The sequence below is a fragment of the Panicum virgatum genome, chromosome 9N (genome assembly GCF_016808335.1).
Source record: "Panicum virgatum strain AP13 chromosome 9N, P.virgatum_v5, whole genome shotgun sequence".
Taxonomy (NCBI): Eukaryota; Viridiplantae; Streptophyta; class Magnoliopsida; order Poales; family Poaceae; genus Panicum; species Panicum virgatum.
Genome location: NC_053153.1, coordinates 16,450,951 through 16,520,825, shown reverse-complemented (window position 1 = coordinate 16,520,825; position 69,875 = coordinate 16,450,951). Strand labels below are relative to the sequence as shown.

The 69,875-nt window shown below is 45.8% G+C and overlaps 6 protein-coding genes and 3 pseudogenes across 12 annotated transcripts; 5 read left to right on the top strand and 4 right to left on the bottom strand.

The window, feature by feature from the left end:
- Positions 1–10,129: 10,129 nt before the first annotated feature.
- LOC120688770 lies at positions 10,130–10,636 on the bottom strand (annotated as a pseudogene).
- Positions 10,637–20,272: 9,636 nt separating this feature from the next.
- On the top strand, positions 20,273–22,726 carry LOC120687599 (putative B3 domain-containing protein Os03g0621600). Of its 2 annotated transcripts, none has more exons than XM_039969614.1 (6): positions 20,273–20,471; positions 20,751–20,890; positions 21,386–21,821; positions 21,907–22,094; positions 22,274–22,524; positions 22,608–22,726. In XM_039969614.1, the coding sequence occupies exons 2-6, from the start codon at positions 20,771–20,773 to the stop codon at positions 22,627–22,629; spliced, it is 1,017 nt and encodes a 338-aa protein (XP_039825548.1). In that variant the 5' UTR covers positions 20,273–20,471; positions 20,751–20,770; the 3' UTR covers positions 22,630–22,726. The 2 variants fall into 2 exon arrangements, with proteins under 2 accessions (XP_039825548.1, XP_039825547.1); XM_039969613.1 differs by having other exon boundaries at positions 20,276–20,434.
- Positions 22,727–25,138: 2,412 nt separating this feature from the next.
- Positions 25,139–28,094, top strand: LOC120693434 (putative B3 domain-containing protein Os03g0621600). Its single transcript, XM_039976864.1, has 5 exons — positions 25,139–25,231; positions 25,492–25,619; positions 26,368–26,785; positions 26,880–27,067; positions 27,484–28,094. Exons 2-5 carry the CDS (start codon positions 25,503–25,505, stop codon positions 27,736–27,738), a joined length of 978 nt encoding a protein of 325 aa, XP_039832798.1. The 5' UTR covers positions 25,139–25,231; positions 25,492–25,502; the 3' UTR covers positions 27,739–28,094.
- A 1,464-nt stretch (positions 28,095–29,558) lies between these two features.
- On the bottom strand, positions 29,559–31,617 carry LOC120691993 (replication protein A 14 kDa subunit-like). 2 transcript variants are annotated; one of them, XM_039975209.1, is made up of 3 exons: positions 31,444–31,617; positions 30,845–31,102; positions 29,559–29,907 (listed from the first exon to the last, which is right to left on the bottom strand). In XM_039975209.1, the coding sequence occupies exons 2-3, from the start codon at positions 31,098–31,100 to the stop codon at positions 29,846–29,848; spliced, it is 318 nt and encodes a 105-aa protein (XP_039831143.1). In that variant the 5' UTR covers positions 31,101–31,102; positions 31,444–31,617; the 3' UTR covers positions 29,559–29,845. The 2 variants fall into 2 exon arrangements, with proteins under 2 accessions (XP_039831143.1, XP_039831142.1); XM_039975208.1 differs by having other exon boundaries at positions 30,845–31,108; positions 31,444–31,608.
- Positions 31,618–39,076: 7,459 nt separating this feature from the next.
- Positions 39,077–40,539, top strand: LOC120687921 (annotated as a pseudogene).
- A 1,236-nt stretch (positions 40,540–41,775) lies between these two features.
- On the top strand, positions 41,776–44,395 carry LOC120691703 (putative B3 domain-containing protein Os03g0621600). Its single transcript, XM_039974860.1, has 5 exons — positions 41,776–41,901; positions 41,994–42,128; positions 42,841–43,279; positions 43,356–43,546; positions 43,948–44,395. The coding sequence occupies exons 2-5, from the start codon at positions 42,012–42,014 to the stop codon at positions 44,185–44,187; spliced, it is 987 nt and encodes a 328-aa protein (XP_039830794.1). The 5' UTR covers positions 41,776–41,901; positions 41,994–42,011; the 3' UTR covers positions 44,188–44,395.
- Positions 44,396–47,535: 3,140 nt separating this feature from the next.
- On the top strand, positions 47,536–49,642 carry LOC120691262 (annotated as a pseudogene).
- Positions 49,643–49,875: 233 nt separating this feature from the next.
- LOC120691261 lies at positions 49,876–52,964 on the bottom strand. 5 transcript variants are annotated; one of them, XR_005682162.1, is made up of 5 exons: positions 52,715–52,964; positions 52,534–52,631; positions 51,512–51,580; positions 50,736–50,787; positions 49,876–50,204 (listed from the first exon to the last, which is right to left on the bottom strand). XR_005682162.1 is itself a non-coding variant. In XM_039974298.1 (4 exons), the coding sequence occupies exons 1-3, from the start codon at positions 52,870–52,872 to the stop codon at positions 51,558–51,560; spliced, it is 279 nt and encodes a 92-aa protein (XP_039830232.1). In that variant the 5' UTR covers positions 52,873–52,964; the 3' UTR covers positions 49,876–50,204; positions 51,512–51,557. The 5 variants fall into 5 exon arrangements, 4 of the variants coding, with proteins under 4 accessions (XP_039830232.1, XP_039830233.1, XP_039830231.1 ...); XM_039974298.1 differs by lacking the exon at positions 50,736–50,787; XM_039974299.1 differs by lacking the exon at positions 51,512–51,580.
- Positions 52,965–58,321: 5,357 nt separating this feature from the next.
- On the bottom strand, positions 58,322–58,693 carry LOC120688764 (hemiasterlin resistant protein 1-like). Its single transcript, XM_039971136.1, has one exon. The coding sequence runs from the start codon at positions 58,691–58,693 to the stop codon at positions 58,322–58,324; it is 372 nt and encodes a 123-aa protein (XP_039827070.1).
- Positions 58,694–69,875: the final 11,182 nt, after the last annotated feature.

Genomic DNA, 69,875 nt, shown 5'->3' with positions numbered 1-69,875 from the left:
ACAAGCAATCCCACCTGGATCTTTTCATTCCATTTCAAGCACAATTCAAGCAATTTTATCAATTTTAGATCATATCAAGTATGAATTACTGAACGAAAGGCTACACTAGCATGAATGAGATAGGAAAGCATATCAACACGCCCTAACATGCTAGTAGCCAAGACAGGGTGACCAAGTTTTCAAATTTTCAAATAAAAATAGCTTAACTCAGATGATGTCGTATACATAGTGGAGTAAGCTATACATGATCACGATTATAAACTCACACTAGCAAGCACTAGGAGATCATAGCAATGTATACAAGAATGCTAGTGCAAGTGAGGCAATGCAAAATGCATAAATTTACAATGCATATGCACAATGCAACTACTAAACCTAGAAAACTAGGATAAGAACTAATAAATCCTACAAAGCTAACCAAAGAAAAGTCAGCGATCAAAAGGGGTAACAAACCCCAAGCTCCCCTCGCAAGCGAGCGAAGGTGTCCTGCTCAAGAGGTTTGGTTAGGATATCTGCGGTTTGCCTCTCTGAAGTGACATGGATCAAGTCTATGTGGCCTCTCTCATGATTGTCTCGCAGGAAGTGGAACCAGATATCTATGTGTTTGGTTTTGGAGTGTAGGACAGGGTTCTTTGCAATGCTAATAGCGGACATGTTGTCTACAAAGATGGAAACCCTATCAAAACTCAGTCCATAATCCTGCAAGGTTTGTTTCATCCAAAGGATCTGCGAGCAACAACTAGCAGCGGCAACATACTCAGCTTCTGTGGAAGAAAGCGCTACGCTATTCTGCTTGCGAGAGGACCAAGACACCAAAGATGTACCGAGAAATTAACAAGTGCCGGATGTCGACTTGCGATCCAACCGACACCCACCGAAATCGGCATCAGATTAGCCCACCAAAACCAGAGAAGAATCCGCAGAGTACCAGAGACCAAACTCAGGGGTGAATTTTAGATACCTGAAGATACGTTTCACCACCTGCCTGTGGGAGGTGCGCGGCGAAGCCTGATACCGCGCACAGAGGCCGACGCCGAACTGAATGTCCGGCTACGTCGCCGTCAGGTACAGGAGGGAGCCGATCATGCTCCTGTACTCTGTCTGGTCCACCGCCTCGCCATCCAAGTCCTCATCAAGTGCTGTCGAAGTGCTGATCGGAGTCGGCTGAGGTGACAAGTCACTCATGTCGAACTTCCGCAGCAAGTCCCTGGTGTACTTGGCTTGATGAACGAACGTGCCCTGAGGAGTTTGCTTGATCTGCAGCCTGAGGAAGAACTGCAGCTCACCCATCATACTCATCTCGAACTCCCTGGACATCTGCTCAGAAAACTTGGAGACAAGAGCGTGAGAAGAGCCACCAAAGATAATATCATCCACGTATATCTGAACTAATAGAAAATCAGTGCCAGACCGCATGAGGAACAAAGTTTTATCCACACATCCCATTTTAAAACCCTGAGCCAGCAAAAATGTTTTCAGTCTATCATACCAAGTTTTAGGTGTCTGTTTCAAACCATAAAGTGCTTTCTGAAGTTTATAAATACGGTTTGGAAACTTGGGATTTTCGAAACCAGGGGGTTGTTCCACATAAACCTCTTCTTCGATAAAGCCATTTAAGAAGACAAATTTAACGTCCATTTGAAAAACCTTAAAACCCTTAGAAGCAGCAAATGCAAGAAAAATCCGAATCGCTTCCAAACGAGCAACAGGAGCAAAAGTTTCCTTAAAATCAATCCCTTCTTTTTGGCAAAACCCCTGGGCAACAAGACGAGCCTTGTTCCGAACAACCAACCCATCCTCACCCTGCTTGTTTTTGAAAACCCACTTCGTTCCGATGGGATTACAAGCAGGTAGAGGCTCGACTAAAACCCAAACTTGGTTTCTTTCAAAATTTTTGAGTTTCTCATACATGGCATTGACCCAATTAGAATCAGAAAGAGCGTGTCCAATATCTTTGGGCTCAAAAGAGGCAACAAACGCTGAATGAGCAAAGCCAGCGATACTTGTTACCTTGGACCGTGTGACTCTCTCGTTGAGGTCACCTAGCATCTGTTGAGGCGGATGACGACGCTGAATATGTCGCGGTGCTTTCCTTGTCGAAATTGCCTCCTCCTCAACCAAAACTGGTGCCTCCTCAGGTGCTGCTGGTGAAGGCTGAGTCACCTGCTCGACTGGCCCCCGGGAAGTAGACGTAGTAGGATCGGGGCCGTCATCATCGTCCAAGCTCGTGGTGGAGGGGACTGGGTCCACAACACACGTGGTAGCCTCAGCATCACCCTCCGCAGCTTCTTCCTCCTCATCTTCAAAGATGGAGGTGCCGAGCTCATCTTCTCCTACAACTTCAAAGATAGAAGCATTGCACGGTGCAATCTCATCGAAAGTGACTTCACAAGTCTCTCTGACGATGTTAGAATTAATAAACAACACACGGTATGCTCTGGAATGAGATGCATAACCGAGAAAAATGCCGTCAGACGAGCGAGACTCAAACTTATCAAGATTTCCTTCTTTCAGCACAAAACACCGGCAACCGAAAACTCTGAGATGGTCAACACGGGGCTGGCGTCCAAATCGCAACTCATAAGAGGTCTTGTGCATGAAAGCACGCAAGAAAATATGGTTGGACACATAACAAGCGGTATTGACTGCCTCAGCCCAGTACTTTCGAGGAGTCCTATGCTCATCGAGCATCGTCCTCGCCATCTCAACCAGCGTCCGATTCTTTCGTTCTACAACTCCATTCTGCTGTGGAGTGTAGGGAGAAGAGTACTGGTGTTAAGACCTTGATCACTGCAAAAGGTGTCAAAACGAGCGTTTTTGAATTCTGTGCCATTATCACTGCAAATTGCTCTCATGGCCTGGGGTAGCTCGTTTTTCAACCTCAAGATCAAGTCTCGAACAAACTCGAAAGCCTCATCCTTGGTTCTCATGAAAAAGACCCAAGAATAGCGAGAAAAATCGTCCACGATCACAAGAACGTACCACTTCCCACCAACTGACATCACCCTAGAATGACCAACTGTGTCCATATATAGCAACTCTCCAGGGTGAGTGGTCATCACCTGATTAACATGCGAATGAGATGTGGCAACCATCTTCTCGTGGTGACACGGGTGGCAAACAAGATCCTTCTCAAACTTCAATTTAGGCAATCCTCGGATTAGGTCAAGTGAGCTAAGTCTAGACAACAAGTCGAAACTCAAATGTCCAAGTCTCCTATGCTACTTCCACAGATCAGAAGAAGGACCAGCCAACAAGCAACAAGAAGGGCCAAAAGGAGTTCCAGAGAAATCGACCAAGAAAACTCAGTCACGAGGAACGATCCGGCAAACCAGATCTCCTCTGGAATCCAAAACTCGAGAACAACCCTCCTTGAAGCGAACTTCAAACCCCTCATCAAGAAGTTGCGAAACAGAGAGCAAATTAAAGCCAAGATTTGAAACCAAAGCAACCTCTCTCAGGGTGAAGCGATCAGAAGCTCTAACAGCGCCAACACCACGTACCTTGCCCTTACCATTATCCCCAAATATGATGTATTCTTTGTGGCACGTTGGGATGAGGCTGGAGAACCATTTGTCATTCCCGGTCATATGGCGCGAACAACCGGAGTCCATGGTCCACCTGTTCTCCAAGCCTCCGACCTGCACATCAGTAGTGAGACAAAGGGTGAGCAAATGTCTCAACATTGGGGTTAGCAAAGTGTGAAGCAAACCAGTGTTGAGCCATTTGCTCTACAGAGGGGTTAGCAAAATCAGGCAAAGCGTATCCCCTGTCCCGTCTACCGCGAGGCTGACGACCACCACCGCGAGGAAAGTGTGGTGCATCGTAACCTCCTCCAAAGCCACGGTCCCATGGTCCATAGCCATACTGAGGACGACCAGGAGCACGACCGGCAAAGCAACCACCCGCTAGAGCACGGTAACCACCACTGTCTCCCTGTCCTACACCTACACGGCGTGCCCTAGCATCTTACCTAGCACCACGCGGAGGAGAACCATGCACCCGAGTAGAGTACATGTCCGGGTTGCGTCTCTCCTGCTCACGCCTCACAGCCCGCTTCCTCCTAAAGCAAAACTCCTCCAGGTGACCCTCTCTATCACAGTACTCGCAGTGGTACCTCACCTCTCTCTTGGGAGGTGGAGGCCTCGTCTGCGGACGAGGAGGAGCAGCCCCCTTCTTCTGGGCAACCTGGGCTGTGGCAGTAGGGAGCGTATCGAGGGGATTCCTCAGCTCATTGGACTTTGGAACCCAAACCTGCTTCTGTGGAGGTGCTTTCGATGGTTCTTTAAGCACACCATCCATGGGGTCAACAAGCAAAGGTTGCGTGCTCGTGCTAGCAGTGTTTAGAGCACTTGGAGCTCCAGCAGCCTTGCCGATCTTACCATACAGCTTGTCAAAGTCTGACTTTGTATATGTGTAACCGACCCCAAAACCATCACCACGCTTAAACTGCTTGATCATCATGCCCAACTGCGGCTCACTGCTAGAAACCCAAATCAGAATCGCCCTAAGATAGGTATTCTCATTCTCCAAGTTGGCTTTCTCTACCGCAAGATTATCCAAATCAGAAATCAAATCAGGGCAAACATGACAATCAATAGGTGGGCTAGACTCCCCGACCTTAGTCTTCCCTAAAGACTTAATCAAGGCGTTCTTCTCATCTAGCTCCGACCTAAGCGTGGGACAAAGCTTACACGCACCAAGCAAAACAGGCCTAGATCTAAGCTCCTCTAGCTCACAAACAACAGTGGCAAACTTAGACTGCAAAGAAGCTAGATTAGACTTAAAAATGGGACACTCATCGCATTCAAGCACATCACTAACGACGGGAGCGTCCTTAACCAGTTCAAGCTCATGCTTGGCCTTGGTTAGTTCGTGAGACACGTCAGCAAGTGAAGGCTTAGCAACATCTAAGTTCGCGATGTTCTCATCATGCTTCGCACGGAGAGCAATAAGATCATTCATGTGAGATATGCAGCCAGCGCACTCATCCTCACCAGATTTCTCTCTAGCGCAAGCCAGCTCAGCCCTAAGCTTTCTACGCTCTCTAGCTGCTTCCTTAAGCAGTCTCTTCTGGTTGTCGAGAGCGGCGTACAACTCCCTAACCTCAGTATCAAGCAGGTCAATAGTGGAGTTTACCTCTGAATCACTCTTGGATCCAGGAGAAGAACCGTCGTGCGTCGGTGTAGCATGTCCACCTGAAGACGCACAAGCACCATTGGCTTCACCCGCCATGGTGCAGAAACCCTTGCGTCGACCGGCCGCCAAGCAAAGGCCGATGAAGCCGGTGGCATCCTTGTCCCGCTTCTTCTTCTTCTTATCATCGTCGTCAGAGGTCGGTGAAGAAGAGCGGTCGGTGTCGGAGCTCTTGTCGAGGTCGCTGAGCTGCGCCAGGAAAGCCTTCTCCCGCTTCTTGGCCTTGTACTGGAATCGCTTCTTGAACGACTCCTTGTTGAAGCGTCCTCCCCGGTCATGACTGCGGTGCTTGTGGCGTCGATGCTCCTTGTTGGAGCCTCCCTCATCGCAGTCGCGGTGGCGGTAGTAGTCAAAGTTGTTCTGGCCACCGCCGGACTTCTTGGGGAAGTCGGCGATGAAGTGGTTCAGATCGCCGCAGTGGTAGCACTCGGGGTTCTTCTTCCTCTGCCTGTTGTGGTAGACACGCTGGAACTTGTTGATGAGGAGACACAAGTCATCGTCGCCCAGCGTCTCTAGCTGCTCATCTGTAACAGAAGGCAAAGAGGCAAGAGAAAAGCCAAGAGCAGAGTTAGCGTTAGAGCTCGATCTACCTGGGCTAGTCACAAGAGCAATGCTCTTGGAAGGAGGGGCACCATTGAGCTTAGCTCGTGTCTGGTTATCCACCTCTGTGGCCTTGAGCTTGCTGAAAAGCTCATTTACGGTTAGAGTCTCATAGCTTGCAGACTCGATGATCGTGTTCACCTTGAGATCCCACACAGAGCGGTCAAGTGCGTAGAGCAACTTGAGGGCCTTTTTCATGCTCTGTGTACTCAAGGGCATCAGCAGATCTGTTCGCATTGACTTTGTTCACAATCGATTGAAACTGACTGAACATGTCGCCAATGCTCTCACCCGGCCCCTGTGTAAAATTCTCATATTCACGCCGGTGAGTCTCGAACAGTCTGGCCTTTACCTGATGTGTGCCCTCATGGTAGTTCTCAAGACATGTCCAAACCTTGTGGGCTTCCTGAAAACCCTGGACGCGTGAGAACTCCGCACGAGAAACACCAGCGAACAAGGCATTGACAGCCTTGGCGTTAGCCTCGTGCTCGGACACCTGAAGAGGTGTGGTCCGAACGGCAAGCACCTCGTAAGCCTGGTTCTTGGTGATCTCCCAAAACTCGGCTCCCATGCTTTGTAAGAAGGCACGCATGCGAACCTTCCAATAAGCATAGTCCTCGCCGGAAAACACTGGGATCTTACCAAGGCTCGCCATGGTCGCCAAGTGGTTTTCGAACCAGTTAAGGTACTGAAAACCTCAACCAAGCTCTGATACCAATGGAGGGACCGAAAAGGCGACCAGAGGGGGGGTGAATGGGAGCCGATAAAAAATTCTCGCAATTAAAAGCCTGGCCTATGATCCCAAGTTTACACCCAACCCTCGAGTCCTAGGTGAAGTGTAGAGTAGCTATAGAGGAGCTACACTAACACAAAGCAACCCTAGGAACACGCAAGAGCGACCGCAGAAGCAACCACGAAGAGCAGCACAAAAACAGCACGGTATAACTCACCGGTTGATCCGACGCTTGAGTTTGAATGGCGTCGGTTCAACCGACGAGCAGAGCCGGCAGCAGTCAAAGCGAGCACCGGTTGAACCGATGCAGAGGCTTGGACAGCGTCGGTTCAACCGACGATCCTGCACCGGATGATCCGACAAAATCGATTTAAATGTCGGTGCAGTTGTCCAGAGAGATAGCAAAACGAAACGCACTGAGCACCGGTTGAACCTACGTTAAGAAAATTCTATACGCCGTTGCAACGCTCAAAACAGCACACTACAGGTCAGTGAAAAGGTATCACCGATTGAACCGATGCACAAGAGAGAGAATGCACCGGTGCAACCAGACGAAGAATAGAAAACCCTAATGTGCGAAAAACCTACTCACCGGTTGATCCGACGCATCATATCACAAGCGTTGGTTTAACCGGTGATAGAAAAAACTCTGGCCGTGCCCAGAAACGATTTTTCAGCCCACGTTCTTTTGAAAACGTGGTGATTGGAGGATCAAATCAAGTCAAAATCTCACCAAATTTTGCAGGCACGATCACAAAGACCTTGTGAACATACCCACCAAAGGAATCGACGAATCACTCCATGGTTTGGGAGGAATCGAGGAAATTCTGATCAAGAACGGGGTTTTCTCTAGAACTCAAGAACTTCGAATCGAAAGAGCTCGTGAATCCTAGGCATTTGGCACTAAGTAAAGAGCGATGGATTCACCACAAAGAGCTCGGAAAGCTACCAAAATCTCGTTCACCAAAACTCGTCAAACCAAAAACGAAAATCATCACACGAGAGGAAACCGACCCATGAATTTGACACAAGATCAAAACCCCGGAGGGCACAAGGAGGATAGGGCCTCCTTTCCCAATCAAATTCAATACAAGGTCTCAAAAATCCATCCCTTGAATTCTACCCTAGAGAAGAGAAAGGGAGGAAGAGAGGAAGGAGGAGGAGGCGCCAGGGAGGGGGCGGCCCTTTCTTGCGCCAGGGAAAAAGGGAGAGCGAGGGAGAGAGGGGGTGAGGGGGTATTTAACCCCAACAACTCTCACCCCAAAGGACTAAACTACCCCTAGAGCTGAAAATAACTAGAAGGCCCGTAGGGGCAAAACCGGAAAAGATACATTGGACTCATCCGACGGCCGAGATTCTTTCTTCGACTCGAAGCCTTCTCCACGATGCCGCCATGTCGATGAGGATCCGGTTCGCAGTTTTGGGGGGTCCGCGAAACCCGGGTAGGTGGCCGGTTTTGAGAAAACCGCTAAAACTCCACATGCGGGAAGATTCCCGCCTCCACGCCGTGGCCCTAGATGCCGTTCCTGCCTCGGCCTTCTGACGGCCCTAGATGCCGCCCGACGCCCGTCACCTCCTCGCCCGCAGCGAAGCCCTAGACGTCGTCGACGCCCGTCGCCTCCGTCAGTCCCGAGACCGACGCCCGTGCCTCCACGACTTGGCGTCTTCAACCGCCGTCCGCCTCCTTGGTTTTGTGGCGCAAACCAAGAAACCCGCCTTCAGTCGCCGCTTGCGTCCTCGATCCTGGAGTGGACGCCACAGCTGCCGCCCGGCCCGAGCTCCTCCACGGCAACTCTCCGTCGACACTCGACGCCCGTGTACCTGCAATCCAAAGACTAAGCGCACGATCACACCGCACGGTTGGCAATTCACTCATCACAATCAGGATAGAGTACTCTCATTCCTCAATCTCCCCCTTGATGAGTGCATTGTCAACACACCACAAAGCGAACCAAGAGATTAGCAAAAACCGAGAAGAACAAAGAAGAAGCAGAACTCGAACAAGTGACAAAAGCTCGAAAGAAGCAAGAACAAGTCACTTGACCAAGCAAAGATCGATCCCCTAAGACAAGGCCAACGGCTCGACGCAATCGATCAAACACAAGCTTGACCGAAACATATATGCACTCTCAAAGCAATGTGCATAACAAGTTTTTGGTTCTCTTAAAAATCAAACAATTCTCTCCATTGTTCGAACTGGTGAGAGGTTCAGGTTCCTGTACTGACCGACACCGTTTTCCGTTTTATAATGGTGATAGCAGCGCCTTTTATGATGCCTGACAAGAGTCCAGCTTGCTCTGCTGATACACTATGTACGATCAGTCTTTCTCGATGTAACAATCCAATGCTCTATCCATCTATGTTGCTGTGATGCCTATGTTTGTTTTGGTCCGTGATGTCATCTGGTGAAGCCATGAACTTGCTTGCGTAAAGGTTCTGGCAGCAAATCTCGCTGTAACGTCATGCATGTGAATCGTGAGGAAGAGCTTAACTGCCGACACGCACGCGGCAGTACGGCACACAAGAATACAGAACTGGTGAGAGGAGGGTTTTTTTTTAACGAACTGGTAGGGATGAAAGTGGGACGGAAAATTCCTGTACTGACCGACACCATTTTCCGTTTTATATCTTATTTCTGACCATTCCTGTTTTTAGAAAAAATATAAAAGTTCATTTTAATTAATTTTATAGTTTTTTTCGTTGTATTTGAATTTTTTTAGTTTCACTAGAGTGGATGCACGTGATTTAAAAAATATATTTAGATTTTAATTTATAAATATATTGAATTATATACTAAGTAAATTAAATATTCGATTAAATTCAAAAAGTATGTATCATGATAGATGTTACTGTAATCTCGTAGTTTAGATCGATACGAACCTATTACAACAGAAACAGAGCTAAAACAATTAAATGGTTAAAATTTAAAGATATAGAATTAGAGGTTTAAATATTATTAACTCTATACTTTGGAGGTTAGCATGTATCAGTTCACAAGATTAATGAATGGTGTCCGTGAATTGGGAAAAATCTTGAATTAGTTATGCCAAAAGTCTAGGTTGGACTCGATCTCGAAATGGCAAATGCTTATTATTAAATAAGTTAATAATAATTGGAGTGTTGGTTGATGCATCATGTTATGAAGTAGAATGTACTCTTTGGATAAAATGTTGTATCCATAGTTTTAGGTATCAGTACAGAAGTGGAATATGATGTATCTACATCATTCTCTCCGCCTTCTTCTTAAATTTGAAGTCACGTAGTTATATCTTGTTTGGGTCATATATTTTTCTTTAAAGCACGTTCATTTTTATTATTTTATTATTGCAATCATGATATAGCGTACTTTCTAGCGCCCATGAATCAGCATCCCGAATTCCTTCCTCCCAAGTCCCAACGATGGTTCAGCTCACACTCACACCGCCGCGTTGGGCCATCTGGGCTTGGGTCCTTGGGTCCTTGGGTCTTTCCTCCGTCATCGTCCTCTGCTTACAGAGCATTCGCAACAGTTCGTCGGAGCACGGCAAATAGAGATCGGCAATTGGCAGGGCAGTCTCATCTCGGTTTGTGTCTAGCGATCGGATCACGCCGTCCAGGTCCCTACTCACTGGCCATCTCGTACTCGGGGATCCCCATGAGTTCCAAGGCGAATCGCTCGAGCTGCCTCCCGAGGCGGGCCGCGGCCGCCCGCCTCTTCCGCTACACCGCCGCCTTGTAGCAGGACAGGGTCCGCCCAGCCTCCTCCTGCTGTTCCTCTGGCAGCGCGAATATGAGGGGCGCGACGGCGATGCCTAACCAGGCCACGGTGGAGGCCCTAACGGCGACGCAGCGCGACCCCCTCGCGGCGGCACTCCCCACCTTGAAGCACGAAGTAGATTTACCCCCGCGGAGTTCCTCGGACGGGGCGACTGCGGCCACGGGGACCTCGAACCCCATCCGGTCTGCGACGCGCAGGAACCACCCTCCGTCACTAGAGCCTGGAGGCGTCCTCGAGAACCCGCGCCGCCGTGGCCGGGCCTGGGAATACTCCTGTGGCTCCCCGGACGGTAGCAGCACCAGCAGCACGGTGCAGGGAGACCGGGAGAGGGAGGTCGGGCGCGCGGCCATGGAGGACGATGCTGGGTGTGGCGGGCGGGTAGATCCACCGTAGGTGTGAAAAAAAATGTATGGGTGTCCACCTCCTCTTACCCTTCTCGATCCTGACAAGTAGGCCTAGTGTGAGGGGAAAAGCGGGTCTAATATGTGTGAGAAAAATTTTCAATTATTTTTTATCTTTATAGTATAGATAAATACGAAAAAAATCACATACCGACCACCACTGTTTTTCATATTACAACACCATTTCCGACTGTTTTCATCCCGGTCCGTTTTCATCAGAGTGGTGTGGTCAGCTACAAGCCCATAAGGCACGCGCTCGGCACATCAGCATATGGGCCATTATGTACTCCAGATTGAAGTAGACTTCAAGATTTTCAGTGCGGCCCACCAATGGCCCGGGTAAGGCCCAAAAGGCCTTTAAAATAGAGTTTTTGTTCGCGATCCCTACAATTTCCTATGACTAGAATAAGAATTTCTTCCTCTCAAAAAAAGAATAAAATTTTTTTGCATTCATCTAAAAGAGGATTTTTTTTTGCAGCATATGCCCATTTATCTTGGTTGCAGTATCTTCACCGGTAATATATAATACGCATCATTGTCTACGTATATTTACTTCTACTTAACGAGCACAACCTCACGATCATTAGGCCAATCTCAGTGAGAAGGTTATGGGAGTGTTATTAGCATTAAATTTGCTAATGTGATAGAAGAGAGAGAAAGAGAAGTGTCATGTGATGTGAGAAGAGTGGCATCACCATGACACTTCTCCGGGTTTGTTACCTAGTTTACAGTCTAGGTAACCGTACGATGACACTCCCCACTGAGACCGACCTTAGCTAACAGCATATGGATTGTCTAGTAAGATTTTGGAAAATCGATGACGCAGAAGGAAGAAGCACTTTCCAGATGTTAGGTCAAGGATTGTAACAACATTCAGTTGCATATAAACCATTTTCTTAGAAGTAATCAACATTTTAAAGGAGTAGTATAAATATTTGATCTAAATAGAATTGAAGGTACGTCTAAGCGTCATCAATTTACATCCTTACATTTTCCTATTGTAGTTCAAACTCCAAAGTGTGCATATATTTTTACACCTTGAAAAGCACTTTCCAATTTCATATAGCTCTATAAAAAACGACATGCGAAAAAAACAACGGAAGTGGCTTGCTTACCAACGCTTGCCATCCAGTGTAATTACGCGAGGATCCAGCGTCTCAGGCGGCACCGCCCACGTGTGTGTCGCCCTCCAAACCATCTGCCATGAAACAGTCCAGGGGACCGAGCGCGAGCGGTCTCTCGCTCCCATGATGTAACCATGAAACAGTAGAGTTTGCCAGTTGGGATATTCAGTTAATTGTGTAACGTGCTTTTTTTATATAGATTTTCTCTCTTGGATGAAGTGTTCAATGCTTTCATTCTAAAAGCTAGTTTAGTATAGCTTCACGAACAGCTTCACCTGAAACTATGCCAAAGAGTTGGGACATGCTTCAGGGGCGAAGCTAGCCGAGTACACCACTAGGGTCGTCTCCATTAGGATAGCGGGGTCAAATACAGTAGTTTACATGGAATTTCACAAAATTCGTTGGGGTCGCCAGACCCCGATGAGCTAAGGCAGCTCCGCCACTGACTCGTTTGAAGCCTCCATAAAGTCAATATGTGCTTCCACTGACGGGGTGAAACCAAAACGTGCCTTTACCACGCTTCACCTCTACCTCCCATCCTTCTTAGTGAAAATATTCTCTGTATGACATCCACTCAGGAGCGGCATCCGTGGAGGGAGGAGGTGGAGGTGGAGAAAGTACCCATGGTGCCCATAGAAGGATAAGTGGAGAAAAATAGAGAAAAAAAGAAAAGAAAAATAACGAAAAAATAAAATAAGAAAACACATTATAAGCTACAAAAAATTATAATCAAACCAAATATCTAAAGGCATATTAGGCATATGACTTATTCAATCCATTAATGAAGAATAGAAAAAAGCTCTTTGGCCAAATATTTTCCAAATAGATTCAGTTTCCCAAGAGAAAACTGCTCCACCAACTATTGTGTTATGAATATCACTTGTATTCATTATGAGGGCTCTAGGCCCGAATATATACATGTACAGGTATTAGGAAATATGCACAAAACCCCTTATACAATGGGGAAACTACAAGATACACATATACATCTAACACCCCCCCCTCAAACTCAAGGTGGATCAACGACACTGAGTTTGGAGAGATAGAACATGTGTTGAACTCTGGTCTGTGCCTTCGTAAAGAAATCTGCCAATTGAATCTCTAAAGGCACATACTGAAGAGTAATAACATCATCCTGTACCTATGCTCGTGTATATGAAGCATCAACACCAATGTGTTTAGTAAGCTCATGCTTCACCGGATCACGAGCAATGCTAATGGCACCTGTACTGTCAGACAAAAGAGGAGTCGGCCCAGAAACAGAAACATCAAAATCCTCAAACAACCACCACAGCCAGGTAACCTCTGCTGTCACAAGAGCCAAAGCTCGCAACTCAGCCTCTGCACTCTGAACGAGAAACTGCTACTTGCTTCTTAGTCTTCCAAGCAATGAGAGAACCACCAAGAAAAACACAGTAAGCAAAAAGAGATCGACGATCAGAGGAATCACTAGCCCAAGTAGCATCAGAATATGCCTAAAGCTGTAAAGAGCTGGAGCGCGGAAAGAACAAGCGACGAGATATGGTCCCACGAAGATAACGTAGAACACGAAGGAGATGACTATAGTGAAGCTGAGTGGGAGCAGACACAAACTGACTCAGGATATGTACATCATATGAGATGTCAGGACGAATAACACCAAGATAGACAAGACTCCCAACAATATGACAATAACGAGTGGGATCTGCAAGAAGCTCCCCATCAGTGGCACGAAGATGAACATTAAGTTTTATGGGAGTCTCTACAGTACGATGGTCAGTGAGAGAAGCACGGTCAAGAAGATCATGAATGTACTTTTCTTGAGACAGATAAAAACCCTGAGGTGTGGAAGAAACCTCGATCCCAAGAAAGTAACGGAGAGGACCTAGATCAAACATAAGAAATTGCTCACTGAGACGTGCCTTCACAAAGGCAATAAACTAAGGGTCATCTCCTGTGATGATCATGTCATCAACATAAAGAAGGAGAAGAGTCCGACCACGAGAGGAAGTGTGAACGAAGAGCGCAGGATCATGAGTACTGACAGAAAAGCCAGTAGCAGTGACCACAGAGGCAAAATGCTGAAACCAAACACGAGGAGCTTGCTTGAGGCCATAAAGTGAGCGGCGAAGACGAAAAACCATACCCTCAGGGACCGAATACCCAGGTGGTGGCTGCATATATACTTCCTCACAGAGTTCACCGTTAAGAAAGGCATTCTTCACATCAAGTTGAGATATAGACCACTCACGAACAGAAGCCACACCAAGAAGAGTGCGAACCGTGGTCATATGAGCCACAGGTGCAAAAGTCTCATCATAGTCCCGACCATGCTCTTGCTGAAAACCACGCACTACAAGACGAGCTTTGTAGCGCTCAAGAGAACCATCAGAGCGGGTCTTAACCTTGTAAACCCACTTACAAGTGATAGGACGGACATGTGTGAGAATAGGAACAAGTTCCCATGTGCCAGTGCGCTCAAGAGTAGCAATCTCCTCTGACATTGCATGCTGCCATTCCTAATGATGAATGGCATCACGATAAGAAGTAGGCTCAGAAAGAACAGTACCAGCAAATCCAAGCCTATCTGGAGGCCGAATCGACTGCTGATCACGAACAACATATCTTGTAGAACCCATAGCAGAAGCTGTCTCATCAGGAAGAGATGATACATAAGAAGAAGATGAATCATCAAGAGGAGAAGGTGCAACAGAGGTAGATGGCTCATCAGAAGGAGATGGCGCATCAGAAGATGGTTCGCAACCCGCCGAGTACGTGTGTAAACACGTGTGACAGGCGGTTTACTGTCATAAGCAGTGCCCACAGGAAACGGTGGAATATCCTCCGAGAAAGAAGGGACCTCAAATGAAAGAGCCATAGAAGAAGGCTCCACAGGGGAAGGAACTACAGGAGACTCAACGGAAACCTCAGAGGAAGGCACTAGGTGTGGAGGGGCAATAGGAGTATCAGGAAACAATAGGAAAGAGAGTGGCTCAATAATAGATGCATGAGAAGCATCAGGAGAAGGACGAGGATAAAAAGGACGAGACTCATCAAAAGTAACATACCGTGAAACCCTTATCCGACGGCCAACAGGATCCCAACAATGATACCTCTTATGCTCAGCACTATATCCCAAGAAAACACACTCAACAGATTGAGCGGTCAGCTTAGTGCGCTCACGAGGTGCAAGAAGCACATAGCACACACATCCAAAAAGGCGAAGACAAGAATAGTCAGGAAGCTTGCCACAAAGATGCTCATACGGAATCCCTCCATGTAGAGAGGATGAGGGCTGAATATTAATCAGATAAGTGGCAGTGGAAATAGCTTCAGCCCAAAAATGGGATGGAACAGAGGAGGCAATCATAAGAGCACGAGCAGTCTCAAGCAAATGACAATGCTTACGCTCAGCGACACCATTCTGAGCATGAGCACCAGGACAAGAGAATTGAGCAAGAGTGCCTTGCTTAGAAAGGAACTGACGAAGTGCTCCAGAGAGATACTCCCCAGCAGAATCAGCACAAAAAACCCTAATAGAAGTATCAAACTGAGTACGGATTATGGTGGCAAATTTTTTATAGATAGGCAAAGCCTCACTACGATTTTTCATATAGTAAACCCATGTGTGGTGAGAAAAATCATCTATAAAAATGATATAATATCTATGGCCTCCTTTCGAAACAAAGAGAGCCGGACCCCATACATCAGAATGAACAAGATCAAAAGGATGTTGCGACACCGACTCACTAGAATAGTATGGAAGTTGAAGCTATTTTCCTAGACCACAACCCTGACACTGTTCTAGAGATACATCACCAGAGACTGATCCTAAAAGACCACGACGAACGAGCGTAGATAGACGCGATCCACAGAGATGTCCCAAACGATGATGCCACTAGCAAAAGATGATGTAGACGACGTAGACGCAGCAGAACCCACGAGACTGACAGAAGCAGCGAAAGAAAGACAAAGCCAGTCAAGCTCCCAAAGACGCTAAGAGTCACGTCGACGAGGGCCAGTACCAACCAGGAGACCCGTGATGCGATCCTGGATACAACAAGTGTCAGAATCAAGGATCACACGACAACCATGATCAGTGAGCTGGCCAGCTGAGATAAGCTGCATGGATAGTTTGGGAACATAAGAGACAGCAGGAACATGAAAAGAGGGAGACAAAAGAGTTCCTTGTCCTGCAACAGAGAGAGACGATCCATCCGCAGTTTGAACAGTGATATGAATAGATGGTGTACTAATGGAAGAAAGACTTGTGCGATCAGGAGTCATATGAAAAGAAGCACCAGAATCTAGAATCCAAGGAAAAGTACCTGAAGAAGATTGAGAAGCAGTAGCAGCATCTGACTGTGCAGAGGACTGAGTAACAGAACCAGCAGCTCCCGATGACGTAGAGGCAGCAAGGCGACGAAGCAACATGAGCATCTCCTGTGTCTCAGAACTAGGAGAACTCCGCTGAGTGCCTCCAGTATCAGAACCACCAGCACTACCTGTACCCTGTGAAGCACGACCACTACCACCTCGGCGAGACTGATCTTTCTTCTTCTTGAAGCAAAATGCCTCCACATGAGTTTTCTTACCACAATAGTCACAGTGAAGACGACCACCCCTCCTCCCTCAGAAGAAGACGCTGCTGAAAGAGGCGCCTTAGGTGGAGGGGTGACAGCTGTAGACGAAGAAGACCAAGCAACCAATACTGAAGAAGACGAAGACTGCAATAGACCAGCACTACGAAGACAAAGCTCCTCATTACGAACAGCAGCAAGAGCCTCCATCAGAGAAACAAAAGGCACACGAGATTCCAACTGAGATGGAAGATGCTCAAACTCATCACGAAGACGACTCAAAAAGTCATAAATGCTCCTAGTCTCCAGAGCAACCTTTTGAGCCTTAGACGAGTCACAAGTGCTAGGTGATAGTGAAGGATCAATAGAATTAAGCTGACGCCACATTGCAGACATCTGAGCATAGAAATCATCAACTGTAGAATCACCCTGGCGCAATGGCTGCTCCTGACGTAGAGCATCAATATAGGTAGACTGACCAGTAGGCTCATAACGCTCACGAAGAAAAGCCCACATCTGATGTGCATGCTCAAAACCAACAATATCTGCAAGAATCTGCTCCTCCATACTAGCAGCAAGAACAGCACCAGCACGAGCATCCTCATCCAACCATGTCCTGTATGCAGCAAACTGAGACGCATGTGAATCCATACTAGCATCATAATCATCAAGCATCTTTGTCTTCACATCATCAGTAGCCTTATCATGAATAGTAGGCTTGACAGGAACATCAGGAGGAGATGGGCAGGGTATATCACCAGTAATAAACTCCCAAAGACGAAGACCACGCATGTGCCACCGTAGACGAGGAACCCAGTCGTGATAGTTGGTGCAATTGAAAAGCACCGGACATCGCGTAATCTGCACACCACCGGACGCCGGAACGGAAGAGGACGACATCCTAAACAGCAACGGACGACGGCGAGAGCGCAAAGGAAAAGCGGCGGTCGACGGCGAGAGCACAAATGAAAGCGGCGGCGGCAGCAACAGTTTTTGTTTTGAGTACCCTACTGATAAATCCGGGGCAAAATAAAGCAACAAAGAGTGTCGCAAGAAGCCACTAGAATAAAACAGCAGTCCTCTCTTTTTTTTTCTTCTTTTTTTTTGTTTTTTTTCAAAACAGAGTACTCAAATGAGCACTCAAAACATAGCAGCGAGTGGCGGCCGCTCAAGGCAGGACACCCTAGCGGCGGCCAGAGGCGGGACGGCGTTCAGTTGGAGGCGGAGCGGCATCCGGCCGGAGGCGGCGCGCGGCCCTTGGCGGGGCGACGTGCGGCTGGAGGCGGCGGCGCAGGCCCTGACGGGCGGCGGGAGGAGGTCAACGTGCGGCCGGAGGCGGCGGCGCAGATCCCGACGGGCGGCGGGAGGAAGCCGACCCGCGGCAGGAGGCGGCGGCGCAGACCCCGATGGGCGGCAGGAGGAGGCCGCGACGGCGACGAACGACCGCGCCGACGAACAGCAGATGGCTGCGGGCGCAGATGGGGTCGCGGACGGGCGCACGGACGGCCACGGAACGACGAAGACCGGCGACGCGGCAGCAGCACCACCAATCGAAGATGAATCAAGATTGGAAAAAAAGGGAGGCGCAAGTGCAACGCCAGGAACTTGGCTAGAGGGAAAACCTTACCCTAAAAACTTGGCTGAGATACCATGTTATGAATAGCACTTGTATTCATCATGAGTGCTCTATGCCCGAATAGAGTCTTTTATATTTTTACTATTATTACTAATGGCACTCATCAGATTATCATCTTTAGAATGGCACCTACAACTATACCAGTAGAGAGAAGTTTAACTTACAATTTTACCACTTTTGCGTACGTGGCAAGCCACGCAGCCATGCAACGTTGGCGTCCAGTCAGCCCGAAGTGCGAAATGTCCTCCATACCCCCAATCTCCTCTCTCTCTCTTTCCCTCTCTGACAGCCTGGTCCCAACTTTACTATCACTTCCAGGTGGCCCCTACTTGTCAGCTTCATCTCCTACCTCTCGACACAGCCACTGCCACGGGTCCCTCTACCGCCACCGCACCCTCTACCGGCCCCGTGCATGAAACCCTAGCCCTAAACCCCCACCCCATCCCCGCCGTCCCCTCCTCCCCGGCGATGGCCAAGGCGCTGCTCTTCTCCTCCTCATCCCCTGCTCCCCGTGCTGCCCCGCGCCGGCGGGGGCGCCGCGGGCCTGCTCCTGCCGCTCCGGCTCCGCCCGGGCCGCTGGCGCGCCGCGGCGTGCGCCGTGAGGGTGGGGCTCCACGGGCTCGACTCGCTCGGGGTCGGGGGCCCCCACCTCCAGGCCGCGCTCTACACGCTCGCCGACGCCACGGCCGGGGGAGGGGACGCGGGGCAGGCGGCCACGGCGGTGCAGAAGAACGGCGGGTGGTTCGGCTTCATCTTCGAGGCAGTGGCTGTGTCGAGAGGTAGGAGATGAAGCTGACAAGTGGGGCCCACCTGGAAGTGAGAGTAAAGTTGGGACCCGGCTGTCGGAGAGGGAAAGAGAGAGAGGAGATCAGGGGTATGGAGGACATTTCGTACTCCGGGCTGACTGGACGCCAACATGGCATGGCTGCGTGGCTTGCCACGTACGCAAAAGTGGTAAAATTGTAAGTTAAACTTCTCTCTACTGGTATAGCTGTAGGTGCCATTCTAAAGATGATAATCTGATGAGTGCCATTGGTAATAATGGTAAAAATATAATAGACCCGCCTGAATATATACAGGTATTAGGAAATATGCACAAAACCCCTTATATAATAGGGAAACTACAAGATACACATATACATCTATGGTTTTGCTACGGTACTCCAAAATAACTGTGGACCGTAGATCTTGAGCGTGAAAATGAAGTATTACCTCCTAGGAGGTAATAGTATTTATATATATTTAATTCTAAAAAAAGAGAAAATATAGGAAGTAACTTTCTATTAGATCTAACCTCTAAAAGATCTAACGGGACAAATAAAGTTCCATTGTTTTAACGTGACACAGTTTCTTGTGCATGCATGGTGGCTGTTTATTCCAGAGTGCGTATGAAAAAATTTCGTTTTTTAATGTGAACGTCAGAACATGTCAGCTCACCAAGAAGATCTGAGGCACCTGCTTGACATACGCATCCCAATTGCTACTTGTCCCATCAAATGGCCAATTAATTTTTTTCCGTAACTGAACGTGATATGGTTAATGGGTTGACACTTTAGAGAAAAACAATAGCATGTGACGTTAATTAATTCTAAAAATAGGAAAAAATATCTTATTAGATCAACTTATAAAAGCATGAGTGTATCATATAAATCGATTAGTTTTTCCTAACGTGAATGTTGAATGTGACATGGATCTGTTCATAACAAAAACGTGACATGGGAAACATGTGAAGGCAGTTTTGCTTAATCTGCGAGTATGATGGCCAGTCTCGCCTACCATACACTTGAAGATTTGGATATTTTTATGGCAAGTACCAAACAAGTACTCCTGTAAGTGTGATTTGAAACATACAATATTTGCTTGTGTTGGGATGGCCGGTATTTTTTTTCACGATGCGTGTGCGTGAGGAGCTGGCTCTCCGTGCATGAGAGCAGATAGGAAACGGAAGCTGCATGATTTGCGGAATGTTGTTGGCATTTTTCTCCTATTTATTTTAATTACTTAATAAATGAACATTCTAAAAATCAACGGCTGTGATTTCTTTCGACTCTCTTACCTCGTAGGAGGTAATTGGAGTACCGTAGCAGAGCCCATACATCTAACATATTGTAGGAGAAGCTATACTAAACGGACCTAAGTTTCCACTTCTCTCTTTTTTTGGGGGGTTCATTTCACTTCTTGTCCAGGTAGATATTGCCCTGCAAAAAAAAAAAAAACTAAGCCCGGCCGGGACGTCTCCTCCCGTGTGGTAGGTGACATTAATCCACGCACTAATTAAAGCAGGCATTGGGGCATTGGTAACTCCGATCCAGAAGACCAGAAGGCTCTTTTCTCCCCTGGGTCATTCTGAACTTGAAGAACGGCACACCAAGCGGAAGGAGCACTTGCTCTCCTGCAGAAAACATATCCGCACTGCAGCAAATCCAGTGTAAGCTCTCCTCGTCCATTGAATCCTCCGATACTCCGTACGATTTCCTTTAGCTAGTCTTCACAAGCTCCGTTTGATCAACGCATCCATTCATTATTGTGCTTTCTAGTTCTTGCTCTGTGATTTTTCTTTTCAAGATGATGCGAGAAATGTGGTGTGCTTCCATTAGAAAATGGAATGAGAAATTGCAAATAGGATATGCAGAACATTTCTCTGTAACTTATAACCTGTTGCAAGTTCTTCTCTTTCTTTTTTGTTTTCTGTCAAGAGTTAACTTCTCCAACTTCTGGGGGATGAAACTTCGTTTCTGATGTAGGTGTTGTTCCATATTCCAATATGAGGAAGCCTAGCAATGGATGCAAAGAGAGGGGGGCATGTCACTTCTGGAATGCTTACACAGATGATCAAGACAAGCATTTCTTCAAGGTTTTGGTTGGTGATTTTCATAAAAAATTGGTGAGCAATTTTCTCGGGCACTACATATATTCTTGAGTATTAATCTTTGTTTAGCTTGTGAACTGTGGAGTCACTACTTGCTCAGAACCGGAGTAACTTTGTGTTAGTGATCCAATAATATTATTTCGTACCATGCTTGTGTTTCCAATGTATTCTACCATGTACTCCCTAAGACTATTTTGGATTTTGGTAGCCATGAAATCCAATAACATCGCTTGTACGTTACAAGAAAAATGTCATTTTTATTTATCGGAATCCTTCATAACCATTAGATTGAATTAATTGAGCTAGATTGAAGAAACTTTTCTGCATTATTTAATTACTAAAGTTTTGCATCTGGAACTAAATATGTTTTCTGCTAGATGATGGTGTGCATCACTTCTTAAAAGATAATGAATTGTGATCACATTAACAGAACTCTCAACACAGTAATGATTTTTATACTGTTCCCTCACCTCAAACGAGCTTTGTTCTGCACTAATATTTTTGCTACAGGTCTTGCCCGATAAACTTGCGCTACACTTCAGAGGCAAAAAAGCAAGAAGTATTAAGCTTGAATCCCGTAGTGGCCATACTTTTAATGTTCAAGTTGCAAAGAATTCGGGCAGACTAGAGCTTCAATCTGGATGGGAGTCGTTTGTTAGTGCTCATGGCTTGAAAATGATGGACTTTTTGGTATTCAAGTATGACGAGATCTCTCAAATGAAGGTTCTGATCTTTGATCCTACTGGTTGTGAGAAAGTACCACCATGTTTTGTCACGGAAAATGCTATTAGTGGTAGACAAATGAAAGAAGAATCCATTGGCACTTCAAGCAACTATACTAATCTTCCCATGAAAACACCACTAGTTAAAAAGAAGGCAAGGAAGCAAAGGGACGGGTGTAAGATTGCTAATATCAGTTCATCATGCTCCCCATCTGAGTCATCAGGTTAAGAGCCGAAGTGTCAAACCTAGTAGCATCGATGAACATTTACATCATCATGACTTTATCTGTTTCTTTTGTTTCGTTACAGGAGGTTCGGCATCTTCAGATGAACATGAATTGCATTCTGTTCCGAGTTGCATCCTCCCACGAGGCACCAGCCTCACTAATGTTCAAAAGAAGCAACTGAAGGAAAAAGTCGGAGCTATTTGTTCTGAAATCCCTATCTATGGGTGTGTCATGAAGAAGTCCAATGTGTATGGAGAACAGCAATGTATGGTGAGTTAGGATTTTCTTTTGTTCTTCAACTGATATTGCATTGAAAATGCACGTCCTCTAGCGAGCAGGTTGTTTAGCTTCCCATATGCCTTGAACAAATTACAATGTTTTAGGGAAGTAAATAGAACTTTAATTATTTTGACCTGTGAACATTGAAAACCATTTCCCTCTGTTATCAGGGCTTCTCTGGAGAATATTCTGAAGCATGTCTTCCGTTCAGGGAGAGGACGTTGATGCTTCATTGTCATGGCAAGAGTTGGGAAGTGATGTGCCGCGTTCAGGTTCGAAGAGGACGCCGCAATTTCCATAATCTTTGCAAAGGGTGGAAACGGTTTGTACGTGACAACAATTTGCGGCTTGGAGATCTCTGCCTCTTCGAGCCACTGGAGACCAAGAAGTACACGATGAATGTGCATATCGTCCGTGAAAAGTGAGATTTTACAAAATGTTTCCTGCTGTTGTGTTACAAGCTTTTCCAGCGGCTTACTCGGATGATCTCAGTAACCTTTTCAGACACTGGAGCCAGCTTTTGTAATGGTGATAGCAACTCTTTTATGCTTGACCAGAGTACAGCTTACTCTGCTGATAAACAGTCCGTATATGATCTATCCATGCCCTGCCCTGATTGGATCCATGGAAAACAAAACCGCTCGATAATCGCGATTATCGATAAAATTTATCGTTATCGATGCTAACTGAAAACGTAAACCGACTGAGAAATTTCGCTGGATTTCAATGGAAAATTCAAAAATTTAAAAAAAATCATAAAAAGTAGAGAACTTATTTTTATAAAAAACTAGACCTTCTCTTGATTCCAGAATGTTGTCAATGTTGAAAGGAATAATTGTTTGCTCAGGGAAAAAATATTTTTATCTAACTTAAGTCGGACATATGCTGCCAACTTAAGTCAGAAAAATCCGACTCGTTTTGAACATATCATGGAGATAATAGATAGGAGGATGTCCACTGTCATGCTAGGGACTTATGTGCAAGGTGCTTGTGTTTTGAATCCGATGGTGAATTATACCATGGGGACAACAGATTCCTTAATGACAAATCTTCGCAAATATTTAGAAAGGATGTGTGATACAAACACAGCGGCTGCTGCACTTCAGGAAGCTGTGTTTTTTAAGCAAAAGCGAGGAGATTTTGCTGGAGAGCTAGCTAGGAGGATGGCCACTGATCATGCTACTTCACCGGCTAGTTGGTGGTCTATGTTTGGTAATGATACTCCAACACTTCAACGCCTTGCAATGAAGCTTCTCTCTCAATGTGCCTCATCAAGTGGATGTGAGAGGAATTGGAGTACTTTTGCCTTCATCCACACAAAATTGCGAAATCGGTTGGGACACAAGAAGTTGCATCAGTTGGTTTTTGCGAACTACAACCTTCGACTTCATATCCAGCGAGCAGGAAGCACAGTTGAGCCTAGTGACTTTGATCCTGTGAGTAGAATGATGGATCTTTCATTTTATCGCCAACGAAGTGCTATTCAAGATTGGATGGAGCACGGCAGATCCAATGCCCCTCCAACATTGGATGAGGACTCTGATATTAGTGATGTTCCCCTTCCTAATCCAATGTTCACTTCTTTGGCAGAGGACAATGAAAATTTAGAGCAATGGGCAGGTGAGAATGTTGGTGATACACATCTTGGCAAGAGGAAGACAAAAGTTCTCCGACCTGGGCCACCAGAAAAGAAGGGGAAAATGATTAGGAGCCCTCAAGAGGAAGAACTTGCGAGCAATGAGACAACACCTGAGCCTAGTGGTGGTGGTGATGAAGACAACACCGATGATGACGATGACGATGATGATGACAATGATGATGGAGGGAGTGGTTATCTTGTGAACTATGAAGTTTGTATGGACTATGCACTCGTTTATTTATATGAACTATGCACTTCGTGGTTTGTATACATGTGCAAATTCATGTGCTTTATGCAATTTTATGGGCAAAATATGTAAACATGTTTATTTCTTAGGCAATCTCATATGCAAAATTATGCATGTATGTGTAATTTATCTAATATAATATAATACATAACCTAAAAAATTAAATGCTATAAAACCTTTATATTTTTTCCACTGCCAAAACACATTTTCAGTAGGCGAAGCGATAAATCGTTTGGTTTGCATCGATTATCGACGATAAATTGTTGATTTTCATTTTTTGAATTTGGGTCCCTTTACCAATCGGTTTTAGCGATTTTTCACCGATTTTCAATCGATTATCGTTACCGGAGGTCACTGATAAATGTTGTATCACCGGTAATGTAATCCTTGATTGGATCATCGATGCTCTTGTAGTGCTAAAGTTCAGGCAGCTTCGCTTTTAGTCCATCTATGTTTTTGTTTCTGTTGTAATGGATTATTAGAATTAGTACTGTGACGTGCATTGCTGCGATGACTGTTATCGTTCACATGAATGAATTCGTAAAACTGCCACTTTGGTAGTTACCTTGTTACCTGTCATAGCACCTCCTTCATTCTTTTTTTTTCTTTTTACATTAATCAGCAATAACAACCAAACAGCCCCTTTGGCTACCGCGCGTGCCGCTGCTGCCTGCCAAGTCGCTACCGTATTATCACCTGAAAATCTCACACAATGAAATAGGCTACCGTAGTAATTTTAACATAACTATTTTCTCTGTCTCATGAAAAATACAATTCTATCTTTGAAAAAATTAATTAAGTGGTCAAATTTGAATTGTATGTTAAAACTAATTGTATGTGGCAAACAAATAAGGATGTGAGTATTTTCACGCCACCACTAATCTGTCTGGAAAAAAAATATAGAATTACACTCTTTGTAGGATGGAGGGAAGGAGGGAGTACTAGCTAGCGATGTCTCCTACCGGGGATGGCCTGCAACAAACAGCAAGGGAACTATGTAAACAAATTAGCTGAGGTCGTATCTAATTTAATTGGAATAAAACCCGTATAAAACTCCTACCGGGAATGGCCTCATAAGTGCTGTGCAAATTGGACTTGATGGAGTGCATAAATGCTGACACCAGATTGGAGCATTGGAAGGTCTCAACTCTCAAGGGCCCCTTTGGCATCCCCATTCTTCCACGGCACCACCCACAGGCTTGGCCTCTGACGGCTGACAGACGCACTCACGCACACCATCGGGTAAGCTCTCCTCGAGTCGCTCTGCTCTTTAGTTTCTGTATATCCATGGTCTCACATCCTTTCGGTGCTGCGGTTCCTGATCCTTCCGTTGCCTTCCCCCCTTTGTTATCTTTCATGATTTCTCTCCTTTTCTCCCCCATACGAATACGATCTAAGATCATACTGCGGCACTGCGCGTACTTCCGTTTCTCCAATCTTACTGTGGCCCTTTCAGTGTTACCTAAAACTTCTGTTCTGGCATTCTACATGCTTTGATGCAGGTGTGGTAAAGATGAGAAAGCCTGGTAAGAGATGCAAGGAGACGGATGCACATTACTACTGGAATAGTTCGGATGTGCGCGACAGGTATTTCTTCAAGGTTTTGACGGGTGATTTCCGTGAACGATTGGTAAGTTTTCAAGTGCAGTGTGTTTCTTGCAAGTTTTTTTTTTTTGGTCTTAGTCTGACCAGAGTCTACCTGCTAAGAAGTGGAATGTTGTTTTAGCAACTCCATCTCTCTTCTGTGACCATTTGCTGCAGCGACCAGTGTCAGGGTTCAAAAGAAATATGGAACCGAAAGATTGTGATTTCTGGTCTTCCAAAAAAAATTGTGCTTTCTGTATTTGACTTGTAGATGCAAATTTAACTAGACTGGGCACATGATGCTGTGTTGTTAAAGTTGGTGTTAGGCACTCACATACCCATATTTCTGTACTATCGTTGTGAAGTAGTACCTACTAGAATATTGTTGGGTTAACTAAATTCGTGCCAATTCAGATACCCAAGTTTGGAGATTTTCCATTACAGTTGTCCAGTTCTAACTAATACTAAGTTTTTGACAGCAATCACAATGAATAGCATCAATTATAGCATGTGTCATTTTTACAGGAATGCTTGTGCAACCTGAGTATTAGTTTTTTAACATCCTGAAAGCTTAATATAGCTGAACACCTTCTACTAGGAATGAAGAGAATTAATCACGTAGCTGTGGGCACCTCTGTGTGTTTAGTCGTATCTGTTTGACGTCTGGAATGAATCACTGTACTATAAGGTTATGTATTTCACTTTTTTATAAGACAATGAGCCCTTCAACTCAAACAAAATGTTGATTGGCATTTATACACATCGTAAGAAATTGTTCCATGTCATTGCTACAGGGCATCCCTGATAAGTTCGTGCAACATATTAGAGGGAAAATAGCAAAAACTGTTAAGCTAGAATCACGCACCGGGTGCACTTTTGATGTTGAAGTAACTGAGAGTTTGGGCAAAGTAGTTCTTCAAACTGGATGGAAAGCATTTGTTTGTGCCCATGACTTGAAAATGTGGGACTTCTTGGTATTCAAGTACAATGGGAGTCCCCGATTGAAGGTTTTGATCTTTGATCTTAGTTGTTGCGAGAAAGTGCCTCCATGTCATACCCGTGATAGAGGTAAGGGGGAAGAACAAATTGAGAATTCAAGAAGCTGTGATGATTTTCCCATGAAATCACCTGGTAGTAAAAGGAAAGCTTGGAAGCAAAGGGAGGGAAGTATGAATGTCAACACCAGTTCAACCTCCCTATCGGACTCATCAGGTTGAGTCACCATGTTGAACCAACTTGAGTAGGATTTACAATTACAAGATCATGACTTCACATCTCTCTCACGCTTCTTTCCCTTTTGGTGTAGGAGGTTCTATGTCTTCAGAACATCAGAAATCACATTCTGTTCCAAGTTACATCCTCCCACAGCGAACCTATCTCACCTGTGTGCAGAAGAAGAAACTGAAAGAGAAAGTCCAGGCTATATGTTCCAAAACCCCAATCTACGGATGTGTCATGAAGAAGACCAGTATTGAGGGAAAACCTCAAATTATGGTAAGCCAGGAAACTTTGTGCTTGGATTGATATTCTATTGCAGCTTTGCTTCAACTTTATTAGAGAGCAAGCTACAAGTTCAGAAACAGATAAGCAGATCTAGCAGAACAGAATCAGGATATGAGAACTCAACTTTTTAGCAAACACCATCTTGTTTCTACTAAACCACAGCCCAGCAAATCCCTTACAGGCCAAATTAAAACATAATCCTTCTCGCCATTCTCTTGGCCTAGCTAATATGATTGTATTATATAAATCAGAAAACCTAGAAGAGATTTATTAGAATCTTGATGAAAGTGCTACTAGCTCCAAACAAATCACCTTGAATAAATTTACAATCTTGATGAAAGTACTACTAGCTTTAACTATTTTCAGTTTTCATTAATTAACTTATAACCCTTTCCCACTGCAATCAGGACATATCAAGAAAATATGCTGATGTATATCTTCCATTTGATCACCAAACACTGTTGCTTCAACACCGTGGCAAGAGTTGGGAAGTGCGGTGTCAAATTCAAAAGAGCAAGAGCAATTTACGATCCAAAAGGCTTTTGAAAGGGTGGAAACAATTTGCACGTGACAACAATTTGCAGGTGGGAGATCTCTGCCTCTTCGAGCTACTGGAAGACAGGGAGTACACGATGAATGTGGATATCATTGGACCAAAATGAAATTTGACATGCGGCTAATTACAGTATTGGTGCCATAGTTTGCAATGGGTGGCAATGCTGCTTTTGTGGTCTGGCATGCATCTAACTTACATTGCTGATTCCTGGCCCGTCCATCCCCTGATTGGGTGTTTGCTTAACTCATGTTTGCCAAGCTCAGACGGGCCCAGCTGCACTCCATGTATGTTTTTGATTCTGTTGTCATGCAATTAGCTACAGTAACAAGTATGGCTGACCTCTGATGCTTAGATTCCTTTTGGCCTCTAATGTTGCATCGTGATTCATGAAGCCATGACCTTGGTTGTAAAAGATACGGGGTTTCCTGCAAATAAAGTTCGGTTGCGGTTCCATTCCCATAATCTTTTCTCAACAAGCAGAAGAGATTGTGGCTTAAATGTCCACAGATATTGTCATGTTATCTATCAGAAAGAGCTCATCTGATGTGCAGATTATACAAAGAGATGTGATGTATTAATAAATGCATATTTTCCTCATCTACATCAGTAGATCAGTACATTGCATGAAAATCCACCTCCAAGAAATTGAGAGAACGAGACGAGAGGTACGTTGCAATGAACAGAACGTGCCGTGATGGTAGGTAGTTCTCACTGAAATTTTGCTCAAGCCTAGTTATATTAAGGCTTAATACCTATTTTAATCATTGTAGTCCCATAAGAGCATCTCCAGCAATACTCCCTAAATCAGACCCTCTAAATGTTAAATGGGGGCTGCATCTATTTTTTAGGGGCTTTTAAATTTGTTTCAACTCCAACAATAACCCTCAATTCCAATATATAATAGAGGGCTCCCTAGAGACCCCCTAAGAATGGAGGGTGGAGGAGGGATTTTGGAGGCCTCCCCAAAATAGAGGGTGAAGTAGAGGGTCTGTTGGAGTGCATTTTTTTAGCTTAGCCCTCTAAACTTGAGATAGGGGACTGTTTAGAGGGTCCGCTGGAGTTGCTCTAAATTATCAAAAGGACCAATTTAGTCCTTGAACTATAGTATTTTTAGTCCAGTGTAGTCTCTAATCTTAGGTGGTGTGCCATGTTGGTATGCCACATCAGCAGGACGGGGGGCTACACACGAAATATCTGGACTACCCTCCATATCACACCATCTTCCCAGGTTTGCAGCAGCAGTAATCTTGTCAGCCAAAGCAAGGCTCTGCACAGTAGGTCTTGGAGCAAAACAACAGAGCATAGTTCATATTCTCATTTGCTGCTAATGCTATGGAGTCACTTGTATTCATAAAGTTAATTCATGTGCTGAGCGATTGAGAGCATCTAGCAGTAGATACATTAATTCAGCATGTATAATGTACAAATGTCTATCTACGAGAGTACTAGTAGTAAATTAAATCTAATAGCAAACCAATATGATGTTGAGTACATACTGAGACTGGGCAGCAATGCAAAGAGCATCAGGAGCAACAAGGCTAAGGGCACTTAAGGATATTTCACATGTGGCATTATCAGATCAACTGAGTTGTCATGCCAACGTGGCATGCCACCTAAGACCAAAGACCATGTTGAACCCAAGGCAATAGTTCAAGGAATGTATTGGCTCTTTTAATACTTCAGGGACTAAAATGAGCCTTTGAGCAAAGTTCAGGAATCAAAATAGCTATTAAGCCTTATATTAATTTCTTGTAATCCCCAAATAAGAACTTATAAGTATACTTCATATCACGGCATTCAAACTAGCAGTTAGTTTCTAGAATTCAGTACTCATCTCAAAGCACATGCAGATCTTCATTATGATCCATGACGCGTGAGAGCGCCATAGCAACTTTTCATGATCAAAATGCAAGTGCCAGGTTCTCATGGTAGAAATGCAAGTGAAGTAATATAAAGCTTCTGCTCGTTTAGGTTGGAGGAAACAAACACAGTAATCTCATCAACTACATGAGACCATGAGTCACTTGTCTTCCTTGTTACATAGCTTAGATTAATAGGTCATAAGAGATACCCAATACTGACAGCAACAGATCTACCCAATACTGACAGCAACAGATCACTGAGGTTATGAAGAAACATTTAGCCAAATCTTCAAATTTAAGACATCAACTTCCGCTTGGATGGCCAAAATGTCTCATGTCAGATACTGAACTCTACAGGAACAGCTCCTTGACCATGTTCGCAGACTTGCACAGTCCATTGAATGATTCAGCATCTGCAAGAAGAACATGATAAGAATACCGACTGAAAAATAAAGCTGTTGCAGCAAAGCATGATACAAAAAGAGGCATGCATGCAATTAGTTAGGCTTTTCCATCAGATGAGAAGAACAAAGCTAACGTAAACATCTTGAAAGCAAATAAGCTCATCTTAATGTATATTGCTTCACAATTGTAGAAGTTCTAAAAAAACTCAAACCATGGGGGGGAGACAGCCCTTGGGATTTGTTCTAAACAGATGCTGTGATTTGAACCCGGGTCAGACGGGGTTTTCTGACTCCCGGTGTTCAACAATCTAAGCAGTCCACCGTGAGAAGCTTGGCACTTCGCTATTGGAAAGAAATGTTGAAACATTTAGCATTTTGGCACCAACAACATTATCAGGTGATTTGCTTATGAACTAGAAGAGCTGTACGTCCCACTGGATATCCTGAAATCTATTCTAAGATGATGGTCAATTGTACTCCAGTAGTGACACCATTTGGACCATAGGAGTACTGTCAAAACATAGTTCAGGCACACAAAGGTAATAAGAAGCTAAATCATTCAAGCCAATTTGGGTTCTAGTCCAAAAAAAAAGGGGGGAAAAGCAGCTGTTTCAAATGAATAACGGAAAAACTCTGGCAATTTAGGTTCACACTTGCTAATTTTACATGCTGTCAATGGTTAAAAGATGAGTTCCAAATGAGAAAGCTCAGAAACAGGGAAATAGCAACTTCTTTTTTTTCTTGTGCACAGGCTGGTTGTGGTGGAGCAAGAAAAAAAGTACACTACAGTCTGCCATACACTACAGTCTGCCTTGTCCATCAAATCACGTAAAAGCTAAGAAACCTGAAGGTAGGAAACCATGGCTGAAAATTAGAACATAATAACTATTCACATACATATTAATCAGATAGCCAAACATGAACACAATATGTGTCCAAATCTCACCAAAGTTGTCGCCGAAATCTGTGCAAACGTCAGCGCTGATAGACTGGCCAGTTTCAGCAGTTCCGAAAACCTCCATAAAGTGTGATACAGGGACATCCATGGCACCCCTAATAGTCAACTGATGCCCGTCAGTTGACTGCCCAACAAGGAGTCCACCTTCACGGCGCACGACTTGAACCACTGTGCGCACTCTTCGCCCAACCAACGTCTTCAGCATCTCTCCATTGGCGAATGCTGGTAGGCCTGATGCATCCATATCCATATCTGCAACATGTGGCTTGAGATTTAGCAACTCAGTTCATCAATTACCGCCCACCACAGGGACGGTACCAACTACCAACTAACGAACAAGGTGCGTGGATTTGCACAACAAATGGTACTGAAGGATCCATGCCAGCTAGAGTAACCATTTCCATACCCATACAATAACATCAGAGGCGGACCCAGCTACACATGTACACCCGACAATTTTTGCAAACGAAATCGAAGTTAGTAGGTAATATATTGTAACTGGATTCGGATCCGAATACAAATAGTTTTGTTAGGGTTTGGGGTGCTCCGTCTAGCACAGCATAAGGAAAGAGAAGGGGCGGGCATACCTGGAGGATGCTCGTCGCCGGCAAAGGGCTTGGCAAAGACGTGACAAATGGCTCCGCCGCTCGCCCAGTCGTCGCCGCCAGACAAGGAAGAGCAAGGCTGCAAGGGAGAGTCCGAGAGAAAGGAGAAACAGAGCGACTGAGGGAGGAGATGTGAACTTGAGGCCTCGACTCCTTGAGCTCAGAGCGGGAGCCGGGAGGGCTGGGAATGAGCCGAGCTCGAACGAGCCTGCCACCACAAGCTGGAGCATCTGAGCCGAGGTGGATTGAGCCCGAGAGGTTCATAATTTTTTTTTTCCGACTCCGACTCCACAGCAGCAGCGTTGATGGTGGATGAGGGGATGCGTATATAGACGATGGATTTAATACGATAAATAATTAGAAAAAATATAGCTAGATATTTAGTTTATTATTTCGTATCTATTTTAATATGTGCGACATGGTAGCTCACTAGCTAATGGAAGGCTCTGGCCTCCGGCTATCTCTCGATACATTCTTGCACCAAAAGTTACGCAAGAGCATGGCCACATCACTATCAAATCCCGGCCATCGGATCGGCTTGGCGGAAGGTCTGGATCAAGCAAATTCCAAGTATTTTGCAAAAAACCATCGATCTTTAGCAAAATCAATCCGCAGTTTGGCCTTCTTTCTCAGACTTTTTTATAACAAAATCCTCTCCCTTTAGCGAAATCAATATGCAGTCCGGCTTCCTCTCTAAAATATTTTGTGAAAAAAATCCACAACATTTATCAAAATCAACCCGCAGTTCAGCCTTCCCAGTTTATGAAAATTTGCAAAGAAAACCTTGAGTTTTCATTAAATCAACCCGCCATCCTGATCCTCTCTCGGTATTTTTAGCAAAACCCTCGGCTTATTAAATCAAACCACAATACATTCCATTCATTGCTTCTTTACAAGCTACATTAAACATACAATTTGAACATCAAAATACATCAAAATCAAAAGTTGTTCAATATAAAATTAGATAAAAAATTCATAAACTACAATTTTATTGTAGAGCAAAATTTAAAATTCAAAATTCTTTTGCAATTAGTTTGCACAAATTGTTTATATGCGATCCGTTCTACTCAAAGTTTGGACACCAAAATATCTTCAAATAGAAAATATTCAATAAAAATGTTGCTCAGAATTTCAAACTCTACAACTTCATTACATAGTTCAATTTCAAAGTCAAAGGAATTGTACCAAAATGCTCAAAATTTCAAAACCTAAAACTTCGCCATACAACAAAATTGTAAATTCAAAATGTTCAACATAATATCCTATTTTGCTAAAAGTATAATATCGTACCACCATTCATATATAATTTCTCATGCAACAACCACAATAACACGGTATATTTTAATATAACCACTACTTTCTTTAAAAAAATACCATCACGTCCATTAATCACCACATGATTAAATGTCCAAATCTTCTCATTTCACAAATACATTAAGCTTCTAGCTAATTGTGCTCCGCCCTCCCTAATAAATAATTTTAGCCCTCCTTTCACCACAACGAACATAGCAAAAAAGATCATAGACTCATTTCCATGCCTAAAATAATATACTGCTTAAATGATAGTGTCATGACAATAAAAAACCAAATATATATACAATGTGTAACAACGGGCTACTGACCATGACACCTATGCGTAAATAACGAAGCGACAAATTTATTTTACCAACATTGCTTTTTAAGAAAATATATTTACCTAGATACACTAATTATTATATGCACGAACAAAATTTTGCATTAACCTACAAACATACAACATGAAATACAGCCTCCGCGCGCGGCAAAGCCGCGAGCCTTTCTAGTATTATTTTAACTTCAGATAGTTTGGAATTTAATAGGGATAGCAAGGTGCATGTACATACTATGCAAATAGAAACACTCGAGCCTCATCAAGTAGCTTGATCTCGGATTGTTGGAGCTCACGACCTCCAAGTTAGACCCAAGCTCGGTTTAATTCCTAGTATAGTTCGTGACTCACGAACTATACTAGGAATGCATTTTATTTAAGACTCACGAACTATACTAGGAATCAACTAGTATAATGCATTTTATTTCTTTACCTCTCTTTCTATTTTTTATACTTGTAACTTTTTTAATATAATAGATGAAATAATAAAATTAAGTGATCATCTCTTTAATAATGCACTACTTAGCTACATAATTTATATTATACCAATTAAATTAGGCTCTCCTCTAATCATTATCGTACTGGGCTGATCTTTTTGGTATTGGCTATCGATCCAAATCTTATACAGGTATCCACAGCATGAAACTTTAGCAAATAAGACGAGAAAATAATATTCATATAAATACTGATCAGCGAAATTCTGACTGCCAAAATATTACATACCTACAAAATATATATCTAACAAATAAGTTATGGCTATCTTCTCCAACTCGACTTTAATAAAATAATGATACAATGTTTAGAGAAACTAAGAAAAATAATGATACAATGTTTAGAGAAAATTGCCTAATTTAGTGCTTATTATAGATGATGTTTCGACTGACCATATCAAAAAAATTGAGAATTTTGATATCTTATGATCCACCATTTGGAATATCTTGTTGCATTGATCTTTTTTAGCATAGTTCTTTGCAAAACAATTCTATTAAGTGCTGACTCCAAATATTTCAAATAATATCTCTACCTATTTCTAAAGAGCAGAGTATTTTTTAAATTTGTTATCGATTTTGGTCATTAAATTTCTCATCAGATAAAGGTTGAAAGTGGACGGAGTTCACATCTAGATTGTAGTCTCCTCCAACTAGGAATCAAGGCCACCTTATCTTCTTTATAAACACATGATTAGCGGGAGGGGATGGGAACATAATGAAGTATTGGGCTTCACCAACACGGAGGCGGCTGCAAGGTAACCATGCATCACAAGGTAACTACGCAACAAGTTGGTGACAACATCAGCGAACAAAGAATTGGTGAGTAAAATAAGGTAGGCTCGCTCATCAAACCACAGTGTCCAGACGAGCACACATACTAATATGGTGGGTACCCTCGTCATTGAGAAGGTCAAGGTCACGACAGCCAGGACAGCCAGTACCGTAAAGGATGGCAGGAAGATTTTTTGTTGAGGAAGAAGGATAGGTGGCATGTATAAAGATGTTAAGAAGTGCTAAAGGTCAAAATTTTATTTGAAAAAAATTTGAACGAGATGCTCCCATGTGGAATTTAATTACGTTGTGATGACATTTAAGTAGATAAGGTTAATAAATGCTTCACAGTATCACCCGTAGCAATACAAGAGCATATTTACTAGCATTATAATAAATTGTTTCAGTTACCTCGGTGTTAGCAAACATGCTCTGCAACATTAAATCATATAGTAGAGCATAAAATCACGCTGATAGATATTTTATATGCTAGCTATGTAACAACTAACATAAGCTATAAATAAAGTACTAGACAACAAAAAAACATCACATATGAAATCTATATTATCTAGTCTTGAGAATTTATTGCTAAAGTGAGATGGAATGTAGAGAAGCATACCTAACTTTTCGTGTAGAATCAGCACGAGGAAAAATAATTTATAAACTCCATAGAAGCTGAAGATTCAAAAGAATAATACACGCTATATACAACATATATATTGACTTGTACATTTTGTATCTAAAATACTCTATTTCTAAAAGTTAAATGAACATATCCATTACTACAAAATAGACATTTGTTTCAGGCCATTTGTCCCGGTTACCTTTGGGCTCGGGACAAAAGGTGGCTTTTGTCCCGGGTCCAACGGCTAGTCAGGCCAACGTGGGGACATGGGCTTTTTGTCCCGGGTGGAGCCACCAACCCGGACAAAAGGCCCCCCTTTTTGTCCTAGTTGGTGGCTCCACCCGGGACAAAAGGCCCAACCCTTTTATCCCAATGGCCCCTTTTGTCCCGGTTGGTGTTACCAACCCGGACAAAAAAGCCCCTCCACGTGATAGTTCAAAAGGAAGTTATTCTATACTGAGTCACGTGTACTACTTAGGTGAGTTAGTAAGGAAACCATGCGCTAGGCAAGAGGTCTTGGGATCGAATCCCGTGGTGTGCAAAAAAAATTTTAACGTCAGGCACCTTTTGTCCCGGTTCTGCCACCCGGGACAAAAGCCTCGAGGCTTTTGTCCCGGAAGCCTTGTCCCGGTTCCAAAACCGGGACAAAAGCCAGTTTGGAACCGGGACAAAAGGCTGAATCTGTAGTAGTGATCATAACCACCTATATAAATAATATTTATGCAATGATGCTCAAAAGTCATCAGGAAAATAATCAGTTAGCTTGTGAAATAATTTATATTTCAAACACATTCAACAAAAAAATGTACTTCTATAATATTGTAGCTAGGTGACTGTTATCTGTAAAAGCGATAATATATTAAGGTTTTCCAAAATTGTAACTCATATAATAACGGCCACTCAAAATTTTCAGTTGGGACACATTGTGCCCATTAGGCATGAGAATCATGCTCAAAGTAGCACAAGGAAATGATAAACTGATAAACTTGCTACTTAATAGGTAGTAGGCATGAAAAGGATCATATTGCTCTTCTCCTTCTGTGTATTAGAAAAAGCTGCCTCCTAGGCACCATTAAATCATCAGCATATGTATGTTATTCGGTGATCTTAACAGTGAAAGAAGCTACCCCTAGGCAGTGTCTGCTCATAGAAAAAAATATACTTCAGTCGACATATTATAATATTGAACTCAGGCGCCAAACATGTAGCGAAGCTAATTTTTATGCATTGACGGACTGGTATTTTTTCTCTCTGAAACATATGCAGACGACCTCGATGCGGTAGAAGAGCAACAACCAGATACAATATATGATGATTAATCTGAAGGGGAAAAGCATACCCATTCAAATGCGTAAACATCAAACACAGTAACTTCTCCATTGCATTGAATCTTGTAACAAATTTAAAGGAATTTGGGTTTATTCAGAAGCAAAAGTAGCATATCACAACCCCTATGTAGAGAATGGTCCATAGCTGATGTGCACTCATAGCTGATGTCCATAGCTGATGGACACCTTGCAGTGCGCGGGAGGCAGCAAGCGCTCTCGTGTGAGGAGGAGGCAGCCCTTTTTAAGAAACCTGAATACGATGTAGTACAATCTCTTGCCATGTTGACTTTTAGGTTCTATTGGACATAGAGAACCAAATTAAGGTGAGCTTTGCCTAGGTTTTAGAGCATGGACCAGTCTGGTACTGTAAAAACCCATTGGGGCCATTGTTACCAATTTAGAGTCCGTTTGGAATAGGGGACTTAAAAATAAAGGAAAGGAAAAACATAGAAATAGGATAAAGGTATAGTGTCAAAACAGAGGAATGAAAAAATGCAGGAAAGAAAAATGAAGCAGTGTTTAGAATAAAGGATTATGCAAATGTAGGGAAGCTAAGACATCAGAATGAATTAAGAAATAACCTGTACTTAGCAATGATTTAAACAACAAGGAAATGTTATTATATATGGCGGTTTAATTATTTTATTTACACAGAATTACCTAACACCACAAACAAATTGCTGTTCAAATGGAGAACGCCATAGGGAATCAACTTGCCTGCTTTCAGGCGGTGCCTGGCTACAGATGGGAGCATATAAGCATATTGCAACAACTAGCACTAGCAAATGCCTAACGCTGACAAGGACAACGAACAAGCTTGCCTAATGACGGCTAATCAACCGCATCCGGATGAGTTCAGCGGCGAAGCTGCCTTGAGCTTTCGCTAAGGAAAAGAAAACCAGATGCAGGAGTAGGGATGGTAACGAATCATAGTTCACTTGATCCTTATATATTTAGCTCAAAACTATATAAGATAAAAGTCCGACTTAGATTGTCTAGGCTAAAATTTGAAGCCATTTACTAGCCCCAGGTGGAGCGGATGTTTTCTTTCACGAGAAGAACGTACAACAGCTACAGTAGTCTAGAGGAAACAGGTAGCTCATTTTCTTTGTTCTGAACCCTCTGTTTATTTCCCTTTCCCATGTTGGGGAAGCTAAACTTCACCCGAGTGATTTGGAGACTCTCCTTGCTCGAATTTTTTTCTTCCCCATCTACACCTTCTTCTCCAACTCCGACGAGCAACTCCGGCGAGGTTAGGGTTAGGGGTTGCTGCTCACCGCCGGCCTTAGAAGGAGGGCCGGCGGTGGTGGTGGTCGCGGGGGCGGCGAGGCCGGTGGCGCCGCCAGCCCGGGTGGTGGACATCGGTTGGGCTGTGTCGGGGCGGGGGCGACGGCAGCAGGAAGCGGCGGTGGGAGGCGGTGGTGGAGGGAGGGCTAGGGCTAGGGTGCCAGCCGGCATGGGCGGGCTAGGGCTGTGTTGAAGGGGTGGTGGTGGGGCTTGGCAGCGATAGCGGGCGAGGGCTGGCTGGCAGAAGGAGTAAGGGGAAGATGAAGGTGGGGGGAGGGGAGGAGGAAGAAGAAGGGGGGAGAGATAAGATGGAGAGAGGGTGCGTGAATCTGAAACATCCATTATAGCAGGGGCGGATCTACAGGGAGGGCTGAGGGGGCTCCAGCCCCCCCTACTGCCCAAAACTCCATGGAGCCCCCCCACAGTCTCCCTCTAAAATTTTGGAGACCATTGATGAAGGAAGTGAGGGAGCAAGGAAAAAGAAGGGTCACCAGCCCCCCTGCCTTCCATTCCTGGCTTCGCCACTGCATTATAGATTTAATGGCTGAGAAATTTGAGTGAGGAGATACATTATTTCACCTAGATGAGCGATAAACACTTACTTTGTGTGTGGGTGGTGTGGGGTTGGGGGGGGGGGGGCGGCTTGGGCTTACAACTTACCAGGGTGCTACATCCAGTTGGGTACTGTGATGCTGATCTCCATCCTCCATTTGGTAAAAATAAATCAAGAATTTGAGATTGACACCGCGCCATTCCCAAGCCCCAGTTTCAACTAGGGATGGCAATTCCACCCGCGGATGCGGGTATCTGCGGATTTTAGACCCGACGGGTACGAGTGCGGGTTCGATATTCCACCCGTGGGTGGACCCGCACCCGCATATTGCGGGTGCGGGTTTGAAATTCCACCCGCGGGTAGACCCGCACCCATCCAAAAACAAAGAAACCTCAGCCCAACCTATTTAGATAAGGCCCAGTCCAACTATCTTAACTATAAAATGAGCACATAAACTTATGAGTTTATTGTTAATTTATTCTTATTACTTTGAACTTATGAATTTATTGTTAGTTTGGCCTTATTACTTATAAAAATGTGCTATTTGACTGTTTAAATTGATGAATTTATGCATTTTTATTGTATATATTGTCACACCCGTGGGCACCCGAAACCCGCCCGAAACCCGCGGGTGCGAGTGCAGAAATGCACCCGCGGGTCTGCCTGCGGGCGGGTTTTTCCCAACTCTACAGGTTTGTCTGTGGTCGGGTTTTCACAAAACCCACACCCGCATCCGCGGGTGCATCCCTAGTTCCAACAATGTTTCTTTGAGACGGGTTGGTTTTCGCTCACACGACAGTCGAGATTGAACTGGAGATACAATACTCTCTCTTCGTATGGAGATTCGAGATTGAGGCCGCGCCATTCCCAGGCCAGGCCCCAGATCGATCGCGTTGATCTAGTCCAACAGCTTAGCTATCCCCATCCTTGTCCATGGCCACCACAAGAAAGAAACACGTCGTGCTCTTCCCCTTCCCCGGGCAGGGCCACCTCGCCGGCTTCCTCGCCATCGCCCGCCTCCTGTCCCGTGAGCTCCCGGACGCCACCGTGACGCTCGTCTCCACTCCACGCAACGTCGCTGCGCTGCGCTCCTCCTCCTCCTCCTCTTCCTCAGGCGTGGACGTGGGGCAGTCCTCGATCAGTTTCCACGCGCTGCCGTTCGTGCCGGCCGACCACGGCCTGCCCGCGGGCTGCGAGTCAATCAGCTCCCTCCCAGTGCCGGCGTTCATCACGCTCTTCGAGGCGTTCGAGGCCCTCGAGCCCGCCTTCGACGACTATGTGTCGGGTCTCCGTGGCGACGCCGACGCCGAGGTCTGCGTCGTCGCCGACGTGTTCGTCGCGTGGACGGTGGACGCCGCTCGGCGGCACGGGTGCGCGCACGCGCTCTTCGTCTCCTGCGGCGCGTTCGGTACGGCCATCTTCCACGCCCTGTGGAACCACATGCCGGCGCTGCCTTTCGGCTCCGACGGCGCGCTCCGGCTGCCGGAGCACCCGGACGTGGCGCTCTGCCGGTCGCAGCTGTCGCCGGCCTTCCTGCTCCGCGGTGACCTGAGCGACCGGTGGACGGCGTTCTACCAGCGGATCATCTGCCACGGGTACCGCACGAACGCGGTGCTCGCCAACACCGTGGAGGAGTTCGAGCCCACGGGGCTCGCCATGATGCGCCGCGCGCTTGGCGAGGTCCCGGTCTGGCCCGTCGGCCCCCTCGTCCGCGGCGACAGCTCGGCGGCGGGCTCGTCCGAGACCGACGACGACAGCGTCCTGCGGTGGCTGGACTCGCAGCTGCCGTCGTCCGTCCTGTACATCTCTTTCGGGTCCCAGAACACCTCCAACCCAACCAGATGATGGAGCTCGCCGCAGCCCTGGAGGCCACCGGCCGGCCGTTCGTCTGGGCCGTCCGGCCGCCGATGGGGTATGACATCACCGGCGCGTTCCGCGACGAGTGGCTCCCGGAGGGGTTCGAGGCGCGGGCGCGCGCCGGCGACAGGGGCATCCTGGTCCGCGGGTGGGCGCCGCAGGTGCGGATCCTCGCGCACGCCGCCACGGGCGCGTTCCTCAGCCACTGCGGGTGGAACTCGGTGCTGGAGAGCCTGGCGAACAGCGTGCCGGTCATCGGGTGGCCGCTCGCGGCGGAGCAGTTCTACAACGTCCGGGTGCTCGCGGAGGAGTGGGGGGTGTGCGTGGAGGTGGCGCGGGGGAACCTGGAGAGCTCGGCAGTGGGGAGGTCCAAGGTAGCCGAGGTCGTCGAGACGGTCATGGGGAACACGGCGGAGTCGGCGGCCATGCGGCGGCGCGTCGTGGAGGTCCAGGAGGTGATGCGGAGCGCGTGGGCGGAGGACGGCGGGTCGTCGAGGACGGTGCTGCACGAGTTCTTGAGAGCCATGCGCCTACAATGAAACATAGCAATGCCACCTCGTGTCGTGTTCGTATGCTCGGCGGCGCCATGCCATTTATTTGTCTTGATTGAAAAGTACTTTTATAATTCATGCATTTATTGCAAAATTATAATTATATTTTAACAGAAAATTATAATATGATGAAATCAGCTCGTGAGTTAGTGTAACTCTTTATATTTTGAGGAATAGAGATTTTTGTTAGAAAATTACCTCCAGCAAACTTTCAATTCGATATCTAAATATATAGATCTTCTCTATTATGGATTTCTCACTATAGCTTAAGATGGAGAGAATTCTCTCTAGACTATGCACAAGATATAGAAAAATTGTTGGAGAATACAAAGATACAAAATGATTTTTACTCAAATGATAAAGTTTAGAATAACTCTTGAAGATGCTCTAAATGGATTATACTGTCAGACCCGGGGCATCGGGACTACTCATAGATATATAATATTTTAAGTCAAGGGATAATGAATGGATGTATCTTGCCTCTTTTGTAACTATTCGAATAGGCGTAGAACTAGTTGTATTACAAGGAAAATACCCGACCAAGTTGTAGTTGGACTCCAACAGTACTCGGCTAGGACTTTCCATGTAACCCTATCCCTCCAGGGTATATAAGGGCGGACACGGACCCCCTCGAAACATAACAACACCTAACGCAATATAAGCAACCACACATGACGTAGGGTATTACGCACCTCGCGGTCCAAACCAGTCTAAATCCATGTGTTCCTTGCACCATCGAGTTCCAGAGCTAGTCGACCCCTCACCTACAATCCTACTGCTAAGGGTATTCCTGAGCAGACTTGGCGGCTAAACACCAACATATACATTCCTTGAAAGTTAGTTATCCTAAAATATAAGATATTTTTTTGTTCAGGCTAAATAACCTATTCTAAATTTGATTAGATTTACAGGGAAGAGTAATAATATTTTAAAATTAAATAAGAATAATTAGATCCATTATTAAATATATTTTTATAATTTATTTGTGGTGATGTGTTAGATGTTAATATTTACTCTATAAATTTTATTAAACTTAAACTATTTTAGATTTTATAACTATTTCAATTAGTATAAATTAAAATATTTTATATTTCAGGATAGAACAGGAGTACTTATCTAATAATTCTTGCTTTTACCTCGGTATAATTTCTCCATTTCCGGAGGGCTTAAATGATGTTCCCAAATATTAGAAAAAGCTAGGAGCTATAGTCGGGGTTCTTTGCCTCTTGGCCTTCCCTGTTCTTCCCCACTTTCAGTCCCCATTGCACAGTAAAGAAGCCGAAGGAGCTGCTGACCGTCCGGCCCTGGTTCTCAGGGAACCACCTCCGCGGAGCATCCAGCAATCTCTCTGTAAGACTTGTTTCTCTGTCGTTGGCTAAGCTTTTCCTTCTCCCTCTCCTCCCCATTCTCGTCTCTCCTTTGCTGAGAACAGTTCGATGCAGGTGTCCTGTGATTACAAGATGAGCAAGAAACGTGAGAGCTGCAAGGAGAGGGATGTCTTTTTCGACTGGAATGGCAAAATTTATCAGGACAAACATTTCTTCAGGATTATGGTTGGTGATTTTCGTCAAAGAATGGTAACCTACTTCTCTGATTGCAACTTAGTAGTATCTTCTTTCGACTGCACTGGAATTTTCATTATATGCTGTGAAAGTGGAAACCTGTCCAGTTACAGTATCTTTATTCTGCTTTCTAAATTTCTCATTAATCCAGAGGAAAATGCAACTAATATAATACGAAAAGACTTAGTGAATCGTGTTCGCTACTAAATGAACCTTTTTCTTTCTGGAAGCAATGGTAGTAAACCAACTATATGAACGAAATCCAATTGAATCTGTAGATGCACAATTCCGTGCACTCTGGTTACTCTTACTTCACATATTTGACATCTGAAATGGATTAGTTTACGACTGCATAAACATAACTACTCATATATTCTGTCCATTCATCAATGCAAGGGGTATTTTGATTTGAAAAGGTCAAAATTTTAAATGGATTAGTTTAGTACATTGCCTCAACAAATTCGTGTCCAGAAGAATTTTCAGATGTTTATTTTGTAGCAATTGATAATATATTGTAAGAGAAATCGAAGGTCAAAGTATATTTTTGAAGACTTTCTCCAAAGATATGCCTTATATTAATATACAGAAGGGAGTAATAACAAGAAATGCCTTTCTACTGTTTCCTCACCTCACAAGAGCTGTGTTCTGAGCCAACCTTTTGAGCAAAAGAGGTTAAGATATCTTATCTAATGTGCAATTTACTGGTCTGGTTGTTGATCTGTTGCAGACCATACCACAGAAATTTGTGCAACGTTTGACGGGGAAAATAACAGGAACTATCAAGTTAGAATCACGTGCTGGTTCTAGTTTTGATGTTCAAGTTATCAACAATCAGGGTAAGGTATCCCTTGGGTTTGGATGGGAGGCATTTGTCAGTTCTCATGATTTGAATAGGGGAGACTTCTTGGTATTCAAATATAATCGGAGGTCTCATTTAAAGGTTCTAATCTTTGATCCAAGTGGTTGTGAGAAATTATCATCTATCGTAATGGATGCTACTCATAAATCACAAAGGAAAGAACCAGTTGGCATGCCAAGCCCATATCATGATATCTCCATGAAATCTTCTTCAAGTGCAAATAAAGCATGGGAACAGCAGGATAGCTCAAATCAGGGGCATAATGTGATCGATATCAGTTCATCGAGTTCTTTACCCAGATCGTCAGGTTGTCGCCCTGAATATCAGTCTTATTATAATGGAAAGTACATTTAGACTTATTGTTTTATGGATTTTTGTTGCAGAAGATGCTACATTTCCCAAAGACGATCAGGAAGTGCAATTTGTACCAGAGTACATCTTACCATGTGGCACCTATCTTACTAGCATGCAGAAGCAAAAAGTGAAAGAGAAAGTCCGGGCAATTCATTCTGAAATCCCCATACATGTCTGTGTCATGACGAAGAGCAACATATATGGAAGAAGTCGTTGCATGGTGAGTTAAGATACCTGTTCTTGAGTGTATACATGATTGGATTAGATTTCCCAAACATGTATGTTCGCACTGCAGTCGACATGCATAAGGCAGTGTATTCCTCATTTGTTTTGATTGCACATTTGTACTATATGTTCCTGATGGGAAATTTCGATTTGGGTAATAAGCTAATAATGTGCTATTCTAAAAACAAGGGGTGTCACATACTCTTAATGGCCAGTATTTGGTACAAATTAATATTGCAGGAGCCAGTATAATGCATCAAAGTTCCTAAAATTATCTTCATTTTAAATGGGGCCTTGATATTGAAAATAGAATGAAAACATTAAGATTTTGCTGTTTGTAATACATTATGTCTTTGTTTCAATTGCTGTTACTCACACCCTTTCTCTCTGCACTAGAACTTTTCTCGACAATATGCTGATGCATACCTTCGATTTGAGAAGAAAGAGCTGATGCTTCAGTGCGGTGGCAAAATTTGGGACGTGCGATGTTCAAAGGTCGGCAAACATACAAGGCTTTGGAAAGGGTGGAAGCAGTTTGCATCAGACAAGAATTTGCAATTGGGTGATATCTGTCTCTTGGAGCTCCTGAGAAACAAGGAGTATACGATGAATGTGCATATCATTCGCAGTAGATGAAATGTTGTAGACCAGTTCTGCTGGTCGTACTATCTTTTGCTGTTGGAGGAGTTTTCCCCTTTCTGTTTGATCGATAAGCATCACTGCTAATGCACTATCTGTGATGTATGTTCTATATCCATCCACCTAGTTACTTTGCTGTGAAGCATATGTTGTTGTTGCGTCTTGTGGGTTTTGGTCCATTTTGTATGGTGAAGCCATGATTCCATGAAATATTAGCAAATAGATTGCAGTATATGATATCAACAAACTACTATAAAGTTCAGTTGAGCTCTGTTTTTGACCTGTCCTCAACCTTGTCATCTTTCTTCACAGGCACAACGGTTCTATGTTTCTCGTCTAAGTTTATTTTTGCAGAAAAGAGTGTTCGAATTTTGTTAGTATTATATATCACGCATGTCAGCTGTGAATAATTGGTCAACCCTGAAAACAGAGTTTAGTGAAGCAAATGAATTACCGAATGGCTTTTTAGTTATAGAACATCTATATGTGGGGAGATTTCGAAAACTGTTTAGATGCTATCTTTCTTCTCTTTCTTACTTGGCCTTTGCTTAACTATACATTTGGCGGTGGCAAAACAAATTAGTACTAGTAATTTTTCTTGTCATAAATCCAAGGAAAAATATCTTATGTTCCCAATTAGGAAATCCTCACACGTCTTTCTACTGCAACCAAAATTTTGATGAAGCCCTCAGTTTTGTAATCGTTCCGTTATGACCATTTTCTTATCTTACATTTAGACAATTTTTGGAAAAAGAGAAAAATAAAGATATGTAAAAAACAAATCATAGAAAAAGAAGATGCACATTGCCGGTGTAATGTGGACACATAGACCATTTCTTGTGTTCAGCGCGCGTCGGGTAGCATGACTTGCTGCTTTTTGTAGTTTCAATGCCTTTTGGGGGATGGGGGCAAGGAAAAGAAGAACAGTAAGCGCCACGTGCCGTTGCATCTGCTAGCAATATGCAGAACAGTAGAAGTTCGATCAGTAATTTTTTCATCCAACGTCCGACACATGCAGCCCTTTGCTGGTAAATGTCACGTCAATCATGAATGGAGCACGGTTAGCGATGCATTTTGGACATCCCGAAAATTAAATAGGATAGAGCTCCAATCTCGACCGGGTGTTATCATAGGACAAGTATTATGGTAGATTATAAATAAATTGAGTGCCGAGGTGGAGGGGAGAAAATAGCATAGAGAAGAAATGAACTGTTAGGCTATAGCTAGTTTCGACACAAGAATCAAAAAATTTTATGAGATAAACAAATAGACCGTATTAATAATGGAGAGCTAAACCACTATACAAATTGGCTGAGAGATATAAGCTACAAAGATTCATGTAGTCAGAAACAGACTAAATCATTAATTTTGCTCTTAGAGCAAGTACAACAAGAGCTTATAGCCCTTTATTTTTTTATGTGGCAGAAAGATATATAAAAATAAAAAATTAGAGAAAAGGCTCTTAGGCAGGTCTAATAGTCACGGTTGGGACTCGCCTGCTGGCGGCGTAAGGCGCGTGCGATGTGGCAGGACCCGCTGCCATTCAATATAATGGTTGCTGCTCAGCCAATAGGACCACGCGTAGAGCTTCTTCGCCGGCTGCGGCTGGCGCGTCGCGAGTCGCCCGTTGTCTTCTCTCTTCGTTTCTCTAATATGAGCTAGCTACTCATACATTATAATATTTGTTCTTATGTAAGAAACGTCTCTTCACACACGTTTAGACAATGAGATTAAATGAAACAGAGAGAAAAAGAAATAGAAAGTGATTATGGGCCATTGAAAAAGACAAAGTGAGAGACAACCTATTGTATGAGGTGTCTTTTATAAATTTAAGAGACAATAACAGGCTCTATATTGAACATGCTCTTACAAGAGTATTATGGGCGTGTTTAGTTCCCAAAATATTTTGGGCAAAATTTTTTGGGAGCGTTTACAATACTAATTAGGAGTATTAAGTATAGACTAATTATAAAACTAATTACACTGATGGATGAGAAATAGCGAGGTGAATCTATTAAGCCTAATTCATTTATCATTAGATATTATTTACTGTAGCACGACATTGTTTAATCATTGTATAATTAGATTCACTAGGTTCATCTCGCGATTTTATGGATTGGGTTTTGTCAGTTATCTACATTTAATATTCCTAATTAGTGGTTAAACGTTCAAAATTACTGTAGCGTATGAAATTTTTTGAAAACTAAACTGAGCCTATATAAACTTCTCCTTCTCTTTCCTCAAAAATACTCTACCATGTCTGATATTTAATACTCGTGATATTGAGATTGGCCTAAAATATTTATCATCAATATAATATGCTTTTGCATATTCTCTTGATTCTGGACTCTATTTGGAGAATTAACTCCTTAGATTATTTTGAGGACTCAAGTTTAGCCCTTGAATTAGCTCCTAAAGTTTAGCTTTTGCAGTTGTTTGGATCTATGTCTAATGTGAGAACAAAAGTATATATCATAATCATTGGCTTTACGTTCCATGCATGGGGTAATGAGAAAAGTAACTTTTCGGTAGAATTCACGCAGAAATAATCCTAATAAACACCTTTTGGAGGAGTCAATTCACTTTAGCTCCAAATAGCTTCATCCATTTGGATTCTTTGGGGCTAAAAAGGGAGAGGCTAAATTTTAGTCCCTAGATCCAAACAGGCCAACCATATTTTTTTTATCATTTTATACTAATAGACATTGAGAAAATTTTTATCATTTTATATTGATAGACATCGAGAAAATTTTCTATTAAACTTCGAAATACTATCGATAATGCATTTTAATAAATACTGAAAGAATATATTCTAGTGCGTTCAATAGAAATAAAAAAAATAAGGTAGTGAAACATAGAGCTACTTGTATAAACTAGTGATCAAAGATTAATATTTTTATAGGTGCTCCCTTCACGATTTTTCATTAAATGTTTGAAAACTAGTTTTTTTTTTTTAAATTGGTGGTTGCGAGTTAATATTTGGGAAGCTTTACAGGTAAATGCTCCACTACCAGTTAAATTTCCCATATTAGGAGTTGTCATCCCTTAAATGATGGCAATTTGGGATAAATTTTTTTGTGCAATGGCATACAAGAATTATCTCAAACTATATGATGTGACCAGATGAAAATGCATTTGTTAAAAAACCATTCCAAGTGTTACCTAGATATATTAAGTCAAAGTTATAAATGGCAATAGTTTAAATCTTATAAGAAAACAGTATAAATAATTTAACGGAGACTGAAAAAAGGGTATTTGGTCGGTCAATCTGTACAGTACTAATCTGACACCTTTCGTGTATTTATATCAGCCTCAGGAATCCTCACAGGAAGCATTGCAATGCTATCTCAGCACCAAGGAGACTGAAGTCTCTGAGTTCCCCTTCTTTCATCCGGCACTTCTCTCTTTTGATTTTTCCTTCTTTTTTACCTTTCCCCTAATTTCGCCCTGTTCTTCTGGATCTTAAACGAGTATGCAGAACTTGGACAAGAACTGCAGGGTTTGCATGGAGTGGCAAGAGCATTGCTACTGGAGCCACATGGCTGATGACCAGAAACACTTCTTCAAGCCTATGGTTGGGGACTTCACTGAAACCATGGTGAGCAACCATCTCAAGATTGCTCCTTAGTTTTCCTCCACTTGTGAATGTCCTGCTGGAATGAACTTGGTTGGTTTATTATTTCTCTATTTCTGAATAAATGTAGATGACTAGTATTTTTGGGCATGCATGTTGGTATATGCCAGGAATATTGCTGTCCCTTCATTTTATAGTGTTGCACAATGTTAGATGCTAGTTTCAGCATACAAATCTCAATAGCTTTCTGGTTGCATGTGTATCCATTGTAAACCCAAGCAAGATTATTGGGTAACCCAAAAGGAAGAAATGCGTCACAAAAGATCTGTTCTTTTCGCAGAGCATACCTGGCAGATTCGCAAACAATTTCAACGGCCACATCTCGGAGGTCGTCAGTTTGAAGTCCCCAGGTGGCGAAACATGGGGCATTCGAGTAGGCAACAATGCCAATGACGAGGTAATGCTCCAGTCTGGCTGGAAAGAGTTCGTCAGTGCTCACAGCATCGAGGAAGGAGACTACCTGCTCTTCAAGTACAGTGGTGTGTCCTCCTTTGACGTCCTGATGTTCGATTCAAGCGGCTGCGAGAAAGCATCGCCCCATTTTGCCCAAAATCATGGATCCGAAAGAATCGAGGGTTCTGCGGGCGTCGAAGGAGCGCGGCGGCACGGCAGCCACAAATCCAAGGGAGGGAAAGACTGCACACCCCAGTTGCTGCCAACCGACGACGACGAGGACGAGGACGGTGATCTGGAGTTGGCAGTTCAGAGAAACACCAGCCGGAGCATCCCCAAACCATGCAAACGCAAACTTTGCCGTGATATTGGTAGGTTAATGGTCAAGTAGCATCTGATTGTTTGCAGATGTAATTGTAGTCTGAATGTGAAATGAGATGATAACATGGTGCCTGCAGAACAAGTTCACTGCAGATCATGAGGAAGAAGACGATCTTGAGGTAGATCATGAGGGCGACGCCAAGACCGGGTACTACTTCTGCAAGAACGGCCCGGTGAGCGGGTACCATCTGACAGAGGAAGAGAGGGAGGAGATATCAAGCGTCCGAATCCCGGCCCAGCCGACGAACCCGGTGTTCGTGCAGGTGATGCACCCCGGCCATGTCCGCGGCAAGAAATCCGGTCTCGTGGTAAGTGATCTCCCTTCTGGAAACCAACTTCTTTTTTTTTTTTGAGCAAGGAAACCAACTTCTTTCTGCAACATCAATTTTTGCCGATACGGAACATTGTCACACCTTTACAGAATGTGAAAAAAAATCATTATTCAGATTTTCCTGAGTAACAAGTGATGCCGAGATTCAGATTCCCTCACTACCTAGAATCTCACAAAAGAGAAGATCTCATACAGTCCAGGATATACTGATGAAATGCTTGGTCTGTTTTGCTCAGGCCATTTCTTCAGAGTTTGCGGCGAAGTACCTGGGAGCGACCCGCGGGGAGATCATCCTCCACAGGGACAGGAAGCAAGGGGAAGTGGCACGTCCGCTACAACTGCAACAGGTTCAGCCGTGTCCTCACCGGCCGCGGCTGGTGCGGCTTCGTCGGCGACAACGGCCTCCTCGACCACGACGTCTGCCTCTTCGAGCTGATCAAGGGCAAGCAGCGGCTGACCATGACCGTGCACGTCCTGCGCAAGGTGCGCGGCCGCTTCGTCCTCCTGCGCTGAAGCTCTCGTGGCTCTTGCTCATGGCTGGAGCCGAGCCGAGCTCTGCTGCTTGTGTGTGTGGTGCGTTAACCTTGTGTCTGGTAACTCTGATGTCGCATGAACCATGAAATCGTCTTCAGCTTTGGAGTGTGAATATGCAGAGCTGCAATAGCTTCTCGATCAAGCAGCTCGTATGGTATGTTGAGCCAGTATTGTTCCAACGGTGTGTCGCCTCGACGATGCCGCATTGTGCACAACTTGTTTCAACAGCTCATCTTCTCATACCACCGACTGGTTCCAGGTGATTACTGGGTGATTAATAGATGGATGCATTTTTCTTTTCATAGGAAGCACATTTCTGGCTCCCCAAGTTCGTACGAAATTTCTTGGAAAGCATTTCCAGTCCTGTGTCAACCATTTCTTCCCCTGGTGGTAAATATTGCGCTAGACAACATAGCTTTCTGCTCATCCTCAGTAAGAGGCACGAGGCTGGAGAAGAAGTTGATATAACATATTGGGGTATCATGAAAACAAGGCAAAATGAAACCCTCGTTCCATGAAACTGACCCATGACTCACACTGTTAATAACACACATAACAGTTTGTAGCTGATTTGCATGTGATTATTCATTATATAAAAGTAGGAGCAAGTTGTCACGACCTAGTACTAAGAACTCTGCAGAAATGCAGGAAAAGTGTGGCAGCCGAATGAGCTTCCAAAAGATGCAAACTCCAAGAATTGTACTCTTGCATTGAAGGATACCAACAATGAACATTAAGTACCTGCAAATAAGGTCACAGACAAGGCAGTGAACATATATTCATAGAATCTCTAATCAGAACACAAAAATGTTAAGCTCACATACTAGTGTATTTTTTTAATCAAACTCATTTAAATGTGCATATTAATTGAAAGAGTCATATCAGTTTAATAAAATCCAAGGAGATACTCTCAATTTGTAGTGCTACAGTGGGAGGTGGAGCAGAGGTCTCAGATTGCAAAATATATATATAGAAAAAGGAAAAAGAAGATAAGATTTCTTAGATTACTAATGCCGTATAACATAAAGAACTCGACCACGGTAGAAAAACCTATACTCAGTGGCACTGAGTAAAGTGACATGGTAAATGTACGTCACTAATCAAGTGATGTTGCATGACATAACCTCCGTAAGCTATGTGATTCCACTTTCAACAAGTGAAAATATGAATGGTTTCATTTTAGCCTCCCTAAGTTCATGAACGATTTAAATGTTTTCTTCATGAGATAAGATCACCAGAGTAACCACAGAAACAATTTGTTAACAGCAGCACCTTTGCCATGCTTTAAAACTGCTTCCCAAGCATCATACATCATCGCCATTTCCTAATAGAAATCATCAAATCAACCTTTCATTATGATTATTGCAAAACTAATGATTATGATCTAGGGTTTGAGGAGGCCTTTGGTACAGGAGTCACACATTTAGCCTCCAAGAAACGACCAGAAATGCAGCACATGGACATGAGATAACTATAATTGAAGTTCAAACTTGCAGAATATATGGGTTTGTTACTTTGCAACAGACGATCAGCATAATTGCAATGCAAGAGCAAATACATGGATAAATACAGTGAACCATTTACAAAAAAAATATGTGTACAAGTATAAGGAATACCCATGATTCCAAATATACTTTCTAGATGTGCACTCGTAGACTACTTGCACAAAGAATCTTTCAATCTCGGTCAACAAGGAAAATGAAATAAAAAAACACGATCTATTGTGAACCGAAACTATAAAGTTAATTTCCAGTTATAGTTAAGCACATTTCGAGAAACTTCAAACACACACAAAAAAGGCAGCACAGTACAAATGCAACAATTTTGCGAATTTCTTTTCTCTAAATCATTTTCAAATCAATTGAACAAGTTTCTCCAGAAAGCTTCATTACTGCTCAGACTCACTTCGAGCAGCAAAACAAATGTATGAGTAGGGTCCAAGACAGTAAGCTTTATGATACTACAATTTCTTAAGCTCACAAATCATTCATACTGTATTCTTCTAGTTTCTTAACACAGATAACACTAAAGAAAATAAGAGGACCTACATCATCTTATGGAATGGGGTACCAATCAATCTGTCTGGACTCTTCATCAACCGTCTTTTCCATTTTGGCCTATCAAATCCCAAATTTTGAGTCCTTGTATTAGTTGTCAAACAACTTTATAAAGAACAAAGCATAAAACCTATAAACTGCTATAAACTACTAGAGTCACTGAACAACAAACTAACAGGCAAGGAAGTCAACATTATCTCATGATGTTAGTCGGTAGTTATAGTTACATAGTTAAAATTGGTCAAAGAAGTTAACAGAACCGGAGGGATATTTTGTAAAAAGTATCTAATTACTGCAATAGATCCAATATGTGTGTTACCATCCATTGAAAATGGCCTGATCATAAATGGGAAAGAAGATATTTTCATGGTCGTATTTGGATATATTGGAGCAAAATAAAGTGGTCTATATAATTATTGTAGATTTTTTTTTTCAATTTCTCATCTTGTCATGATGCTGAAACTTACTTCCAACCAACAGGCTCATAGTGCCTTGCAGTAACTTAACAATTCAAAATTATCAACTTCCAAGATGATCTATACTTTAGAATTCATGTGGCACAACAACCCATTTCCACCCAATGAACCCACCAGGAAAGATACAGTGATAATAGTTCTGATTACATCTCAGACAGCATTTCACCAATCAATTCTCAATCAAAACCATGACACAATCAATTAGGAGATACATTTTACAAAGACATACTTCCAGACTATAATTTAAGCGCTCAAGCTACAATCCATTCCTAGTTCAACAACTATGATTAATTCATAATACAGTCCCCACCACACAGAAAGAAAACTCCAAGCAAGCAATCCTCCCAGTTGACATGTACAGAATCATCGCATGACTACGAATTGACCAAACACAACAATATATACCCGACGAAAATGAGCAATCTTAGATAGTTAGATGCAAACAGATACAGTATCAAATGACGATGGAATTGACATATCACGATGCATGACCACTAACTTGCTAGCGATCCTGACAAGTGCGGCAGAAGAGGGTACCCTGGGAGAGCTCACAGCACGCCCGCACGCTCGCCGCCGTGTGCCCGGTGAGCCTCGCCACGACCGCCGCCGGCGACCCCGCCATCGCCGCCAACGGCCTGCACGGATCAGAAATCACCAGTCACCCACCATAAGGCCGCGTCCCCCCAACATGTACGAGATGGGTCCCATTTCGATTTACCTTGCGGTGGCGAAGGCGAAGGTGGGGACGCGGCGGCGAGGGGCGGCGGGGAGTGGAGCGGCCGTGCGGACGCGCGAGGCGGCTGCGGTGGAGGATGAGGCGGCGCGGGCACGGACGGCGGCGAGGAGAGAGCGGGAGGCGGCGCCGCGCCACGCCATTGCCTAGGGTTTCGTCGGAGGAAGGAGGAGCGGGCTGCGGGTGGCGGTGGCAGCTGGCACGGGAATGGCGGAGCCGCGGAGGTGGATTTTTGTTGTTTAGGGTTTCAGGTAAAAACGAAAAAGTACTGGGCTTCAGGCCCATGACGCTTTGTACTGAAAGTTGGGCTGGGCAGAAATAGAAGTGCTGTTGCTATTGAGTTATGCCTATAAGTACTTTGGGATTTGGGAACCGCCAACATGAAAAAAAAATCATGTCGGCCTGTTGAGCTGTTCCGCAAATCCAATTTCCATATAGCTTTGGGATACGGGTCCAGCCCAATATTTATGGTTGAAACAATAATGGATTAGGTCCGGTCCAGTATAACATATAATTTTTTTTCTCTCCAGAAGTGCACACACTACTATACCCATCACAACAATGCAGGCTCTCCATCCCCTATAAATGTATGCAAATGCACCCTAAGTCTCTAGCCCATCCTATGAATTTATATATAGACCGACTAACACTGCCACAAAAAAGTGGCACAGTACTGGGCGCAAGGCGCTGTTAGTACTTGTCGGTACCATATAACAAGGATATCCACTTCTCTTGCAGCAAGACAGGACTCGCGTAGTCATCTATAACTACGCCATAAGGGGCGGAGCAGCCGGGCCCGACGAGTCCGGCTCTTACCTCACCAGGCCAACGGACCCGGACCCGCTCCCCGCTCTGGGACGGGTCCGGTGACGCCACTTGTCCCAGGGGAGGGGAAGCTCCGCGCCTTAATAACCGGGGGCCCCGGACCTCCCACGGGGTCCCGGACCCCCATATACTATCCGGACCCCTCAGCGGGGAAGGAACAGACACCCCGCCTGGGGCAGGTCCGGAGCCGCCACGTGTCCGCAGGCACAGGCACGCGCGCGGCCGCGAATATTCCTCGGGAAGACTCGCCCACATACCGCATTCAATATGGGAGACGTAAGTGCGCTCTGCCACAGCAGAGCCCGAGGCGACTTTTGCCAGGATGCACTGTTGATCGCGCGTTACCAAGTCACACAGTGCAGCCGCTGGCGCCGCCCACGCCACGCATGTCAGTCTGCTACGCCAGTTGGACACGACGGCTTGCCTTCGCCCATCATGACGCCTACGCGGTAGACCCAACGGTCTACGCCGCAACCTACACTACCTCAAAGGGCGCCTCGCCGATGGGACAGATGAATCCACTCCTCGGTCAGAGAGTCCACAGGGCGATGAAGCGTATCCGGGGAGAGATTCTCAACCACTGTAGCACCATTAATGCCTTCTGTGTAGTATACTATACATCCGGGTTGGACCCACCTGTCGGGGTCACAACGCCTGTGTACGCGTCCCCTTGGGCTATAAAAGGGAGACACCCGTTAGAGAAAGGCAAGGCCGAAGAAGTCCCGGCAGAGGCCAGTACCTATCCTAGTTAGAGGATAGATTCATTCTTACACAAGAGCAATACAACTCACAGTGGCTGTAGGGTATTACGCTCCGGCGGCCCGAACCACTCTAAATCTTCAAGTGTTCTTGCTCCCTAGGTAGACCTGCCGAATCGCTTAGCACTTCCCCGAGTACTCACCCTCTGGGATTAGGCGGGTGCACTACGCCACCCGGCTGTGGGTCTCAACAAACCACGACATTTGGCGCTGTCCGTGGGGAACGCGCAGGCGTAGGCTAGATCTCCGCTCACCTCTAGCCTTCTGAGGTTGAGCTCATCCTCTGCAACAACGACGAGAAGATGAAGAAAGGCGTGGCGTCACCGACGCCGTATGCCCCGGCACCCAGGCGGCAGTGCCCTTGGTGCGGCGGCGCACGGCAGCGGTGCCTGCTGTGCGTCGCCACTACGACACCTCAGAGCTGGCGCGGTGGCGCGCAGCGGCGACGCCTGCTGTGCGTCACCCTACGACACCCCAGTGTCGGCTCAAGGTTTTCTCTCAGGCAACCACTAGGGTTCCCCTGCGGCGGTACGACATCGGCTCAAGGTTTCCTCTCAAGATGGAGCCTGGACCCGACGGTTGTGGCTCGGAGAAGATGACGGTCACCTTCTCCCTCGCCTGGCTCAAACCTCTCTCGGTACTGCTGCAGACAGGCCTCGACCTCTGCAACGAGGTGCGGGGGCCCTGTGTCAGCGCCGGGGGAAGCCGGCGAACAACCGCCCTTCTCCACGCTCCGTGCTCGTCCAAACGAGCACCCATCCTTCCGCTGCACCAGGGTGTCATGCCGGCTTCAGCTCACTGTGAGCGGCCACCGGGCTGGCTTCCGACGGCAGCCGGCGACGGCTGAGCCACTCCCATTCAAAGCCAAAGAATTTGTTCCCATGCTATATGAGCATGGGACAGTTCTTGTGCTGGGAAGAGCCCTGCAATCTCTCGAGGTGATGCTGGATGATGTTGTACAGGCATGTCCAGGTCGCCTTTGCCTCCGACGACTGAGAGGAACCCCCAAGGTGGCGATTCCACTCCGGCCAGGATCGTACATGCCTTACGGAACGGCGGCGGTAGGTTGCCCCTAGATAAGATTAAGAGTGCTCCTCCTTTGTAATGACGTGGTGCCTACGTGCAGTCCAGAGCGGTAAAGGTCCGCCCTTGTAAACCCGACCTCTGGCTTCGTCGCGCAAACAGGCGACACCAGCGAGTGGTTCAGAGCTGTAGAGGTCCGCCCTCGTAATCCCGACCTCTGATGTACACCACGCTAACCATATGAATCAAGTAATAAAGGAGATTTGCTTTCTCAGTCTTATCTTTACGTTAGATTAATTGCACTCATCCGTTTCGGCTTTCCTTTGTTGCTAATGATCCACATTGAGTTGCTGGCTTGTGGTCAGGCTGGGATACCCCTTCTAGCTGGAAGGCGGCCCGAACTCCTAGGGACCTGCTCCGGGGAAGTGGTGCTTGTATCCTGGGGTGGAGAAGTTCTGCGTAGCTGCTTAGCCTGGTAATGTACCCTAAGCCTACGCACTTCACTGCCCTGTTACGAGTCCCCTAGTATCCGAGGCTGCCGTGCCTAGAGGTCCGGACTCCTTTCTAGTATAAGGCGTGGTTTCCTATGCCCTACCACAAGGTCCGGTGACGTATCTCGTTGGATCAATGGCGACAGCTCCAAGTCCACTCCGGTGGCCCGCTCCGGCGGAGACCGCTCGCCACGGTCGCCCAAGTCCACTCCGGTGGCCCGCTCCGGCGGAGACCGCTCGCCACGGTCGCCCAAGTCCACTCCGGTGGCCCGCTCCGGCGGAGACCGCTCGCCACGGTCGCCCAAGTCCACTCCGGTGGCCCGCTCCGGCGGAGACCGCTCGCTACGGTCGCCAGGAGCCGGGGTCCGGGGAAGTGGTGCTCGCTCCCTGGGCGATCCGAGGTCCGTGTAGCCGCTTAGCTTGGTTCCGTACCCTAAGCCTACACCTTCACCGCCCCTGTGGAGAGTACTCCAGTACCCGAACTTGTCAATAGGTGATCTGGCCTCCAGTGGGCCGGAGCACCCGCTCTCGACATAAGCACACCAACGCAACCAGGTTGTGTCGGAACACGTCATGATAATGGCCCCACCTGCGGGTTCGTACCTCCCCGAGGTGGGCCCGGGGGCCACTGTCGGTACCCTGTAATAGGGATACCCACTCCTCTTGCAGCAAGGCAGGACTCGCGTAGTCATCCATAACTACGCCATAAGGGGCGGAGCAGCCGGGCCCCACGGGTCCGGCTCTTACCTCACCGGGCCAACGGCCCCGGACCCGCTCCCCGCTCTGGGACGGGTCCGGTGACGCCACGTGTCCCTGAGGAGGGGGAAGCTCCGCGCCTTAATAACCGAGGGCCCCGGACCTCCCACGGGGTCCCGGACCCCCAAATACTATCCGGACCCCTCAACGGGGAGGGAACAGACACCCCGCCTGGGGCAGGTCCGGAGCCGCCACATGTCCGTAGACGCAGGCACGCCCGCGGCCGTGAAGCTTCCTCGGGAAGACTCACCCACCTACCGCATTCAATATGGGAGACGTAAGTGCGCTCTGCCACAGCACAGTCCGAGGTGACTTTTGCCAGGACGCACTGTTGATCGCGCGTTACCACGGCATACAGTGCAGCCGCTGGCGCCGCCCACGCTACGCATGTCATTCTGCTACGCCAGTTGGACACGACGGCTCGCCTTCACCCATCATGACGCCTACGCGGTAGACCCAACGGTCTACGCCGCAACCTACACTACCTCGACGGGCGCCTCGCCGATGGGACAGATGAATCCACTCCTCGGTCAGAGAGTCCACAGGGCGATGAAGCATATCCGGGGAGAGATTCTCAACCACTGTAGCACCATTAATGCCTTCTGCGTAGTATACTATACATCCGTATTGGACCCACCTGTCGGGGTCACAACGCCTGTGTACGCGTCCCCTTGGGCTATAAAAGGGAGACACCCGTTAGAGAAAGGCAAGGCCGAAGAAGTCCCGGCAGAGGCCAGTACCCAGCCTAGGCAGAGGATAGATTCATTCTTACGCAAGAGCAATACAACTCACAGTGAATGTAGGGTATTATGCTCCGGCGGCCCGAACCACTCTAAATCTTCGAGTGTTCTTGCTCCCTAGGTAGACCTGCCGAATCGCTTAGCGCTTCCCCGAGTACTCACCCTCTGGGATTAAGCGGGTGCACTACGCCACCCGGTTGTGGGCCTCCACAAACCACGACAGTACTGTCTCCCGCAGTTGGTACTCGTGACATGTGACCTTGCGTGTACGCTCCTCTACCATCCCGCCCACACAACACATGTGAGTAGATAGAAGATGCTATTTTTTGAACTAATTCAAGGGACGATTTAGTATCGGGCCATAACCAACACCTGGTACTAAATATCTGGTAGGGGCCCTCAGTCATTTAGTGGCTTTTAACACCACCCGGTGCTAAACGGTGGCATTTAGTACCGGGTGGTATTAAAAATCGTACTAAACGGTTGCAGGGGGCACTGTGCTATAGAACCGGTACTAAAATGACATTAGTATCGAAATTAAAGCAACCGGTACTAACTAAAGGTTGACGAATGCCTTTTTTAGGGATTTGTAGCAGTGTAAGTTGTCGAATCTTAAAATCAACAAAGTTATGCCTCCTGTTAACATGGAGTACGCACTACTATAAAAAATGATTTGTAGCAACGCCTCGATTTTTTTAGGGATGGATCTAAATGTAACCCGCCCCTACAAAGGGTCTGCGGTACTGTAGCAGCTAACCCGCCCCAAAAATATATTTTTTGGGGCGGATCATCTCCTGCCCCGTTCCTAAAAATAAGACTATTTCTAGGGGCGGGTCATCCCATCACCCGCACCTGTAAAGTTTGAAACCACTGCGCTGAAAGTTTGAAACCACTACGCTGGGCGAGGTTAAAAAATTTGATAGCTGCAGCACCCCTACACGTTCCTATATCTCTCCTTCACTCTTTCTTATCCTCAATCTCTCTCCTCCCTTATCTCTTTCACTTTCTTCCAAGGCATGGACGGTGGTCCGCAGGCGAGTCGTGGCCTCCGGCGGGCAGGGGGCGAGTCGCCGGGCGGTGGCGGCCTGTGGGTCCAGCCTCCCGCAGCCGGCTGGGCGAGTCGCGGCCGGATCCGGAGCGGGCGACGGCGTAAGCGGGAGCGGCGGCGGCGGCGACGGCGACCAGGGGGCGAGTCGCCGAGCGGCGGCGGCCTGCGGGTCCGGCCTCCCACGGCCGGCAGGGCGAGTCGCGGCCGGATTCGGAGCGGGTGGTGGCGTAAGCGGGAGCGACGGCCGCCGGCGGAAGTGGCGGCGGCCTGTAGGAGCGGGCAGCCTGCGGAAGCGGCGTCGTCCGGCGCGGCGGGAACGGCATGCCGCCTGGGCGGCGGCCGGCGGCAGGGAGCGGCGCGGCGGCCGGGGGAAGTGGCGTGCGGGTCGCGGGAGCGAGCGGCGCGGGGGCCTGCGCGGCGGGAACGGCGTGCCGCCTAGGCGGCGGCCCGCTGGAGCGAGCAACGCGCTGGGCGGCTGTTTTTTTATTTTTTTTAATCTATCTCTAGGGGCAGGTCGTTCGGTGGTCCGTCCCTATAAATCCATCTCTAGGGGCGGGTCATGGCATGGCCCGCCCTTTGAAATTGATTTTCAGGGGCGGGCCCTTAATCGCCCCTAGAAAACATGATTTCTAGCTGCGGGAGACAGCTACGGGTGGCGCCCGTCCCTACAAATGTATTCTATCCGCCTCTGAAAACCTTTTCTGCAGTAGTGACATATACTTAGGGGTGGATCCAGGGGTGGAGCCCACCTACCTCTATGCGGTCTATGGAGCTCCAAAGCTTCCCAATAATTTTTAATCAGAAATGAAGAAGAAAATAAGGAGGAAGAAGAAGAGAGGACTATACCCCTAGAAGGAACGCGAGCATCATATATTGAGAGAGACGAAGTCATCATGCACACGTCTTATTGATTGTATGAGAAGGACGAAAATGAGCATCTTATTATTGTTTGTATGCACGTCAACTACTGCCGATCGAAAGAAGTATAACAAGTCACAGCGTCGAATATGGGATGCAATATGTTCATACTTAAATGAATGGCATATATATCGGAACGAATGACAAGAAAAAAAAGTCCGAATTACACCATCGAAGCATCTTATTATTTTTTGTTTGCACGTCAACTACTGCCGATCGAAAGAAATATAACAAGTCACATAGCGTCAAATATGGGATGCAATATGCTCATACATAAATGAATGGCATATACTCCATCTGTCCTGAAAGGTAAGTCACTTTGGTTTGTCCTAAGTCAAACTGTTTCAAGTTTGACCAAGTTTATAGAAAAAAGTAATAACATTTTGAATGTCAAATGAGAATAATTAGATTCATTATGAACTATATTTTCTTAATTTACTTATTTGATGTGCTAGATGTTAGTATTCTTTTCTATAAATTCGGTCAAACTTATACTATTTTGACTTATGACAAAGCAAAATGACTTACATTTCAGGACGGATAGAGTAGATCAGAACGAAGGACAAGAAAAAAAAAAAGAAAAATTCGAATTACACCATCGAATTATCGCAGAAGTCTGATTTTCATGCTTCCACTATAAATTCGGATAACATAGGCTATCCAACTATCAAAACCAAACAAATTTGGACCTTGGGATGGTTTCCAAGGCGATTTTGTATTTATTAAAAAGAGTTAAAAAAACTCTAATTAGATCTAAAAATCAAATCTAATTCATTTTAACTCAGAAAAATATGAAACCAGTACCAAAATTTTTCTGGAAATGTGACATATCTATTATTGTTCCATTTCAAGCTTAATTATTTAAAAATAATAAGCATAACTACAAGCAATCAAATATTAAGAAAATAAAAATGATCTAAAGTATATAAAAAAAATATATCATGCCAATAGATAGGTTACATTTTTAGAAAACTTCTGATACCCTTTCGTGTTTTTTGATCTAAAGTAAATTATTTATGAACTTTTTAGTTTAAATTTGAATACTGTTAATTCTCACAAAATACAGAACCACCTTGGAAACCACTCTAAGGTTCAAATTTGCACGGTTTTGATAGTTGGATGGTCTATGTTTGTGACATCCCGAAAAATTTACCAGAATAAATCACGCGCTAAAAATAATTTTCAAAACTCTTTTCATCGTTGAGCTCAATCATTCCTAAACCCCTGAGCCCTAATTCCACCGAAACATTCCCCATCGGATCTCTGTCCCGACACCCGATTTCAATCACCGATCCATCTCCCTTTTTCTCCTCGCTCCGCGTGCATCGCCGTCCGACCGGACATCGCAGCGCGCGTGGCCGACCGGCCCCGCGGTCGCCGCCGCGAATATCGCCGGCGTGCGCTCACTCCCTCTCTCTTTCCCTCTCTCTCTTTCTCTCTCTCTTTCCTTTTCTTTTTCTTTTTACTTTTTTCCTCGTTCCCCTTTCTCCCTCCCTCTCCTCTGCCGCGCGCTCCCGAGCGCCGCTCAGCTCGGCGCCGCCCCCCCGGTTCCATCCATGCACATGCGCGCGCCCGGCCGCCCCACGCGCTCCACTCTCGCGGCCGCGCCGCTCGCCGACACGTCCCGTCGCCTAGCCACCTCGCCGCGCCGCCCACCGAGCCACACTGCTCGCACAGTGCCCCGCCCTAGATGCCGCCCTCGACGCGCACATAGCTCCACGATGCACGCAAGCGACCGAGCGCCATTAAAGGCACCCCGCCAAGCTCGCCGGCCACCACCACCGCGGACCCCTCCCTCCACCGCCTTACCTCCCCTACAAATAGGCCCCCGCGACGCTCGTCACCTCCACAACACTCGCCCACCTCCCGCGTGCCTCCTCCCTGCCCCCAGCGCCGCCGCCACAAGCTCCCACGCCGCCACCCGCCGGCCCTCGTTGCCCCACCTCCTCGCTGCGCCCCGGCCCGAGCCAAGGTAGGGGATGGATTTCCCTCGCTCTCCTCTCCATTTTCCCCCCTAGCCCTGGCCGCCGGCGAGCCCCGTTGGGCCGCCGTCGCCCACCGCCATGACGCCGCCTCCGCCCGAATCAAGGGGGGATCGATTCCCTGTGGCCCCCTCTTCCTTTTCTCCTTTCCCCCGGCCGCCGCCGGCGCCCTGCCTCCCCCTCCCCTGTTTCCCAGTCGAAAGGAAGAAGAAGAGGGCAGATTTGCCCTTGGCCCCCTCCCCTTCTTTCTATTTCTTAAAGAGTCCCTCCCCCTCTCTAGCCCTTTAGCAAAAGAAGCCTTCCCTTTTATTGTTTTTCAAAACTAACCCTTCTACTATATAGAAATAATTCTAAATAAACCCCTACCTTTTTCCAGAATAGCCCGAACATTCCCCAAAATTCTAATCAAGTCCTTTCACTAATTACAAACAAGTCCCTGGACCCTTATTTAGCCCTAAATACCTCGTTAACTTATCATTTCATGCGCCAAAATCCTCCGATCGACCTGAAACTTTACCACGCTATTTCTAATATAATTTTGGCCATGCCATTAGAAAACTGCCCAAAAATATTACTCCTATCCCCATATCTTAATTGTTTTCGATTCGAGCTCAGCGATAAAATCTTTATTTCTTTTTCTTGATTGTGTGCTTGCTTGTGTGCATCGTAGATTATGGTGTGAACGAGGGAGAACCCGTCGACGAGCATTACTGCGAGCAAGTGAACAAGGACCAGTTCCGCGACCCCGAACCCAAGGGACAGTACCTCGATCAGGACTTCCCGGAAGGCTTTGAGAACGGCAAGTTCAACCCCGCCCTTTGATGCATGTTTTGTCCCAGTTTTTATAAACACAACCTATTGGCCTGTTTTACAAAATTGCATGTATTTTACCTGCTGAAAACACAGTTGGATAGCCACCCCTTGATTTGTTATAATCATTCCTTGACCACCTAGGTTAATGTCTGAATGTGTTCTGTTTGGACATTAATCGCTGCTAGAACGCTTAGGACCTTAAACACGGTACAACTTGTCTTTAAAAAGAAAATGTGTGAGTGTGTGGGAAGGGAAAATGTGGAATTTTCGAAAGATGGGTTTAGACGGGATGGATGGCACTTCTAGGTGAATTGCCAAATGGTGTCCTTGTACCTGTGTGGTTGAGCAAGGCTGGGAGATATCCATCTTGTCACAATTAAGGACCAAGTTGATGTGTCATCTTGCCTAACTCCACTATCGTGCAAACCACTCGACCGTTGTATGGGCAACGACTTAGCATAAACCCCACTAGTTAGTCTGATAGCCATCAGGAGAGCTGAGAGCAACGGGTGACCAAGGAGAAAGGATAAGCTCTGTGTAACTGATGCCCCGGTTAAACCTCGGTGATAGGTCAATGGCCCCTTGGTGGATCCTGTGGTGGCTAGTCAGGTCTAGCTAAGGTGGGTAATGGCTTTGTTGGGATCTGCACCGACACTAAGGTGATCATGCTGTGGTACCCCGCTTGTGGGTAAAGTTGTACACCTCTGCAGAGGTAAAATCTATTCGAATAGCCGTGCCCACGGTACTGGGCGAGTTACGGTTTGGTCACACAACTAGTGTTTCTTCTAGGAATGGATGGGTTGGAGTGAGTCATTTTGGAAAAGTGTCCGGCAGTTGTGCCGTGTGCTACGGCGGATGAGGAGTACGGTAGCAATTTAAAACTTGGATCTTGTGTGGATCAATCCTACGGGTTACTAAGTGCAAGATAATGGCTTTTGAAAACCCATTTCTTTCAAATAAGCCCATGCATAAAAATTAGCTTTCCGCAAATTAAATCCTAGCCTTATCTTTGATTTACCCTGTGCATTATATTCTGTATATACCCCCCCTCCGTGGGTGTGGTTGGACTTGCTGAGTACGTTTGTACTCACCCCTTTCCTAATTTTTACAGAAAAAGATCCAGACTTCGTTCCCGAAGACGTTGAGTAGGGGTTCCATCCTACACCCAACCTTGCCTGTGGATAGGGTCACCCGCAGGGAGCTCCATATGGCGCAAGACTCTGATGACCTCTTTGTAGTTAATGTCGTGGTATGGGTCTTAGTTGTTATCCTCGCGATATTGGCGCTTCACTGCCCATTACCGCGTAGAGTTGTACAGTGATGTACCATCTGATGTAATAAATGTGTTATCAGCCTCCTGGGACTGATGTTTGTATCACATTTAAGTCTTCTCTTATGAGGGGACGCTTCAGGTGGTATCAGAGCTATAGGTTGGCCGTAGGACGTGACTAGGATTGAGACCCCTTTTTCGAGTCTTCCCACATTAGGACTTTCCTTGCTTAATCCTTTTTCCACACAAGCACTCACCGCTGGTTCTTGCCCTGTTCCAGATGGCTGACAATGGATGAAGTGGTGGAATCTGCCACGCAGAGCCCGGCCTCCCTAAGTTATTGCTACTCAGCCTGGAAAGCGTCGGAGTTGTGGACCCACTAGAGTACGTCTATCGGGAGTACGACTCCAGGGGCACTCTTCGGTGCGACATGATGATCTTCGTGGGAAAAAGCACCCGCTACCCTGACGTGGACCCCTGGTTTATCTCCACCACTGGCTTTCGCTTCCCTGACACCTACCGAAAGGCCGCCCAAAAAGCCCTGCGACGTCTGCGCGTGGTCTACAAGCATCATCTTCAGCGGAGTCCTATGGGATTTTTCCCGCCTACTGGAGAAAGAGGATGCTCATGGATTGCCCGAATGAGAGGACTCGGGAGAGAAGAAGAAGACCTAGAAGATACGGTCTCCCACCTATCCATCTATCTCACCGGCCTGGATGAACTCTACTGCGAACAGGCGGCACCACTGAAGCACCAAATCCGCAGGGCAGAAAAGGCAATCCAAGAAATGGAGGAACAACAGACAAGAGCTGTACGAGACGAGTATTCCCTAGCCACTCTCCAAGCCCAATGGCAAGACCACGAGGCTCATAGAGGAATAGGTGGGTTGATAGAAGAAGAACCCGAAGAAACCCATTGAGATAGGGGTACTCAGACCGAAGATGATGTGATGGAGCAGTGCCTTCCACCAAAGAAACACCCTATCCGGATCGAGGAAGAGTCCCCATGAGAGGAGAGTAGCACACCTAAGCTAGAGCCTCTATCCTAATAATCGTGTATCCATGGAATTTGTACCCCATCATGTTGTAATAATAAGTACCATCTATCCTCTTTGTACATAAATATTTATGCAAGCTTGTTCACCCTATCTTTGTTTCCAGATGGCTGAGGAAGGATGGACCCAGGGCAATTGCCAAGCTGCACCTAGCTTCCCCAGCCTCTTGATCAATGCCCTAGAAAGCCTTGGCGTTACGGAACGCCCAAGATACTACAGCAGAGAGTATGAGCACCATGGTACCATCCGCTGTAGGGTGATCCTGGACATCGCCAAAAGTGACCGCTACCCTGACATCCAGCCATGGCGATTGACCGCCACAGGGTTTAGGCACCAAGACACCTATCCTTTGGCCGTCAGGAAGGCGCTCCGTTATCTATGCCGGATTTTTGAAGGACACCTCGCTCCCACACCAATGAGGTTCTTCCCTCCGGCCATAAAAACCCCAGTTTGGGAAGCTCGTATGAGAAGCCTAGAACGGCGCCGCCATGAAGAAGACCCCCTGTACCACGTGGATACCTACCTAGCCTCCTTGGACCAGCTCTTTGACGAGCAAGCCAGCATCCTGAGGGAGCAGACCCATCGAGCCGAGCAAGTAGAGCTCGCGGTAAGACTGCAACAGATCAGGGCAGCCCAAGCCGAGGCAAAAGCCGCAGCCGCGGTCAGCAGCGAAGTGGTTGCCTGGAAGAGCCTCAGGCAGGCCCGGGACCGGCGAATTCAAGAATGGACCAGAAGTGGAACGCTAGTCCTAGTAATTGAGGAAGACCATGTTCTACTCGGGACACCCGTCATAGGATGGGGACCACTCTTGAGAACCCCACAAGCCCCGCTCGAGAACCCTGAAGGGCCTACTGCCGCTGTTGAAGGGGAAGCAGCTGGACAACACTTGGAAAATGGGAACCCAGAGAAAGGAGAGCAAGGACTGCTCGTTCCCCTGGAAGCACACTCCAAAGAAGGCTCTCCCCGCGAGTAGCATGCCCCAAAGCCACCCCAGCCCCTTCGTCTTAAGTTGTACCCTTAAGTGTGACCCTGTACCCGGACGTGTAGTACGCGTTTGACCTTGTCAAAATGTGTCCCCCCTCTTGCTGTAATAAAGTTGTGTGTGCTTGTTGTTTGCTAGTTTGTGTGCTTGTTGTTAGTCTGTGTGCTTTTCGGTGGAAGGTAGATTCTGCCTTTTCAAAAATACAAATTAACCAACTTAAACATCACTTAATCCTAATCTCAATCTCACAAAAACTCTACCCAATCTACAGATGGATTCCTGAAGTGGTACGAGGGCCTCCCACAACCGGACCCCTGCAGCCGCTGGCGCGGGAGGACAGCCTAATGGACAGAACCCTCTTCGGCAAGAACAGAAAGGGAGCCAGAATGGAGGAGGAAACCAAGGATAAGTGCCATTGCGACCACCACCACCCCTCGGGGACCTGGCACAGATAATACATAATCAGACACTCATACTGGAAACCCTGGCTTATGCCCTCGTCGATAAGCGGCCAAGAGGGCAGACCATGAGTGACAAGCTGGCTGCTTTCCTGAGGACCAAGCCACCCACCTTTGCCGGATCCAGCAACCCCTTGGATGCAAACGACTGGCTGCGGGTGATCCAGAGGAAGCTCGAGCTGTTCGAATGCCAAGATCGAGATAAAGTTCTTCTGGCAGCCCACCAACTCACCGGGACTGCCTTAGCCTGGTGGGAGAATTACTGTGCCGCTGCCAAAGATGCCTCCACCATCACTTGGAAGGAATTGTGAAGGAGTTCCGCCGCTATCATATCCCCTCGGTCACCATGAAACGCAAGGCGGATGAGTTCCGCGCACTGCAGCAAGGAAGCATGTCAGTAGAAGAGTACACCTACCAGTTCATGGAGCTGGCCCGATATGCACCAGAGGAAGTGGACAATAACGAAAAGAAGCAGGACATGTTCAAAAAGAGATTGAACCCAGAGCTCTGAACCTTGCTTACCCCTCAGATCTACCCGGACTTCAACACCCTGATGAACAAGGTCATTCTCACAGAAAGGGCCAAAGCTGAAGAAAGGAAGGATAACAAGCGCAACTTTCTGGAAAACAAGGCCCGCTTTCAGAAACCAAGAAGCTTCAGCTATACTGCACCAAGATCTCAGGCCCCAATGCAGTATAGGACCCAGTCTCAGGTGACATGCTCCCAGGTTGCTAACACACAGTTTCGGAGCCAGACCACCATGAAGGCCCCGCAGAGCAATGCCAGCCAAGTCACCACCAACAACAACAATGCTAGGGCCTATTTCAACGGCTGTGAGATAGGGCATTACATTGCCAACTGCCCGTATGCAAAAAACAAGCCTGCTGCGTTGGTCTTCTCCAACTCGGTGAATGGGCCTAGGCCACCTGTGTCCGGAGCCAACCGTTTCCCCATCGGCAGCAACAGCAAGGGCAACAACAACAACAGCCAGCAGCCTTATGGACGAGCCCGCGTCAAGCACATCAACGCGCAGGAGGCTCGGGGTGCACAAGGAGTAGTACTTGGTGAGTTCCTAGTCAGCTCAACTCTAGCAACAGTATTATTTGATTCTGGAGCATCACATTCATTTATATCGTCAAGCTTTGTGGATAAGCATAAAATACCTACAGTACTACTAAACACACCCCTATTAACCCGGATGCCTGGAGGTGACATCAAGTGTCAATTAGATTGTCTACGGGTAAGGATCAATTTAAGTGGGGTAGAATTTCTAACAGACCTAGTAGTACTTAAGTCTAAGGGAATAGACGTGATCCTTGAAATGGACTGGTTAAGCCTGCACAATGGTCTCATAGGTTGTACTGACAATGTGGTACACCTAACGAACCTAGAAGGAGTACGAGTGACCTACCATACCCGGGGAAGTGGACCAGACCCAATGATGTTTAGCATGGAAGCCAAGTCCTTGGATGAAGTTTCGGTAGTAAATGAATACTCTGATGTTTTCCCTGAAGAACTTCCTGGAATACCACCAGATAGGGATATAGAGTTTGTCATCGACCTTGTCCCTAGAACCTCTCCTATAGCCAAGAGATCCTATAGGATGGCAGCCTCTAAATTGGCAGAATTAAAGAAGCAACTGGAAGAACTACAACGAATTGGTTTCATCAGACCAAGCTCGTCGCCTTGGGAGCCCCAGTCCTATTTGTCAAGAAAAAGGATGGGAGTATGAGGTTGTGTGTAGATTACCGGGCACTGAATGAAGTTACCATCAAGAATAAGTACCCCCTCCCCAGGATTGATGACCTTTTCGATCAACTATAAGGAGCCAAGTACTTCTCCAAGATTGATCTGAGGTCAGGATATTTTCAGCTCAAGATTAGAGAAAGCGACATCCCAAAGACAGCTTTTGTCACCCGTTACGGGTAGTTTGAGTTTACGGTGATGTCTTTTGGACTCACCAATGCACCTGCTTATTTCATGAATCTCATGAACAAGGTGTTTATGGATGAGTTAGATAAGTTTGTCGTAGTCTTTATCGATGAAATACTTATTTACTCCAAGAGTGTTCAGGAACACGAGCAACATCTGCGGGTAGTATTGGAAAAGCTGAGAGTACATAAGCTATATGCCAAATTCAGTATGTGTGAATTCTGGCTTGAGAAAGTAGCTTTCCTTGGTCATATTCTGACTGCAGAAGGAGTAGCAGTGGACCCTGAGAAGGTCGAAGCAGTCTCCAACTGGCAGCAACCGACCAATATTAGTGAAATCAGAATCTTTCTTGGATTAGCTGGGTATTATCGAAGATTCATTGAAGGATTTTCCAAGATAGCCCGGCCCATGACAGAGCTGATTAAGAAGGAAAAGAAGTTTGTTTGGACGGAGTCCTGCGAGAGGAGTTTTCAGGAATTGAAGAGAAGGTTGACAACCGCCCCAGTACTAACCCTACCAGATGTTCATCGGGATTTTGTCATTTATTGTGACGCATTCCGACAAGGATTGGGCTGTGTACTCATGCAAGACGGGAAGGTAGTAGCTTATGCTTCCCGACAGTTCAGGCCTCATGAGCAGAATTACCCAACACATGATCTGGAGTTTGCAGCTGTAGTGCATGCCCTAAAGATTTGGAGACATTATCTAATTAGAAATAAGTGTGAGATCTACACCAACTATAAGAGTCTGAAGTATATTTTCACCCAGCCAGATTTGAACTTAAGGCAAAGAAGGTGGTTAGAACTAATTAAGGATTATAATGTGGAAATTCATGACCACCCTGGCAAAGCTAATGTGGTAGCTAATGCCTTAAGCCGGAAATCTTATGGACCCAAAGATGCCCATCTGCAGGAAGAAATGGCACGATTGAATGTGCACATTGTCCCTCGAGGTTCCATTCGCAAGATGAGCATTTTACCTACTCTGGAGGATAAAATCAGAAAGGCCCAAAGTTCGGACAAGGACTTGATGTAAATCCGAATGCAGACTGGAGAAAATAAGGCACCGGATTTTAGAGTGGATAATGAGGAAAGTTTATGGTATAAAAATAGGATTTGTGTGCCCCAGGAAGGAGACTTCCTGCAAATAATCATGGATGAAGCCCATAACTCGGCCTACTCCATCCACCCAGGATCCACTAAGATGTATATGGACTTAAAACAAAAATATTGGTGGAAAAGAATGAAGGCGGATATTGCAAGGTTTGTCGCCCATTGTGATACTTGTCAAAGGATCAAGGCCGAACATCAGAAGCTAGCAGGATTGTTGCAACCCCTACCCATCCCAGTTTGGAAATGAGATGAGATAAGAATGGACTTTGTAGTGGGTTTGCCCAGAACACAGAAAGGACATGACTCCATATGGGTAATAGTGGACCGACTCACTAAATCGGCTTATTTCATATCCGTGCGGACCAATTACGGTGGAGAAGCGCTAGCCAAGCTTTATGTGGAAAATATAGTAAAGTTGCATGGTGTGCCTAGCAAAATTGTTTCAGATAGAGGGACCCAATTCACCTCTAGGTTTTGGAAAAGTTTGCATAAAGCAATGGGCACCAAATTGGATTTCAGCTCCGTCTATCACCCACAAACGGATGGCCAAACAGAAAGGGTGAATCAGATTATGGAGGATATGTTGAGAGTATGCGTCCTTACCTATGGCAAGGATTGGGAGCAGAGTCTGCTCTATGCAGAATTTTCATACAACAACGGTTATCAAGCAAGCCTGGGCATGTCACCATTCGAGGCTCTTTATGGAAGAAAATGCAGGACTCTCCTGATGTGGTCAGAAGTTGGAGAACGTGCTCTAGTCGGACCTGCACTCATAAAGGAAGCAGAAGAAAAAGTGGCCGAGATTAGAGAAAAGCTGAAGGCCGCCCAGTCTCGACAGGAAGAGACGAGAAATAAGCTTTAACCAGGGAGAGTTCGTATACCTTAAGGTTTCACCTACTCGGGGAACTCGAAGATTTCAGATACAAGGAAAGTTGGCCCCTCGGTACATTGGACCGTACCGAGTTTTGAAAAAAGTCAGAGCTG

Bases quoted from the DNA above. Each gene is read 5' to 3' on its own strand.
- LOC120687599 (XM_039969614.1), top strand. From the start codon at position 20,771: ATGAGGAAGCCTAGCAATGGATGCAAAGAGAGGGGGGCATGTCACTTC. The intron at 22,095-22,273 runs GTGAGTTAGGAT...CTCTGTTATCAG, and splicing joins ATGGAGAACAGCAATGTATG to GGCTTCTCTGGAGAATATTC. The intron at 22,525-22,607 runs GTGAGATTTTAC...TAACCTTTTCAG, and splicing joins GTGCATATCGTCCGTGAAAA to ACACTGGAGCCAGCTTTTGT.
- LOC120693434 (XM_039976864.1), top strand. From the start codon at position 25,503: ATGAGAAAGCCTGGTAAGAGATGCAAGGAGACGGATGCACATTACTAC. The intron at 25,620-26,367 runs GTAAGTTTTCAA...TCATTGCTACAG, and splicing joins GTGATTTCCGTGAACGATTG to GGCATCCCTGATAAGTTCGT. The intron at 26,786-26,879 runs GTTGAGTCACCA...CTTTTGGTGTAG, and splicing joins CTCCCTATCGGACTCATCAG to GAGGTTCTATGTCTTCAGAA.
- LOC120691993 (XM_039975208.1), bottom strand. From the start codon at position 31,106: ATGGATATGGATGCATCAGGCCTACCAGCATTCGCCAATGGAGAGATG. The intron at 29,908-30,844 runs GTGAGATTTGGA...TTCTTCTTGCAG, and splicing joins AGATTTCGGCGACAACTTTG to ATGCTGAATCATTCAATGGA.
- LOC120691703 (XM_039974860.1), top strand. From the start codon at position 42,012: ATGAGCAAGAAACGTGAGAGCTGCAAGGAGAGGGATGTCTTTTTCGAC. The intron at 42,129-42,840 runs GTAACCTACTTC...GATCTGTTGCAG, and splicing joins GTGATTTTCGTCAAAGAATG to ACCATACCACAGAAATTTGT. The intron at 43,547-43,947 runs GTGAGTTAAGAT...TCTCTGCACTAG, and splicing joins ATGGAAGAAGTCGTTGCATG to AACTTTTCTCGACAATATGC.
- LOC120691261 (XM_039974297.1), bottom strand. From the start codon at position 52,872: ATGGCGTGGCGCGGCGCCGCCTCCCGCTCTCTCCTCGCCGCCGTCCGT. The intron at 52,632-52,714 runs GTAAATCGAAAT...TGATCCGTGCAG, and splicing joins TTCGCCTTCGCCACCGCAAG to GCCGTTGGCGGCGATGGCGG.
- LOC120688764 (XM_039971136.1), bottom strand. From the start codon at position 58,693: ATGCCGTTCCCGCCGCGCCGGACGACGCCGCTTCCGCAGGCTGCCCGC.